The 51,124-nt window shown below is 34.2% G+C and overlaps 4 protein-coding genes and 1 pseudogene across 5 annotated transcripts; 3 read left to right on the top strand and 2 right to left on the bottom strand.

Annotated features, from left to right (window-relative positions):
* The first annotated feature begins 19,727 nt into the window (after nt 1-19,727).
* Nucleotides 19,728-21,800, top strand: LOC133854248 (probable CoA ligase CCL9). Its single transcript, XM_062290344.1, has 4 exons — nt 19,728-19,951; nt 20,048-21,098; nt 21,240-21,343; nt 21,441-21,800. Exons 1-4 carry the CDS (start codon nt 19,751-19,753, stop codon nt 21,657-21,659), a joined length of 1,575 nt encoding a protein of 524 aa, XP_062146328.1. The 5' UTR covers nt 19,728-19,750; the 3' UTR covers nt 21,660-21,800.
* Nucleotides 21,801-27,346: 5,546 nt separating this feature from the next.
* Nucleotides 27,347-31,378, top strand: LOC133853689 (serine racemase). 2 transcript variants are annotated; one of them, XM_062289690.1, is made up of 7 exons: nt 27,347-27,499; nt 28,791-28,987; nt 29,130-29,216; nt 29,296-29,526; nt 30,339-30,412; nt 30,545-30,731; nt 30,835-31,378. In XM_062289690.1, exons 2-7 carry the CDS (start codon nt 28,815-28,817, stop codon nt 31,079-31,081), a joined length of 999 nt encoding a protein of 332 aa, XP_062145674.1. In that variant the 5' UTR covers nt 27,347-27,499; nt 28,791-28,814; the 3' UTR covers nt 31,082-31,378. The 2 variants fall into 2 exon arrangements, with proteins under 2 accessions (XP_062145674.1, XP_062145673.1); XM_062289689.1 differs by lacking the exon at nt 27,347-27,499 and adding an exon at nt 27,562-27,708.
* A 1,137-nt stretch (nt 31,379-32,515) lies between these two features.
* On the bottom strand, nt 32,516-36,450 carry LOC133854484 (tubulin beta-2 chain-like). The gene is made up of 3 exons (XM_062290712.1): nt 35,973-36,450; nt 34,461-34,730; nt 32,516-33,413 (listed from the first exon to the last, which is right to left on the bottom strand). Exons 1-3 carry the CDS (start codon nt 36,364-36,366, stop codon nt 32,740-32,742), a joined length of 1,338 nt encoding a protein of 445 aa, XP_062146696.1. The 5' UTR covers nt 36,367-36,450; the 3' UTR covers nt 32,516-32,739.
* A 9,017-nt stretch (nt 36,451-45,467) lies between these two features.
* LOC133855096 (small nucleolar RNA Z247) lies at nt 45,468-45,566 on the bottom strand (annotated as a pseudogene).
* Nucleotides 45,567-49,707: 4,141 nt separating this feature from the next.
* LOC133854760 (actin-depolymerizing factor 12-like) lies at nt 49,708-50,657 on the top strand. Its single transcript, XM_062291030.1, has 2 exons — nt 49,708-49,967; nt 50,507-50,657. Exons 1-2 carry the CDS (start codon nt 49,726-49,728, stop codon nt 50,655-50,657), a joined length of 393 nt encoding a protein of 130 aa, XP_062147014.1. The 5' UTR covers nt 49,708-49,725.
* The last annotated feature ends 467 nt before the right edge of the window (nt 50,658-51,124 follow it).

Here is a 51,124-nt window from a genome sequence, read left to right as displayed (position 1 = left end):
AATGGGGTATGTTTGGCAAAGAACATGCCAGAAAACGATAGTGCTCTGCCACTATTTTCATCATTTTTTTTTATTTTTTTATTTTTTACATTTTTTAGTAACAATCTACGTTAAAATATTCTCGTTTTTTTTACTTTTTATATCACATCAATAATTTTTTATTACTATTCAAATAAAAAAAATAAACTAAAATGCAAAACTTTTTCACTTTTCTATACAAATTTTTTTTACTTTATATTATATCATCACTTTTTATTAATTTTAAAATTAACAACCCATTACTTACTTCTGTACAAGCATTTGCCAAACATACTCAATTATAAGCAACAAGGAGATGATGCTAAGCAAGTAGTAACCGAAGCAAATTCTGCAGCACCAAATCTGTCAGCTGCTGGCCAATTTATTGAATGGATTATATATAGTAGAATTAATATTGCAAGGATTCAGGTATGCTTCTATGGTTCATGTGGGTAGATCGTAGAGAGGCCAATAATGTACTTCATTGCTTAGCAAAGGAGGCATCTAGCAAGGTGATAGACTCGGTTTGGCTTGAGAATATACCTAATTTTAGTATGCATGTAGTACTTAGCGAATGTTCTTGTCCCTAGCTAAATCTTTTTTCTGGGATCAGTATAATTTTTCAATGAAGAGTTTCAACTATGTTAAAAAAAAAGAAGGGAAAACTTCAATTTACCCATACGAAGTTGTCATCGATTTGCAATTCTAACACCAATGTTTCAATTTTGTTAATTGCACCCCATTAAATTTCAGAAATTTTCAATTTAGAGAATCCGTCAATTTTTACCGTCTGAAGTGATGGAATTGAGACCACGTGCGAGGCATGTGACTTTTTTGGTTCAGAACTTACAAAAAATGCCCTCATTTAAAACGGCACCATTTCTTTAAAACACCAAAAAAAAAAAAAAAAAAAAAAAATTGACGTCGTCGTCTTCTTCATGGAAGACAAAGAAAATAATGTTTTAGCAACGGGTCACCATGTGCTTTTTGAGGCAAAGAAGATACCATATGGAGAGAGGTTGAAGATTCGTGAAAATGAATGATACTTTGAGCTTCTTTCGTGTGTATCCTTCCTTAAAACAGGGGCTATTTATGAAGAAGGCTCTGCTTGTTATTAGAATGCAGTTTCAGAGATCAAATTTTGCAAGGAGTGGCTCATTTTCCTTTGGACTACATACTAGATCTTCAATGTGCTGATGACCTTTTTTTTACTCTCTCTGGTAATGTACGTGGTGATTTTTATGAAGAAATAGAAACAAAGGGTGAGGTAGAAAGTAGTCCCCTGTGTGGCAAAAGGCTAGACCATCATGAAAACTTTGACCCCTACTTATAGTTATACATTTTTTTTACGCTCTTCACAATTTGAAAATGGAATGACTATTTGACAATGACTTGATAAAAAAAAAAAAAAAAAAAGTTTTGCAAACCCATAAAAAGAGAAAAGAAAAAGAAAGAAAAGGTCAATACACACAAGTCTGGAGAAACTGCAGGACAAACAAGCCGAGCAGTATGGGCCAACTTTGAGAGCAACCCAGCAGTGAATGGTTCATGATCGATCATTGTAAACTGCTGCAGACCATGCACCACCTGCATAATGGTTACACATAACTATCAATTCCACTCTCGGCTCCAGCCTCCCCACATCCACCTCAGCCACAACCAGCGCCAAAGCCCGAGTGGCTGCAAGCCTTGTTCTTGGCCATGCAGAGGTGGAAGAAAACAGGGGAGGTGAATGAAAACCCACTGAGATAAAAAACTATTCCTGCAAGATAAGAAGTCCTCCAACTTACCGCTAATGTTGCCTTCGAGTGTCCAGAAATGCCCTCATTTCACCGAGGTTGGTGCAGAAGGCAGCTTCGAACACTGGCCCGGCTATCGATGCCCGGTTGATCGAAAAAAAGTTGGTGGAGACGAAGAGCGAAGTGAAGCCAGATCAAGGTGGTGCGGTTCATCATGGCTGGGAGACGGGGTTATGGCAATACGCTCGGTGTGAAGAAAGGTAGAAGACGAGGGCATTTGCGTCTTTTTTTTATGGTCGATGGTTGATGGTCGGTGTTTCAATGTAGACAAGGGCATTTTTCGTCTTTTTGGGGACAAAAAACGCACCTGCACGACACGTGAGGAGAATTTCGTTAAGTTAGACGGTTGATTTGGACGGATTCCCTAAATTGAAAATTTCTTAAACTTAATGGGGTGCAATTAACAAAATTGAAACATTGGTGTTAGAATTGCAAATTGGTGACAACTTCATGGGAGAAAGTTGAAGTTTTCCCAAAAAAAAAAAAAAAAATTAAATAAATAAGCAACTTTATAGGGTATACATGTAGATGCAGATGCGGTTATTTATATGTAGCACATTGCTTAGCAATTGAGGCATCTAGCAAGGTGATAGACTCGGTTTAGCTTGAGGATATACCTAATTTTATTATGCATGTAGTACTTAGGGAACGTTATTGTCCCTATATCATTTTTCTGGGATGAGTATCTTTTTCAATGAAGAGTTTCAACTATGTTCAAAAATAAATAAATAAATAAATAACCAACCTTATAGGGTGTACATGTCGATGAAGATACGGTTATTTATAATATTCGTAATCACATCCGTAAAATGTGGATATTACTTTTAGGTATTTGCATCCGCATCATGATTTTGCTAACCACATCTGTGCAGTTAGTAAATATGATTATTATCTGTTATCAGCATATTAGGTCATGAGTCTTTTGGGCATTTATGTGGGTCTTTATTAAGAGACTATTTAAAATGATTTTAAAAATAATGTCAACATAATCTATACCTAATTCAAAACGACATCATTTTGGTATAAAATATAATATGTTTGTATCATTTTTCATATTTATATATTTTATATAAAGGGTCTAAAACTGTTATATGCATCCGCATTTGAGGATGGTGATTTTTTAGTAACCGCATCCGCATGCGCAAATAGTGATAGCGATTGCGGTCGAGCGGTTAATATCCACTTGTATATACACCCCTAGTTATACATACTCTCACTTTTCTATACCAATTTTTTTGCATTATTAAGTAGCTTTTAAAATTAGAGTAATGTTTCTTGCACAACTCTAACTACTTCTTTCTTTTTTCTTTTTTACAATCAACTATTGAATTTGTTTTCCTACAAAGTTGTGCAAGAAACATTTACTCTTAAAATTATTATCAAATTTGTCATTGTTTTTATTTAATTTTAATTTAATTGTAACTTTAAAAAGCCATCAATGAGTGTGGAAAAATAATTTTTTAAAAAAAATTAAAATTAAAAAAAAAAAAAAAAAAAAAAAAGGTGGAAAAATAGGAATGTGATTCCTTACCCGCAATTTGAAATCGCCCCGCTAAAAGTTTTAAAAATTGATAGTTGACCTTTTCAAATTACTCAAACATTTTTAGTTCCCTCCCCTAGCTTCTGTTACCATATATATATATATATTATTAATTTGGATAAAAAAAAAATGTCACGTGCCCACACCTGATTGAAATTCCATTGTTTATTATACCCCTATCAAACATGTAAAAATACAATTTATGCTCTCAATTTTGTTTCTTTTTTTATTTTTTTAAAAAAAAGCCTCAAAGAATTTCTAACCGTGGGTCACCCCCCTTAAGTAAAATTACATGTTTGTGAATCGTGATACTGAGCCAAGTAGTGTGTGAAGGGGTGGCAATTAAGGAGGTTTATGAGTTTGGTTCGTGTCGAGTCATAAATATATAATATATAATATATGGATTAATTTGAACCAGACTTGTATAACACGTTTAATAAACAAATCGTATTGAATTGATCCAAATACAACCCATTTGAACTCGTTCTGACTTGTTTATATAAGTAGGTTAAATTGATACAAATACAAGGTATAAACTGATTAATACAATTTCATATCTTATAAGTAATATTTATATCAATTATACACATTCACAACTAGATTCATGACAACTAATTTAATAATTGATATTCAATTATCCATAAACGTAACCCAACTTTCAGAGGACAATATCCATCTTGCCAAAATAGGATAGTTTCGGCCACCCCATTAATATTTGGCCCTTTGGGGTGGTCAAATCACTCACATTCCAGCCAAATGGTGATTTTAATAATAATTAATTCTAATTTCAACTATAATTTTAAAAGTCATAATACTTTTGAGAGGATAAAAAAGAGACGCATCCTATTTATAACATTACTCAGTTTTCTGATAATGATGCTTCCTTTTTTCATTTTTGAATAATGAAATAGTTCTTCTCAATATGATACATTCTATAGTAGTATGTTTAGATCATTGACTTATATATCATTGCTATTGGTCCAACCATTTGGTTTCTACCTCAGAGTATTAGGACAAAAACAATTGATGTCATTGAATATGAAGTTTTTAGCCTCAACTTCTTGTAATAGAGCCCATTCTGACACTTTCTTAATAAAATAGTAGAGCCAAGTACGACCTTAATTAACATCAGTAACCTTCGGTTGAAAATTGTGACAAATAGTATTAAAGTTAACATAACTACGTCATGTGCTGTATAGATAATCCAACTCCATTGGATTATCAACAGGGCTACCCTTTTTTTCAAATTGGATTTTTGCTCCAATCAACAAAGACATTCACTTGCAACTCCAATGTTTCAACACTTGAACCGCTTTGAAGATTTCTCGTGGTGCTAATTTTAGAGCACACCGACTTGCAAAATGGGCCGCTTCTTATAGAATTTTTGAAAGCATTCTCATCTCTCATTCTGTTGTAATTTCCTATTTTTCCCGTGCCCGACGCAAAATGCCGTGTTTTTTTTTTTTGTAGTGGCAGGCTATACTCTCACGTTAGAAAGACAAAAACAAATGTCATTTCTGAACTTGTTGTATTAGAGCCCAATGTTGGACAGTTTCTTAACAAAAGAGTCTACTAACACCTTAACAATGAACATGATGTCGATGGTTTAATTTACAAGGCTCCAAAAACCCTTCGTTGTAAATTGTGATAAATAGCATTGTAAGTTATATATAACAACGTCATGTGAATATTGTGATGCCTTGTACGTATTGTGTACATACATAGTAAATGCATTATGTTTTGGAGTTGTTACATTTTGATCCCTAGCTCTATATCAAATTTCTGACTTTGTCCCTATCCACATGGCATATGCATGCCATGTCGACACCGTGGCCGTTGAGCATATGTTTTTGGACCCAAAATCTATTATTTTTTGAACAGAAATTAGCTACAAATCAGTTTAATAAAGTGATACCTGTCTCTTAACATGTGAGATCGACACACATTTTTTTTTTTTTATATATAGCATGTGTTTCTCATATGTTTTAAAAATACATGTTATTTAATTAGATTAGTTTGTAGCTAATTTTTGTCCCATAGAATAGTATCTTTAGATCATCCACTTGTATAGCATTACAGTGTCTCCAGCAAAGACATGCACTCTCACATTGGAAGGACAATAACAAGCCATTGAAAAGTGAAAACAAAGTTTTTAGCATCAACTTCTTGTATTCGATCTCAATGTTGGACGGTTTTTTAAAATATTAGGTTTGGTTCCGAGCACAATTAGGTATGACCCCCGTTCATGTTTTGATCTCGATAAAAAAAATTCTGGTTCTATCCCGGCCAAAAAGCTGCCGCCGGCAACAATCAGAAGATAATTAAATTACAATTATATGTATAAATAAGTCTTATCTTAAATAGTTGTCAAGTAGTATTTTCTTGTCGATAGAGTCAACTTATGGAGTGGCTCCTTTCAAGAGATATATCATATATACTTGTGTCTCGTAAATGATGAGTATGTGTCGGCACGTAACCTTAGAGTAATTGGTCCAGCACAGGCTGTACATGCAGCTCATGATTATAGTCTTTAGTGCATGTTACTATGTGCAATTTTGGGACAATTAGATACATATGTGTCCTTTTCAAAGTATGTGGAGGAACACCTAGCCCTCTTGTTGATAATGTGGGTTTGTTGAGTTGGATTACATAAATTTTGATGTCTTGTGCGATTGAGAAAAATCATTTGTTACAACTATGAATGCAACAATAAATTGATTTAATATAGAAAATAAACAATATTTGGGGCAGTAACTGGAGTAGGGTTCATGCACGTGAGCATCTTTCTGTCAATAATTTGATAAAAAGCTTGACAAAGGTCTTTGATTTAATATCACTCTAAACTCGGGTCTAAAAAATCATCGAAAACTAGGGTCTTAAAGTCAAAAGATTCTAAAGCACAAAAAAAATGGTGGCATAATATCACCAAAAAAAAAAATAATAAAGAAAAAAAAATGAAAACTTTACTTATCACTCTTGATATTTTATCACTTTTGCAATCATACTTTTAAATTTTAAAAAGTGTCTATTTAGTGTATCATTCTTTAAATTGTTTTCAATTTCAACCATTCGTTAGGATTTTCGGTTAAACCTTGTCAAAATTCTCAAAACACCAATGTTTATATATATATATATATTCAAAGATTCAGCTATGATTATTTTTTTAAAAAAATAAAATCGTTAAAACTTGACCAATGCCTAAATCTTTGTAATTTTTTCTTTTTTTTTTTTCCTTTGAAAAATGAATGTTATTTTAAGAATTTTGGCACCCCTCCGTTAGGATTTAACAGAAACTTCAAATGAAATGTTGAAATTGAAAGAAAAATTAAAAGATGAATACATTAAATTGACACTTTTTAAAATTTAAGGGTATGATTACAAAAGTGATAAAAGATCAAATATGGTAATTGAAGTTCTAAAAAAAAAAAAAAAAAATCTTAAATGGTGTATTATATTCTAGATCAGTATGTTATAATTACTAATTAGATCATCGACTTATATAGCATTACTAAGACCTTAACATCAACAAATTTGGTATCTACGGCATAGCAACTCTTAGAATATTAGGACAAAAACAATTTCATGTCATTGAATATGAAGTTTTTAGCCTCAACTTCTTGTATTAGAGCCCATGCTGATCCTTAATTAACATCAGTAACCTTCGATTGAAATTTATGAAAAGCATTAATTAGTAAAGCAAACATAACAACTCCGCTACCGGTAGATCTGAACATAATCTATTTAGTTCAACGGTTCAAATTCGTCAACTCTAAAACGATCCGCTTGACCTGTTTAATAAAGGTATCACAAAGGGTTGATCTGTTTAACCTGTTTAGACAAAAAAAACGACATGCTTAACCTATTCGACCAATTTCAACATATATTTATTACATATATAAAATATATACATAATTTAATAAATGGGTCAAAGTGGGTCAACCTATATATAGGTCGACTCGTTTATAACTCAAATCCGTTTATGTTAAACCCTAACTCTCTAATGTCGTATAAAAAATTGACAGCCCTAAGTCCTGCACCCCAAAGTACTCGAATACTATCCAAGCAAATGCAAAGCGCACTTATTCTCTCACATTAACCATCCATATTACATCCAATACGGGCAATTAATTAATTTGAACCGATCAAAATCCGGATGTGGATCAAGCTGACATTGCCAAGTTTATTTGAGAACAATATCCCAATTATATGGCGGCTCCTACGTAATTTACAATTTAACACTCACCCTCGTATAAGTTATAATAAGACCATGTTTGGCATTATTAGGCTGAACACATTTGGTTTGGTATAAAAGCGTTGACTAATTGTTGCTGCTAATTAACCCATTAAGTAGTCCAAGTACATCCTCCTAAAAGTGAGCAAAACTTTATGTTGCTGCTAATTAACCCATTAAGTAGTCCAAGTACATCCTCTAAAGAGTGAGCAAAACTTTTTAGAGCATGTACTAAACCCATTAACCAGTCCAAGTACATGTTGTTACTAACCCAATGTCTTCTCTTTCCTGTCCCCAATAGAAACTACAGTTTTTTGTTTTTTTTTTTTTTTAAAAAAAAAAAAATAGGGAAAAGGTTATATGGGTTCAAAATATTGAAAAATTGGTGACTTCTCCGTCACTATACTCAAAACGAAAATAATAATACAGAAAGTATAAACAAATAGGTCAAAAAATGGCTCGATCCTCTTTTAAAAATCGCATAAAGAGATAACTAATATAAAACCAAGGAGACAAGACACATTAGCAAGCAATTGAAACGACAACCAAGTGAAAGCCAGTAAAGAATTAGCACTAATGTGATCTAACTTATATCGAAGGAAAAAAAAAAAAAAAAAAAAAACCATTACCCGCATGTTTCTAAGTAATTAATCTAAAATATACATGCTATGCTTATTTTTTATTTTTTTTTGACATGTCCACACAAGAGGGAGGAGGAAGATTCGAATTAGTGACCTCTGCTTCATGAAGCGTGGTCCCTATCCGATTGAGGTACCTCGGTTGCATTAAGTATTATTTCTTTGAGAAAATTCTTGAAAAAACTGAAATAGAACAATATTTAATTAATTAAACAATTCTTAATTGTATATAAATCATATAAAAGTCTAATAAATGACATTACTTTTTTTTAATTAGAAATGATTAGGCTATGGGCGTTTGGCATTTATACATTGTGGATTGTGTTTAAAGGACAGGTACCTTCTTTGCAAAGTGGACTTTGTGCCTTGCGAAAAGGCCCACACTTTGACAATTTCAAGTTGGATTTTACCCCCTTTTTTTTATTAAAAAAGATTACAAATCTTTTTTATACTTTTCTCAAAATATTTAAAAATTATTCACTTTTTAAAATACAAAATACGAAGATAATTTAAAAAAAAAATAACAAAACAATTTTTTAAAAATAAAACACAACTTTGTTTGTTCAAATTTTTCTTTTTTGTCTTTTGTTTTTTCTTCTCAAAACAAAAACATTAACAAATAACCTAAACACAAAACACTTCTAAAAATATCTAAAAAAATAAATAACATTTATGTCACATTAGAACATTTAAAAAAAAATTAATAATAAAATAAAAGGCCTCCAAAATACATTAACAAACAGTGTTAAAAACACTTTTCAAAAAGTTTACCGAACAATTTTATAGTTATCTCATTTTTCAAAACACCTATGTCTCACTTTCTATTTTAACTATTTACTTTTACTATTCTATTTAAAGCACCTACATTTCAAAGTTACGTGCATGCCATATTATGTGTCAAATTTCATTTTTTATTTTTTCTGAAACAACTCACCAATTTTTGAATTAAAATTACTAGTTAGATGCAACTAAATTTTCACCTAAATTTACGTTCCCATGGTGACTAGCCAGAATAACCTTTGACTAGCAAAAACGGATCCTCTCCATCTCAAATGAAATGGAGAGGAGTCGGTTAATATATTTAAGAGGGTAAAATGGTTATTTATTTTATTTTATTTTTTACTATTTTATCCCTCCTAAATACCCTAACCTGATCCGTGTGAATGCTCTAGGCCTCTACCACTAGGTCCACTACACTTTATGTTGTCATGGCTTGCGTGTAGATCAGGACATCTACGTTATTGACTTTGGGCTTCACAATAAAGCACACAGGTTGACAATTTCAAATGGGCCCACCAGGCCCAGTTGATCACTACGCCATTATTTAATATTTATTATAATTAGGTCATTGGCCGAGGTTGATTGACTTTAAAGTCTAAAAAATAATAATACCCAGAAGATAGCAACATGATATGACAAATGCAAGCCCAACAAGCAAGCCCACAGGCTTTTGTTTTTAAAAATCCAATAACTCGGGACCTCGTTTATTTGACAAAATTTTCTTTCAAATTAGATTGAAGAAAATTCTTTTAAATTCTAACTGTGTCAATTTGTGAGCATTCCTAGAGGGAATAGGATCATTTCCATTTGATGATCAAGATTTTATTTAGGAAAAAATGTAAAATTGGTCCATGTAAATTGCCTAATTTATAATTCATTCAGTAGTATAAAAAATAATTTAAAGGTTAATATGGTAGGTGAAAATGACAATTTACTCATTGGAGTCAATTTAAGTCCACAATTTAATAAAATCTATTGGGTTGCCACGTCAAACTCAATTAAAATGCGACATGTGTTACTCTTTAATAAAAAAATTAAAAAAATATATAAAATATATAAAACTAAAAAAATAGTTTTTTTTTTAAAAAAAAAAATTTTAATTTTTATATATTTATATTTTTTAAAATTAAAGAGTAACACGTGTCGTGTTTTAATTGGGCTTGATGTGGCAATCAAACAAATTATGTTAAATTGTAGACGGAAATTGACTTCACAGTGGAAATTGTCATTATTTGCTTACCAGGGACTTTTAAATTATTTTTTATACCACATAAAGCGATTTATAAATTAGGTTAATTAGAGGGGGCAGTTATGCATTTTTCTCTTTTATTTATCCCTAATTTCTTAAGCTCTAGTTGACCATTAGCTCATTTTACGCCCGGTTACATTTAATTTTCTGGGCCTTGGCCGGTGACCCAGAAAGTAAAATAAAATGACATTTTTCCGTGCTGCACAAGCAACATTGGGCCTAATAAAATAAGTCTTTGAAAAAGTCCAAGAGAGGGCCCCTTTCACTTTTTTTTTTTCTTTTTTTTTTTTGGTCTTTTCCAAGAATTATGCTTAGCCTCTATTCCGTTATGTTGTCATGGCTTGCGTCTCCAGACCAGAACATTATACGTTATTCAGTTCGGGCTTCACAAAACAATTTAATATTTATTTTATACGATGTCAGAACATATTTATTTTATGGTTAAATACATTCGGCCTACTATGGTTTAATGATTTTATTTTTTAAATTATGTAATTTATTTTGTATCGTAAATGGTATCTCGTTTATAGTTAAAGACGGAGATGATTATCAGTCCAAAAATTGACGGAAGTCCACGTCAATACCTAGTAAAAGTTGACACGAGTCATATGCCTAATTAAAAAAATAATAATAAAAATTAAAAAATAAAAATAAAAGCTTTAAATTTTATTAAAATTTTAAGTTTTTTATTATTTTTTTATTCTTAATTAGGCATAGGACATGTGTCAACTTCTTTGAGGTGTTGACGTGGACTTCCATCAATTTTTAGATGGAAGTACCATCTCTGTCTTTAACCATAAACGAGATACCATTTACAATACGAAATGAACTACAGAGGGCAAAAAATAAAGTCGTTAAACTACAAGGCAATATATGAAATGATGGTCGTGCTAGGGCTAAGGTATCTTGGGATTCTGTTTGCGTGCCAGGTGTTTTTGGTAAAGGTTTTTATGTGAGTTTTTTTTTTTTTTTTTTTTTTTTAATAGTAATAAGAAGTGATTGATATGACACAAACTAAAAAGAAGTTTTGTATTTTGTATGGAAAAGTGAATTTTTTTTTTTTTTGAATAATAATAAAAATTGATTGATGTAATATTAGAAGTGAAAAAACTTTCAACCTTTTGAAGATTTTGTAAGAGAAAATTTTGGTTGGAAGGAGGGTTTTTTTTTCTTTGAAAAATGTAGTCTATTATTTTAAGAATAGCTATTCTTCTCAATTTTTAAGAAGAATATGTATTTTTTTTCGTAAAGGAATAGTTATTTTAATGAGAATAATTATTCTTATGAAATAATCATTCTATTTCGATGGTCTATTCCGTGAACCAAATGAAGCCTTAGTTAGCCTTTCTCGTTTCCATATTTTTTTATTTTTTTATTTTTTTTTACTTTTTTTTTTCTAGCTCTTGGTGTGGGGCTTTCGTATGCATTTTTCTAAACAGTTCATCCACAAGACTAAAAAAATCATCATCATTTTAAAAAACCTATTTCTTGGTCCGTGTGTCAAGAAATCATTGGACCAAACCATTTATTTAGCCTATTCTCAGATGTTGTTAGGTTTTATCTTGAACTGTAATGTTTGTGGTAGGGTCTATGTTGGACCGACCAAACTCCCACATTCTGTATTATCTTTTCTTTTATTAATGTGGTCTAACTTATATTTAAAAAAAAAAAAAAAAAAAAAAAAAAAAAAAAAAAAAACAACCACCTACTTCCTAACTTCCCCCACGTTTCTTAGCAATTAATCTAAAATATACATGCTATGATTAATTGCGACAAAGCAATCACCCTCATCTCCATTAAGTAATATTTCTCTGACAAAATTCTTGAAAAAACTGAAATGGAACAATATTTAATTAATTGAATAATTGTTTTTATCTTAATTGTATGTAAGTAGTATAAAAGTCTAATAAATAACGTTACTTTTTTTTTATTTAGAAATGATTAGGCTATGGGCCTTTGGCATTAACCCATTGTTGTCATGGATTGCGTTAAAAGGGCAGGTACCTTCTTTGCAAAGTGGACTTTGAGCCTTGCAAAAAGGCCCACACTTTGTCAATTTCAAGTTGGATTTTATGCTATTTTTTTTTATTTAAAAACTGAATTAATATATATATATATATATATATATATATATATATATATATATACACTTGTCTCAAAATATTTAACAAATTATTCAATTTTTAAAATACAAATAATTTTTTTTAAAAAAAAAAAAAAATAACAAAATACTTTTTAAAAAATAAAACACAACTTTGTTTGTTCAAATTTTTCTTTTTTATCTTTTGTTTTTTCTTCTCAAAACAAAAATATTAACAAACAACCTAAACACAAAACAGTTCTAAAAATAAATAAATTTATGTCACATCAAAAGATTATTTTTTAATAATAATAAAAAAAATTCACCAAAACACATTAACAAATAGTGCCAAAAACACTTTCCAAAAAGTTTAGCAAACAAATTTATAGCTATCTCATTTTTCAAAACATTTATATGTCTCATTCTCTATTTTAACTATTCACTTTTACTATTCTATTTAAATATTCTTTCATTTTTAAAGCACTTACATTTTAAAGTCACGTGTATACCATATCAGGTGTCAAATTTTATTTTATTTTATTTTTTGAAATACTGTAACAACTCAGCAATTTTTGGACTAACATAACTAGTCAGATGCAGCTAAATTTTCACCTAAATTTACGTCCCAACGGTGACTAGCCAAAATAACCTTTGACTAGCATAAACATATTTAATATGGAGAAGAGTCGGTTAATATATTTAAGAAGGGTAAAAAGGTCATTTAATTTTTTAATTTTTTAATTTTTTACCATTTTACCCCTCCTAAATAATCTTGTGCGAATGCTCTAAAGCCTCTACCACTAGGTCCACTACACGTTATGTTGTCATGGCTTGCGTGTAGATCAGGATATCTACGTTATTGACTTTGGGCTTCACAATAAAGCCCACAGGTTGACAATTTCAAATGGGCCCACCAGGCCCAGTTGATCACGACGCCACTATTTAATATTTATTATAATTAGGTCATTGGCCGGTGTTGATTGACTTTCAAGTCTAAAAAATAATGGTTTATACTAATCCAACAAATGGTTTTTCGGCCCACTAAGTAAGCCCACAGGCTTTTCTTCTTAAAAATCCAATAGGTCAGGACCTTGTTTATTTGACAAAATTTTCTTTCAAATTAGGTTGAAGAAAAATCGTTTTAAGTTCTAACCCGGTCAATCAATGAGCGTTACTAGAGGAAATAGGATCATTTCCATTTCATGATCAAGATTTTACTGAGGAAAAAAAAAATGCAAAATTGGTCTTTGTAGTTGACCTAATTTACAAATCGCTTATTATCGTATAAAAAATAATTCAAAGATATATATATATATATGGTAGGCAGAAATGATAATTTACTCTCTAGAGTCAATTTTCATCCACAAATTTAATAGGATCTGTTTGGTTGCTACATCAAGCCCAATTATCAAACAGATTATGTTAAGCTGTAGACGAAAATTGACTCCAGTGTGTAAATTGTCATTTTTTCGCCAACTATAAACTTCTGAATTATTTTTAATACCGCAAAAAGTAATTTTTAAATTGTTTCAATAAAAGAAACCAACATTTTTCCATTTTATTTATCCCTAATTTCTTAAGCCCTAGTTGACCATTAGCGCATTTTATATTCTGGGCCTTGGCCGGTGACCTAGAAAGTAAAATAAATTGATCCTTTTCCGTGCTCCACAAGCAACATTGGGCCTAAAAAAAAAAGCCTTTGAAAAAGTCCAAGAGAGGGCCCCTTTCAATTTTTTTTTTTTTTTTTTTTTTTTTTTTTTTTTTTCCAAATAATTATGCTTAGCCTCTGTTTCACTGCACGTTATTTTGTCATGGCTTGCGTCCAGATCATGACATTCTCTACGTTATTCACTTAGGGCTTCGCAATAAAGCCCAAACCCAAAGGTTGTCAATTTCGAATGGGATTGTAAAAATTTTAAACGATGTGACAACGTATTTATTTTATTATATGGTAATATATTTTAAATTTTGAAGAGAAAATTTAATCGGTTTTTGTGATGGGGAAGTGATGGTACTGCTAGTGCTAAGGTATCTTGGGATTCTGTTTGCTTCTCGGGAATCTTTGGTAAAGGTTTTTTATGTGGTTTTTATTTATTTATTTATTTTTTTTAATAGTAATAAGAAGTGATTGATGTGATATGAAGTAAAATGAAGTTTTGAATTTTTGTATGGAAAAGTGAAAAAGTGTTTTTTTTTTTTTTTTTTGTAATGGATTTTTATTTGAATAATAATAAAAAATGATTGATGTAATATTAAAAGCGAAAATAATTGGAATATTTCAAAATTGACTTTTTAAAAGAAAATTTTTGGATGGAGGGACAGGTTTGCCAAACCCCAACAGATGTTCCCTAAAATTGTTCAAGTAGAAAAGACATTTGAAACAGGAAGCCTAAAGTTAGAGTGGTGGAGATTGGTTTGGTATGACTTAGCTATCCCTAAACAAGTTTTTGTCCTTTGGCTTGTTTTCTGTCATGGCCTTTCAATTAGTGAAAAAAACCAAATGATGTGACGACATATTTATCATTACATATGTGGAATTTAATATTGGCCATGAAATGATTCGTTCAAGTGAAATGGAGAGGATCTTGATTTGTCCTTAGAGCATGTGCTTCTATTTAATGCATGTGAGAGTATCACGGATTAAATTAAGTGACATAGTCTATTTAATGTATGGATAATTACATGCTTTGATGGCACGTGTTAATTTAACGGACTGAGTTGGTTTTTTCAGATTTTTTTTTTAAATCTTTCTTTTTCATTTTTTTCTCAAGTTATTATCATAGGTATTTTTGTCATTTTTTTGTACCGAAGTGCTACATTGCAACCCCAATAGTAGTTTGAAATAGACATTAAAACAATTGAAAATTTGTATAAACATTACAAATTGCATGATAATTATATTTGACCCTGAAAATTAGGCTTAATCCCTATTAAAATTAACCTTGATCTCTTATTTATGCTTTGGTCCCATGATGAAAAATTCTGATTTCTTCTCTGAGATAAGTCTTTGCTCTTTAAAGCACTCACAATGAACTTTTTAAAAGTCACTGATTGACCCCCCAGCTCCCGCCTCTAGTTCTATCTCTACCACCGAATGTCGATGATTGTATTTCGACAAAGTATAGATTCTAATTTCACTCCAAGTGTGGCAAAAAAGCCACTACATCTCATCTCCATCTCTAAATTATGCTAAAAGTTTGGGAAGAAGAATGCAACCAACTCTTAACTCTTAATATTAGTTATTACTACACATCTTCGCCATTTTGATGCTTGAAATTTTGGTGCTGGCTAAACAAGTGGTCTCTTGGGCATGTTGGGTCAATGGCCCACCATTGGCATATGATTAGACATTATAACTAGAAGTGCATGCTTGCTTTCTTGGACCATATTTACAGCTCGGGTAGGAACTGGTGTGGGGATGGTTTTGGAAGTGATTGATTTTTGGCCCTTATACACTACCGGGGTAGGCTCTTTCTGAGGCATGAACAAGTATCAAGTGGATAAACGGATAATTGGAACCACATGTCTCACACTTGTTCGGGCAAATGGGTTCGTTGGGCTCTTTTCATGCAATACAGACAGTTCATTGCACTTTATCGAAATCTGTAAACAAAATCTAACTAGCTATTTCGAGCATGTTAATCGAATAACAAATAGTTAATTACATAATACGAGCAGCTCGTTGAACCGTACCATTTCAGTAAGGCCAGATTGAAAAAAATAAAATAAAATAAAATAAAAAATTGATGCTTAAGTCAACAAGTTTAAGTGAGGCGATTTTCTTATATTTAAATATTAATTAAATTAAATTTATTTTAATATTTATATTATGTTTTTTTATTTAATATATCAATTAGAGCACTTTCTTCTATTTATAAAATGTATGTTAGAACTTTTTTTATATATAACTTATTAGATACAGAATGACTTATCAATTGATTAAAAGACATAGAATAATAAGATTTAAAGAAAAATAAAGAGAATAATGGAAATAAGTTATATAAAGATTGATTTGTAAAAGAACATAATACATAAAAAATTGTTAGATATTGAAGACTCACCAAGTGTGTAATTCTATCTATTATGCACAACACAAACAATGAGAATTCCAACACTTTGAAGACTTTTTATATTTTTCTAAACATTCAATTCAAATAAACGTTGGAGAAAAAATTATACAGGTTGGACTAATTTCATGAATATAAAAATTGGGCTTTTAAAAATAGTAAATAAGTGGGACTTTCCAATAATTTATGAATGTTTTTTTTTTCTGAATATAAATAATGAGACTTTCAATTTATAATTACTTTTACCATGATTGATAGCTTTAATTAGAAACTATTTATTAAATTTTTACATATTGGAGTCTGAAAATTTGTTTTGGAAATAACTTTTATTGTATAACTATTATGTGAGGGCCTTAATTAAATAGCATTTTTTTTTTTAACTTTTTAACATATTAGAACCTTAATTTTTTTTCTATATATATATATATATATATATATATATATATATATATATATATATTTATTTATTTATTTATTTATTTATTGTATAATGAAATATTCTAGAGCTCATTCATTGAAAATTATCAAAACAATTAATATATTAAAATGATACTGTATGAATAAATAAATTTTACATTATCTTAGTGAAAAATTTATATTTCAATATTTCGCTTGTATAATTATTAATTGAAAATTTTATTTAATCGGAGACTTTAGACCGCCGTCTAAATTGCCCGACGCAGGAGCCGCCATGCCTTTTAAGCATGTTGGGCCGATCACCGACAAATAGTAGTATGATTAGACAGAATTAGTAGATTTTTGGCAATTTTTCGCAACCGGGGTAGGCTCTTACCGAGGAAATTAGAGGCCGATTTGAGTTTGGGCGTTGAATCGTACCGTTGATTGCTACGTCAGTGCTTGCTTTACACGCCAAGTTCTGCTAACCTATCAACGCGTACGTGGACCTCACCCAGTAATTTCTTTTCTTTTCTTTTCGATTTCTTAGAGACAGGAAATTTTAAAATAATAATAATAGTTACACGAGATTTTTTTTTTTTTTTTTAATGGTACATATTTAATTTCAAATGTTTTAAGAAAAAATAAATAAAAGAGTAAAATGAAATTTAGACCATTAAAAAAATTAAAAGAGATTTTTTGTTTCCTTTTGTAATGCTATTCTTTACATTCATTTTCTCATGGCGGTCACTTAAAAAGAAACAAAAGTGTGACTACTTAAGACACATCATTTCAACTGGTGTGTAATAGCACACATGATTTCACATTATTTAAATTTTTGAAAGATGTTTTAATATTGACTTTATATACACTATTAGATACATCAACTTTAAATTATGACACTTCATTTAAAATGGATCTTATCAAAGAAGATTCTATTCTTTAAAACATGATATGTCAGTCGTTTTGACATTAATACAGACGTGATAAATAGATGTAAAGAGTAGTGGGAGATTGGATATGGGTGAGAAGATACAAAGAATATCATTGACCTGTTGGTTAGAATTCTTACTTTCTGTCTTTTATTTTTTATTCTTAAAATAAAAATATTAATAAACAACTTTGTTGGTGGTCTCGTCGTCTATTCGCTGCAAAAGAAACACAGGTATGTGGAAAGCAGGGGTAATGCATAGTTTCGAAATCTTCGAGATGACGCAGAATATGCTCCCTAGATACCTGGGGTCGCATGTAATGGACTTCCGGTCCTTTATGTCTTCCTGGGCAATATGGTGCCTGGGACTTCTGAATACCTATCATTACTGGCTTATATAGAGCGAGCTTTGGGCCCAGGTTTAGCCTCCGTCAGGCTTATGGATCTGAAATATTGGCCGAGCCAAAGTAGGATTATTTCCAACTAACTAAAATTAAAAAAAAAAAAAAAAAAACAATCCTAAAAATATTAAAGAAAGAAATTTCGTCAAAACATTTTTTTTAAAAAAGAAAAAGAAAAAAGATATGCTTCTAAAAAAGATATGCAAAAAAGAAGATATGCTTTTTTCTTCTTATATTTTTTTTTTTTTTTTTTTTTTTTTTGGTGATAATGCTGAAAGGGGCCACACTAGGAAACGTAGGAGAAAGCCATTCTTAAAAGGTATTTTTAATCCCCAAATTCGCAAGGTGTCTCTTAACTAGAAACTTCTTTTTTTTTTTCTTTCTTTTTTTTTTTAATTGTATTTCTTAATCAAATCATCAAGGACTAATTACTTAATTAGCACAAAAAGTACTGGAAAGTGGAAACACAGACGACGCGCTTTTGAACCAACTTTGGCATATTCTCCTTTCTTATACTTTTTGACGTGGCACTTACACGTCATCCCTAAAAATCAACATTCTTATGCCAGTTACTTGACACCGTTACGTCGGATCAAGGTCTGTTTTACAAATTATGTAACAGGTTTGACAATGAAAATTACGTCTTATACTTTATATTGTATAAAAATTTTAAATAAAAAATTATTACTCTTTATTTGTTTAATAAAAAAGAAACGTCTTTTCAAAAGTAAAGAGAAAATATTTTGAAATGATTTTTTTTTTTTGAAAACATGTCATATTTTTAATATGTAACATTTTTTACGTCGTTCAATATAAAAAAATGGCATGAATATACATAATTTGAGAATCTATAATTTATTTGAAATTTTTAAAGATCCTATTCTCGTTATGTCAGTTCAAAAATAAAATAAAAAATTGCCCGGCCTTCATTTATAATGTAAATTATTGATAGTTTTAAAAATATATGATACCTTGCCTTCGGCATTATAACGCATTTTCATTCTCAATAATTAAGAATTATTGTGTCACTATCTTTGCACGTATAATTCAATTTAGATAAGTACTGATTTATTGAGTTTATAATACAATTATTGATCATAAAGATATGTTTAAGAATAAGAAGAATCTTGATTCTATTTGTTATAGTGTTTGAATTTTTAAAAACAAATTATTATTATTATTAATATTTTGTTTAATTTTATCTCAAAATGTCAAACTATTCCAATATCTTTTTGGACAAATTTTCTGTCCATCCTTCTTCCGGAAAGACTGATTAGACTCTCTCCTCTTAAAACTTGTTTTGTTATAATCTTAAATCGTTTTTCAATAAACGGCTTGGATTGGACCACGAATCAGCCTCGAAGCATTAACCAATCAGCAGCAGTGACGTAATCCACGCGTCAGACGATAAGACACCAGGCAAAATTACGAGGAAGCGCACACCACGCATACCGAGATCTGGCACACACAAACTGACCCCCTCCCAAAAAAAAAATCAACGTGCAAAATAGAAACGTGGCAGACTCCACCCTTGCCAGCTGGATGTCTTGCCTCTACCTATAAATACCCAACTGTCCCTCGTTTTCTACCCAACCAAATTCGATCAGTGCCACGAAAAAAATGGAAAACCTATCGCTAACTGGTTTGTTGAAGAGAGCCGCGTCGGATTTCCCAACCCGGCGAGCCCTCTCAGTCTCCGGAAAATTCGATTTGACCCACGCGCGGTTACACGAGCTTGTCGATCACGCCGCCTCTCTCTTGCTCGCCGCCGGCATCTCCCCCGGAGACGTCGTCGCCCTCACCTTCCCCAATACCGTCGAGGTACATTTTTTTTTTTTTTTTTTCTCTCAGTTTTTTACCAACCAACACGGCAACAAAGATTGTGGTGATGGCTGATTGTTATGAGTCATTTTGCAGTTTGTGGTGGCGTTTTTGGCCGTCATTCGATGCCGAGCCACAGCGGCGCCGTTGAACTCGGCTTACACGGCGGAAGAGTTCGAATTCTCTATATCGGACTCAGAAGCCAAGCTTCTGATAACGCCCAAGGAAGGGAACAAATCGGCCGAAGCGGCGGCTTCCAAGCTCGGAATCCCTCACGTGACCGCCACGCTCCGTGATGGCGAATCCGAACTCTCTCTCTCCTCCACATCGGACGTGACCGCCGAGTCGACGTCGGTCGCCGGAATCGTCAACGACCCGTCGGACGTGGCGCTCTTCCTCCATACCTCCGGCACCACGAGCCGGCCTAAGGGCGTGCCGCTCACGCAGCTCAACCTAGCCTCCTCGGTGCGAAACATCGTCTCGGTGTACAGACTCACCGAGTCGGACTCGACCGTGATGGTCCTGCCCTTGTTCCACGTCCACGGCTTGATCGCCGGCTTGCTGAGCTCTCTGTCCGCCGGAGCCGCCGTGACGCTCCCGTCCGCCGGAAGATTCTCGGCGTCGACGTTCTGGTCCGACATGCGCGCGTACAGCGCCACCTGGTACACCGCGGTCCCTACGATCCACCAGATCATCCTGGACCGCCACCTCACCCGACCCGAACCGGCCTACCCGGAGCTCCGGTTCATCCGGAGCTGCAGCGCGTCGCTAGCTCCGTCAGTCATGGCTCGGCTCGAGGAATCTTTCGGCGCGCCGGTGCTGGAGGCCTACGCAATGACCGAGGCATCTCATCAGATGTCTTCGAACCCGTTACCCGAAGACGGTGGGCACAAACCCGGGTCGGTGGGTAAACCCTTGGGCCAAGAAATGGCGGTGCTGGACGTGAACGGTGTGCCCCAGCGAGAGGGTCTGAGCGGCGAGGTGTGTATAAGGGGACCCAATGTGACCAAGGGTTATAAGAACAATCCGGAGGCCAATAAATCCGCTTTTTCGCTCGGGTGGTTTCACACCGGGGATATCGGGTTTTTTGATTCGGATGGGTATTTGCATCTTGTGGGTCGGATCAAGGAGCTCATTAACCGTGGAGGTATTTTTGCTTTGCCTTCTTCCATTCATTTCAATATTTCCAGTGAATTTACCAAATATTTAACTGTATTATTTTTAAATCGAATTATAAATAGTTCATGTAATTCGTTTGGGTTTTAATTTCTGTTCATTTGTTATTTAGGTGAGAAGATATCACCAATTGAAGTGGATGCAGTGCTTTTATCTCATCCGGACATTGGTCAGGCTGTTGCCTTTGGGGTTCCTGATGACAAATATGGTGAAGAGGTAATTAAGAAGATGATTATATGCATCTAAAATGTTCTTGGTTGTGATTTGTGAATAATTAGTAGTAATTAACGATTTTGGTGTCCAAATTATGCAGATAAATTGTGCCATAATTCCCAGAGAAGGGTCTCACATAGATGAAGAAGCGGTGCTGCAATGTTGCAAGAAGAATCTTGCAGCTTTCAAGGTCCCCAAGAAGGTTTTCATCACTGATTCTCTTCCAAGAACTGCTACCGGGAAGATTCAACGGCGGGTAGTAGCGGAGCATTTCCTTGCTCAAATCTCCACTGCCAAAGTGCCCAAGTTTGGAGCCTAATCTGTTTCCCCAAACCATTCACATGTCAATGGTAGAAATACCAGCCATTTAATTTTTAGCTCCGATCACTTTTTCTTGTGTTGGAAAATTCTTTTGCCAGTTGTTGGTTAAGAAGACACGGCTCTAGACTCTTTTCTTCTCTGTTCAATCTTTCTATTACACAAGTTGGAATAACCAACCATCTTTGACCCAGATTGCCACTCGTATAATGTGGAAGTTCCTTGATATTGAAGTCAGATATCCATGACTTTGCCTACAGTAGAGAATATGGATGGAACACGGTGGACAACATACCCTTGACCGTGTTGTGCAGAAGGTCGCGATTTTCTCACACAAACGATCCAGCGGAACAAACGTGATATAGGGTTTAAAAAAAGAGAAATGATCCCTACACTCATTTCTCACAACAGTCCCACAACAAGCTGACGTGGCTGGTAATATTTTATTATTTCTTGAGAAATGATCTCTACACTTATTTCTCACAACAGTTCCACAACAAGCTGACGTAGCTGATAATATTTTATTATTTTTTTACAAAAAGAAAATAAAAATAATAATAAAATATTACCAGCTACGTCAACTTGTTGTGGGTCTGTTGTGAGAAATGAGTGTAGGGATCATTTCTCTTATTTCTTTACAAAAAGAAAAGAAAACAAAACAAAAAAAATAATAAAATATTACCAGCCACGTTAGCTTGTTGTGGGACTGTTGTGAGAAATGAGTGTAGGGATCATTTCTCTTAAAAAAAAAAAAAAAACAATAGACAATAAGATCGCATGATTTACGTAATCAGAATTTGTCAACATACACAGTGTTTAAAAAAAACAAAAAAAAAACAAATGACGGAAAGATCGGCAGAGAGAGATTTCACTATATCAAAAAATGAATACACAAAAGAGTGAACACTTACAAATCCAAATTTTAAAGAAACCCAATTTTTGAACAAATTCAAATTCAAGACTTGAAGATAAGTTTTAAGAGAGCAATCAAATATTGGGTCTATCTTTATTGAAAATAAAAACAAAATTTCTTTGTTAACCAATATGAGTGAGCCACTTTTCAACCAATTGTAGCAACATTTTCTATCTTTCTTTCTTTCTAGCATGATAATGATGAAAAAAAAAAAAAAAAAAACCTTAATGATGGTCATGTAGTGACTTATTTAATTAGTGATCAATTAATAAAGAGATAAGTAGAATTAATCTCAACCATCCTCTTATTTATTTGTAATTCTCTTATTTATATGCGTGAATGATTAATAAAAATGAAGCAGAATTAATCTCAAATCTTGTCTTTGAAAAGGTTTAATTTCCCTTAGAATCTAAAGTTTATATTTTTTCAGAACCTAACAATTTATTCCGTTACTTATTTGTGAAATCATTCACGTAACGCTTTATTAACGAAGGAGGTGAGAATGAGCTCTTAAAAGGGTGAGAATAGACTCTCATTAGAATAGACTAATAGCTTATAACTTGCACTATGCATGATTTTTTTTCACTATAATTTAATTTCAATATATATATATATATATTACTATATTTGTAATATATCTTAATAAAACTATTGTTTCGATGCACATAATTCAAAAGTTTTTCAAATATCATATGATCACAAGTAACAAAGTGAAGGACAAAAGTTTATACAAAATAAAAATAAAGGATTAAGAAAATGAAATTAAACCTCATGAATTATAATATCCAGAGACGTACGTAAGCATCAAGTAAAGCAAATTTTGATATATGAATAAGAAAATATTAATTCACGCATTTGATAAGTGGCTTATAGCAAATTTCAAAATAAGGCATGATTTGTCAAATCCAAAATTTCTAAAAATTAGAAAAAGCTTGAACGAAGAGTCAAAGAGTCACCATAGAAAATAATATAAATCAATAAATCATTTGGTGCAGTTTCATCTTAGTCCAAAACTTTCAAACTTTTTTCTTTTTGTAAATTAAAGCAAATAGAAATAATAATAAAAAAAAAAATCAAATAAATTTGATATATTTGTCCTGTGGAAAATTTGAGGACACCAATCCATTGCCCAAAGCTCAACTGGAAAAAGCAACATGGTTGAACTTAGTATAAGAAAAATGTTTGTATTGCAATAATTTCCCGAAGAATATAATTCCAATTGTTAACTGCAATAAAATTTAAAGCAGTATTATCTCAACAAATATAAATTATTGAAATTTGAAACCAACTAAAGTCTTATATAATACGAGAATCTTACCTGCATGGGAGATGATATACCGTCCCCCATCACCTTTTTATTAATTTTTTAATAAAAAATATTAAAATGTCTTTTGATGCGATTATCAAATGATATTTTTTGATTTTTTTTTTATTAAAAAATCAAAAAGGGTGTGGTGGGGACGATTTGTTGTCCCTCACAAATCATTTCCCTACCCGCATAATTATTTAAGGGTTAAATATGTTTTTGATTCACGTTATTTAATTCTTTTATTTTTTATCTCAAGTGATTCATTTCGTATTATAGATAATCCTTTAATTTTGACGAAAGATGAAAATAGTATTACCGTTTAAAAGTTAAGGGTAGACCAAGTCAATGCCACTAAACATCGTTTAAAAGTCAACAACTATTTCAAATGTCACGTGAATAGACACTTGTCCAATATATTTTATTGAAGGCTTTGCTTTTATTAATTTGTAGTATATAAATTATAAAGCAGTGGCCAAAGTAGGATGTTCCCAGACGTAAATTGCTCATTTGGATGATCATGATGGGTGACTGGTGGTGACAGAAAACGAACCTAACTGACCCATCCAACTTACTCAATGGAACGATCTAGCGTGAACGCATGTGTCACTGACACTTACTTGTCGTCTAGTCAGCATCATAATTTGCGACCAGTCTTTTTTTTTTTTTTTTTTTTTTTTTTTTTTTTTTTTCTTTTTTCTTTTTAATTGAATAAAGAAAGAAGTTATAAAAAAGGATCATTCATATTCTTGTCCAAAAAGAGAGAGAATGACGAATCTTATAAACTCAAATGGGGTAGGGTCTCCAACGACAACGAAATACAATAATGAAGAAATATAAACAAATGTTAAGAAATTGATCAAATGAATGATTCGGTCATCTCAAGATGCTGTATAAGGTGGTTATAGAAGTAAAATTGGTATAGATTAAGGCGAACATGTCTTAACTCCTACTTGAAAACAGCAACAACCACCGGATCGAGACTGAAGTCGAAGATTCATTGTTATAGTCCGATGCAGAAACTGAAGAGTAGAGAGATGTACCAATACAAATTCGGTTATAAAAGTCTTAACTTGAAGATCTAAACACTAAAGAGCTGGGAGACAGTAACCCACAAAGCACAATAGCAGGAAAAAAAACAATAGTGAATAAATATAAACAAATGTTAGGAAATTGATCAAACGAATAACTCGGTCATCTCAAGATGCTGTATAAGGCGGTTATAGAAGCAAAATAGGTATAGATTAAGGCGAACCTATCTGAACTCCTACTTGAAAACAGCAACAACCACTAGATCAAGGTTGAAACCGAAGATGCATTGTTATAGTCCGATGCAGAGACTAAAGAGTAGAGATGTACCAACACAAATCTGGTTATAAAAGTCTTAACTTGAAAATCTAAACACCAAAAAGCTGGGAGATAGTAACTCACAAAGCACAATATAGGAAAAAACAAATAAAGCTACAAAATACAAGCAAGAGAAAAATATAGTGAAAATAAAAATAGTAGAAATAAAGCCCACTAAGCAGTGACTTCAACAGATGGCGAGGTAGAGGAAGACCGACGAGAGAGCTCCAAGCAGCAACTCGAAGGACACAATTTGTAACCATTGAAAGCTTCATTTCATATGCTTTTGTAAATTAATTTTTTACACGATTAGTAAATCCGACACGAGCGTAATATGAAATTTACGGGTTAAGATAAAGTTTAATTAAATGGGTCAAGTTAGAATAGACTTATATAGTCTTATTCTTATAACTTAACATACTCAAAACCAACATCTAACATTTAGAGCTAACAATTTTTTAATACAACCTTAACACATAATTAGTAAGTTTATGTTGAGAGAATTAAATAAGTTGAATAAAAATTAAACTAAATATAATTTTATACTCATTCGTTAACACGATTAGAACCAAATATCAAGGTAAAGAAAGTTGTGGCCAAAAAGTAGGATGTTCCCAAATCTAGATTCCTCGTTTGGATGATCATGATGATTGTCGGATGACTAGTGCTAGAACACGAAGCCAACCGACCCTCACTGGCGCTTACTTCTCGTCTAGTCAGCACCACAATTTGTAACCATTGATAGCTTCATTTCTTATGCTTTTGTAAAGGAATTTGTGTGCTTTTAAAAATAAATAAAAATTATATATATATATATATATATATATATATATATATATATATATATATATATATATATATATATATATATATATATATATAATGACTTCGTAACTTTAAGAGAAAGGGTGATTGCGATTGTTTACCAAAAACATAGGCTTATGCAAAGTTGTAAGGCCATATAGGCATGGGAGCTAATGCCTGCCTAGTGCCAAGAGGTCAAGAAGGTTGGTGACTTGCTGACAGAAAAGCCAACAACTAAGGCCCCGGTGAACGGTGGCAGTAATTATAACAGTTTTAAGGTAACGAAATTTCTTATCGGGTAAGTTTCGATTTGTACGAAATGTGTAACGATTTATGCATTATCTTTGACAGAGACTCGGTGAAATAGACATGTCTGTGAAGATGCGGACTACCTGCATTTGAACAGAAAGACCAATTGAAGCTTCACTGTTCCCTAAAATTGGCTTTGGACCTTTTCTGCCCAGCTCATGTGGAGGGCGAAGAATTGGTGATATATATATATATATATATATATATATGTATATATATATATATATATAGGAGATTTTCTGTAATAGGAAATTGAACTTCAAATAGCAGGTTTCCTTGAAAAAATGTGTTATGCTCGAGGGTTCGAGGGTAAATAATGCAAAATTCTCGTATAGGCAAAAATTATCTCTAGGATTGTAACTTAAACGAAGGGATTTTTTTTTTTTTTTTTTAATTTTTTTTTCTTTTTTCAAACCGGAACTCAATCTATTAAATTGATTTAGAGCATGTAAATTTTACATGTATTTTTAAAAATTACATATATTTTTAATAGATCGTGTAAAAATATATGTGAGAATTATCTTTTATGTAGACTACTAGGTTTTAGAAATTTTGAAAAAAGTACACATACCCCTCAAACTACATGATTAAAAAAAAAATTGCAATGTATCCCTCCGTGCAAAAATGATGCAAATACTCTTCATAAAAAATAAAAAATAAATAAATACTAGTGACTCACGGCCATTGTGGTCTAACCACCCTAAAATTGGCCGGATGGAGTAGCTGAAACACCTCTAAGGCATATGAATAATTTGGCGATGGTTTCTGTCAAAATTCCAAACGTAAGTTTAGACCGAAAAGTTATTTGTCATTTGTAATTATTAATTACTACCTAGAGTTGGTTTTTAAATCCTAAAAAGCTAACCACTTTATGTTTCATTTTTTTAGGAATGAATCAATCCATGATGGGCTCATTTTGTAGTTGGAGTAGAACGAGAGTATTGCTAGGCTTAAACCCCACAACCCACAATCTATTATCTATGTATGTGGTTTGTAAAATGCCCAATCAGTTCTTCCAACGACTCATTCTAAGGCCACCAAAAAGGAAGAAAACTTGTCGTTTTTGGGTCTCTTTTACTTCGAACTGCCGTTTCGCTGCAGGGCAAGGTTGTATTTTCCACTGGGAGAAATTGAGTTCAATCTCTGCTCAGTGCTGTAACTTGTAAGTTCTTGGAAACCCTCTGTAATCTTTGATTTATTTCCTCATGTTGATGGACATGATTTCTCTATGTACTTTGCGTTTGAAATATGAGAAGGAAATCTTTGATATGTAAAATCCCTGATGAACTAGGAAAGAGAACTGTTAATGATAAGCTTGAACAGCTGGTTCTGGGGCGTAATCTTTGACACCCACTTGGTCATATGGGACAGGTTCAATGATTTGGACCAATAGATACATTTCATGGTGTATTTATTTTATTAAACTTGATTAGCTTCAAGAATCTGATAATGGGTGAAACTCATACGAGCTCATTTGGTTTCCAAATCCTAACCTATTCAATTGATAATTTTGCATGGTTGAATTTAGTTCAATTGGAGAATCAGTATTACTGGTTTATTAATTTAGATTCCATGATGTGTTCATGAAATTTATATGGAATTCAGGTTATGGGATTTACAGATAAGATTCCCTAGTGTGCCCATTTATGCATGAGTTCAAAATATGCATCTAACCATCTGGAGAGGGGTGCCATGGAACAGCAACTTCCTCTCATGCCTTGGTCCTTTCATCTGAAGGGTGTTTGTGCTTTTTTGGTTGACTCTGGTAAATGTAGACATTGCCATTAGAAGACGCTAGAAAAACATTAGGAATATTTTCGGAAATCACGTTTTTATGATACAATATACTTGCTTATGATGTGTTTGCAAAAAAGCCTGTTAAGTAGCCTCAACACTAATCAAACAAGATTGAGACTTTGACTTATATTTTGCTTGTATTGAGACACTGATGCCAATCACATACCCATGCACATGTACTCAATCCACTGCAAGTTCACAGCCAAACCCAGAACATTGAATCTTGATGTACTTGAATTTGGCAAGATAAGACATCAGTATTTCCATAGGTCTTTACATGATGTTATTAATTTCATTTTGAAAAAATATGTTGCTCTGATGTGAATGATGAAGTCAGAAATTATGATAATCAATATGGTCCCAGTTAAGATAGAGAAACACCTCAAAACAAGAAGAAAGTGAACTACCGAATGAGAAATTAGACGTCTTTTTAGGTTTCTGTTGGGATTTTCTTAAGGTGAAACTATTTATACTTTTTAATATATTTTGACACTAGAACTACATTAAGAGATCCCAGATGTTACTTGTCATAACAAATTAAGAAATCCCAGGGTGTTATGCTGTTGCTTGGATAAAGATAAGGATTGGCAATACACATGAGGATATTCTAAAACGAATCAATTTCTAATCTGTTTCCAGCCAATTTCTAAAACCAGGTATTTCTTATTGGTGATATAAATATGGAAGAGGGGAGCCAAATGAGGGGAAAATATGTGGCTGATATTTCCTCCATAAGAGAAGCTCAAGCACGCATCAATTCATTCATACACAAAACTCCAGTCCTTTCATCCGAATCTCTGAATGCTATTTCAGGGAGGCGGTTGTTCTTTAAATGTGAATGTTTCCAAAAGGGGTGAGATACTAAAAATTTAGAAATGGTAAAAATTGCAGGCTTATTTTATTTCTTTCAATTAATATTCTGGTCTTCTCTCCTTCCCTTTTTTGTTTAACACTCCAATAACTAAGGGCCTTATCCTTTGCTTTTGGCTATTTAGTGGAGCTTTCAAATTCAGAGGGGCCTGCAATGCTGTTTTTTCTCTTGATAATGATCAAGCTGCTAAAGGGGTTGTAACTCACAGCAGGTTTGCTCTAGATTCATTAGTTGTTAATTTCTTTGACCTGATTTTCTGAATATCCCCTGATTGTGCCCTCCAAAATTAGTGGTAACCATGCTGCAGCATTATCTTTGGCTGCAAAACTACGGGGAATCCCTGCTTATATTGTTATTCCAAAAGGTGCTCCAAAATGCAAAGTTGAGAATGTCATGCGTTACGGTGGTCAGGTTATCTGGAGTGAGGCCACAATGCAGTCAAGGGAGAGTGTTGCAAGCAAGGTGGTGCAAGAAACTGGTGCAGTTCTTGTACATCCTTATAATGATGGGCGCATTATAAGGTACAAGGCTGACTTTTAATATGTTTACTGGACCTGTTTCAAAGTTTGTTCCTAGGTAAGGGAAGGGTAAACAACTCTTCGGAAAATCAATAGTTTTTTTCTGAACAAGTGCTCTGAAATTCAATAGAAAGGGTAACCCTTCTTTATCGTAGGGTTAGAACCAAAAAATATTTGTCGTTTTCTTGATGTTTCCTCATGTTTTCATTACAACCTTCTCTTAACAGTATTTTAACAAGGTTTTCGGTGATGTCAGTAGATGGTATTCGAACTGTTTTATTTCTATTCATATCAGCATTGTGTATAGAAGTTATTATATCAGCAATGGTGTCTTTACCCATGATAAACTAAAATTATTGTTGCCCCCGAAAACCAGGATGTCTTCCATAGTTTACACTATGAAGTAAAGGCAACATAAAACAGGTTACTTTTCAGTGAGAGAGTGTGTGGTAGTCGAGGCTGACCGAGCTGAAAATCATTCAAGATTTTCCTGGCTACTGATACTCTTGCCTCACTCTTTTTCCTCTATTCTTGATGCAGAAATAGACATTGACTCAAAAAGTTAAAAATTAGAATCTTTGAAACATTCTGTCAGAAGAAAAAACAAAAGCAAATTGCCTTAAGTTTTATGCAAAGAAATTCTGGTCATTACTGACTTTAACCTCTGTAATTTTTTTTTCCTTTTCTTTTGTTGTTTTTTTTTTCCTAGCCAAAAACTGCAATATCTAAAGTAATAAGAGATTCATGTGCATGGAGAAAATGGGACTTCTAACTTGAATGAGAATGCAGTGTGACAAGTTTAACTGCTCTTGCAGTGGGCAGGGAACATTATCATTGGAACTTCTGGAGCAAGCCCCTGATATAGACACGTTAATAGTTCCAATAAGTGGTTTGTTTAATTACAGTTTTAGTGCCAAATTGTCAATGTCATCATTTTTGTTCCTGCATAATCTCTATTATAGATTTCTCTTTGTGCTGATATTTCTAACTCAGAAAGAAAAAAAAAAAAAAAAAAATGTAGGAGGTGGTTTGGTATCAGGGGTGGCATTGGCTGCTAAGTCCATCAACCCCGCCATTCGAGTTTTGGCTGCCGAACCTAGGGGAGCTAATGATGCAGCTCAATCCAAAGCGGCCGGTAGAATTATAACATTGCCTGAGACCAACACCATAGCTGACGGCCTTCGAGCTTTTCTAGGAGATTTTACCTGGTAAAGAGAAATCTCATGTTATCAAAATCATCATTTAAGATGTAGTTTCAATTTGTGTACTAAATTCCCCCAGATAATTCAGACTCTACATTTTGTGGTGCAGGCCCATAGTGCGAGATCTTGTTGATGACATCATAACTGTGGACGACGAGGAGATAATTGAAGCCATGAAACTCTGCCATGGGGTTTTGAAGGTTGTAGTAGAACCTAGCGGAGCAATAGGCCTTGCTGCTGTTTTATCTGATAGTTTCAAGAAAAATCCTGCTTGGAAGAACTGCAACAACATAGGAATTATACTTTCTGGAGGTAATGTTGATCTAGGCGGGCTATGGGATTCATTCAGAAAATGAAAGCCAAAAAACAGTTCTTGTTCCACTGTGAACTATTCCTTTTCCCTAGGAACTAGTGTATATTGGGTCTTACAAATTCAATGGTAGATTTCAAACCTGGTTATATGGAGATGTGTAAGAGATATATGTATATCATTTCTCGATGTTTATTTACTCTCTTGATGGTGTAATGAAATTCTTGCAAATAGCTCGTTATGTATTTTGTACACCGTTGACAATGAACAACCTCTGCATTTGCTTTTCATTTTCAGTTACTGCCAGTCGCAAGTTGGTTTAATATACTCAAGAGTTTATATCTCTAGTGTCCTATGCCTATGATATTAAAGCCTGGAGCTCGTTTGGCAATACTTTTTGGGGTAGCTTTTTGCTTTTTAACAAAAACATTAACAACTAAAACTACATTCAACGCTATGTCACATCACAACCAAAAAGCAAAATTTACCCTCTAAAAGGAGTTGCCAAACCGACCCTCGAATCTCTCTTCTATCGAGCCATTAGTTGACAGAATTCGTTAATGCTCTTCTGCTTATACAGAACTTGTCTTCTACTAAATTTGACATAAATCATCTAGAGAAACCGGAACTGTCTTAGGGCATAGTAGGGTCCGGTTAACAATTTTGAGCAACTGTGAACCCTCTTGCAAATGTAATTAATACAAAAATGCTCCATTTTTTGAACCATGTATGAGAAAGAATATGTTGTAGTTTTAGCCCCCTCTTTTATGGATTTGGCTTACGTCCTGTAGAGAAAACAACTGGAAATCTTCAGTTAAAAAAAATTGATGGTCAAGATTCAACTCCAGTATCTTTAAGCCCCCAAATGACGTCGTGGAAGCCTAGCAAAAAATGGAGACAAACGTTCAAGGAAACACACACTCAAGCCGTCTGCCACCACCTTCTTTCTTATTCGTCACAGAAAATTTGACAATTTTTTTTTGTTTTCACTTTTTTGTTCTTGGTGCTTGGTTTTTATCCTAGAAGCTTCCCAAACAAGTTTTAACGTTGTCAGCTTGTCACCATATTTGGTCGCAGTTTTTCATGTCACTGATCAGAACGGAGACAAACTTACTTTTTTGAGGAATTGCAATTGTTAAAGAGACCCTCCATGGAGTAAAGGACAGACAATTTGCAAAGAATCCTAATCAAGCCTTGAAGCCATCCAAAGCTAATCCAGTACGGACTGATTATGGTCCATTAGAGAGCATTTGCAACACTTACAACCAACGGACGCAATTTTCATAAATTTCTTGTATTGAATTAAATTCTCACTACAAGGAATGAAACAGGGATCACAATTTCCTTACCAAATACATCATCTCATCCTATTGAGAGTATAGGATAGTTATTCAAAATCTCAAATGTAGAGAGGCAGCAGGAACTAAAGGTTGCAACAAAAAGGTAAAAGGATCTTGCAATTTTGTGTAGCACATGAATATTGAAAAAAGGAACTATCATATGAAAGCATTAATCCAAACAAAAGCTCTGTCAATTGTGGAGACAACAACAAAAAGAAAGGGTGCACACCTAGAGACACAGGCAATGCGGCATTGCAATACTAAACCCCACAAATTTTAGGGACACTCCAAAGCAGAACAAACGCAAACTAGAACCAGAGTAAATTCATTACTATCCTACAGAAAAACCAACGGAACTTGTGTGTTAAGCCTCTTCCTCGTATCCTTCCTCCTCGTACTCGTCCTCCTCGTCAGCAGTTGCGTCCTGATACTGCTGGTACTCGGAAACCAGGTCATTCATGTTGCTTTCAGCTTCGGTGAACTCCATCTCGTCCATTCCCTCCCCGGTGTACCAATGCAAGAAGGCCTTCCTGCGGAACATAGCCGTGAACTGCTCACTGACCCTCCTAAACATCTCTTGAATTGATGTAGAGTTCCCGATAAATGTGGAAGCCATCTTCAGGCCAGTGGGAGGGATGTCACAAACAGTGGACTTCACATTATTGGGGATCCACTCTACAAAGTAGGACGAGTTCTTGTTTTGGACATTTATCATCTGCTCATCTACCTCCTTTGTGCTCATCTTGCCACGGAACATGGCTGATGCTGTGAGGTATCGGCCATGTCGAGGGTCGGCAGCACACATCATATTCTTCGCATCCCACATTTGCTGAGTGAGTTCAGGGACAGTGAGAGCACGGTATTGCTGGGAACCACGAGATGTGAGAGGTGCAAAGCCAACCATGAAGAAGTGAAGCCGTGGGAACGGAATTAAATTTACAGCTAACTTGCGAAGGTCTGAGTTCAGCTGGCCAGGGAAGCGAAGGCAGCATGTAACACCACTCATGGTAGCAGAAATGAGGTGATTCAAATCTCCAACTAATCACAAAAACATAAATGGTTAGATCCCCATGATCAACAAAGGCAACATTCAACTGGGTCATCTTGCAATTCTAGCATCAAAATGGAAAACTCAAAAGAGAATAGATCCAAAATACTAGTTTATAGGTATTTACTTAAGTTGTTATACAAATGATAATAAGTAGATTGTGGGTATATTGGTAGCCAAACACATAGCCGAGGGCAAACCATGTGACAGTCCAACAATTAATTTACTACCAATATTAGTTAAATAGAAAATTATACACAGATAAGCCCAAGATCATTGTACCAACACAAAACAAATAGCATCCCAAGCATACTAGATGGACAACAAAACAAATCCAGCACAAACGACTTTCTTAATTGACCTAAAAGATCTAGGAAATGAGACCCATGTGATACAACAACTGTTTTTGTGAACAGGTATAAAGAAAAAAGAATATGAACACGTGACTAGCCGTCCTGCCAGAACCAACTGAAAATCGAACAATATTATCCTCATCTTGCAGCTGGGGAATGTTCCCAATTGGAATTTTTATTTGCTGGATCTTCTCTAGATAGTGGGAAGGACCCCTTTGTAATTTCCTTTTCTTCTTGTTGTTTGTTCTTTTCTCACATGTAACAAAAAAATAAAAATCCTTCTTTTTCGTTTTTTAAAAAGGAATCTTTTCATGGCAAAAAGGGCCCCACTTTGGACTATTTTTCCTAAATCCCAAGATCAGTCAATGCTTTAAAAAAAAAAGCCCAAGCTGCCCAACCAAGAAAATCTAAAAATCATATAACCATGCTGGGAATCACAACAAAACAATTGTAATCTACAAACGTACAAACACAAACCCCCAGATCCTCAATTCAAGTTAAAACCAAAAGTTGCACCGAAAACAATTGCCTCTTTACAAAAGTCATAAACAAGACTAACCAAGAAAATTTAGAACTATGTTGGCAATCAAATCAAAACAAATAACAGAAATCTAAACCAAACAAATTGAAACTGAAATCAAAATTGAAAAGCAACGAGGCAAGAGGGAGAGAGAGAGGACTGACAGCTGGGGGTGGTGAGCTTGAGAGTGCGGAAGCAGATATCGTAGAGGGCCTCATTGTCAAGGACCATGCACTCGTCGGCGTTCTCGACAAGCTGGTGGACGGAGAGTGTGGCGTTGTAGGGCTCAACGACGGTGTCAGAGACCTTGGGGGATGGGAACACAGAGAAGGTGAGCATCATTCGGTCCGGGTACTCCTCCCTTATCTTCGATATCAGCAGGGTCCCCATTCCTGACCCTGTCCCGCCTCCTAGTGAATGGCACACCTGAAACCCTGCACAATTCAAACCAAATCCACATCATTTTATTTAGTTTACTTTTCCTTGTTTTCTCGAGAAACAAACAGGGTGTTCGTTATTGAACTTTGAGAAGGAAAACAATAGAACTTTTTTTTCTTTCCTTACACTCATTTTCCTCAGAACAAAACAGAATTTTACTCATAAAAATTCTGCGAGATTCAAAAGGGAAATGGTCGAAGAGACTGGAAAACTGAATGGGGGGTGTTGTTTAAGAAAGAAAACCATTACGAATTTTTCTTCCCTTTTCCCCTCAGTTTCTCGAAGACCAAACAGAATTTTACTCATAAAAATAACTGTGAGACAATGAGAGAGGGAGAGAAACGGAACACATACTGAAAATATGAAACAGGAAAAAAAAAAAAAAAAACAAACAAACAAACAAACACAGAAAATCTTAAGAGAAAAAAGAGACGAGACTTTCCTTCTATTTTCACTCCTACTTTTTTCCCCGAGAACCAAACAAAAATTTACTCAGAAAAGAACAGAGATTCAAAAGAGAAACTGGAAAACAAAATTGTCGAAAAACGATCAACAAGAAGAAAAACCAGTCCAATTTCCAACCCTTTCACTCATTTTCCCCGGAACCAGACAGAATTTAACTCAAAAAGAGCGTAAGCCGGTGTGAGAGAGAAACAGAACTCATATCAAGTTCAAAAATACAAAAAAGAAAAAGAAAATTTCCAGAAAACATACTTTCCTTCCACTTCCCCTCATATTTTTCCTGAGAACCAAACAGAACTTTACTCAGAAAAAGCGCGTGAGCCGGTGAGAGAGAGAGAGTACTCACATCGAAAGAAAAAAAACATCCCAGAAACACTTCCCCTCCATTTTCTCGAGAACCAAACAGAACTTCACTCAGAAAAAGTGCGTGAGCTAGTGAGAGAGAGTGAAACAGAATCCAAATAGAACACGCAAATACGAAAGAACAAAAGCAAATTCCCAGAAAACACGCTCTCCCTCACATCTAACCGAGAACCAAACAAAACCTAAATTAGGAAAAAGTGCTCGAGCCGGTGTGTGTGTGGGTGTGGGTGTGTGTGTGTGTGTGTGTGAGTGAGAGAGAGAGAGAGAGAGAGAGAGAGAGAGAGAGAGAGAAACATACGCCACATCGAACTAAAACCGCTAAAAACAAAATCAAATTCCCAGAAACCACCCTTTCCTTCACATTTTCCCTAGGTCCAAACAGAAATTTAACCTTAGCAAGAATAAATCCACACCTTGCAAGCAGTCACAATTCTCAGCCTCCTTCCTCACCACATCGAGCACCGAATCGATCAGCTCCGCCCCTTCCGTGTAGTGCCCCTTGGCCCAGTTGTTCCCCGCACCCGATTGCCCGAACACGAAGTTATCGGGTCGGAATATCTGCCCGTACGGCCCGGATCTCACGCTGTCCATCGTACCCGGCTCCAGATCCATCAGCACCGCGCGCGGCACGAACCGCCCACAGCTCGCCTCGTTGTAGTACACGTTCACACGCTCCAGCTGGAGCTCCGAGTCCCCATGGTACCGACCCGTCGAGTCGATCCCGTGCTCCGCGCAAACCACCTCCCAGAACTTCGCCCCGATCTGGTTCCCACATTGGCCACCCTGGATGTGAAGAATTTCTCGCATTTTCTCTTGCTGTGTTTTTTTTCTTTTCTCGAGAAAGTGATGGAAAGTTGGAGAGAAAGTCTGGGGGTGTGAAGTGAGAGTCTAGTAGAGAGAGGCTGGGGGTTTATAGTGGTGTAGGACGTGACGGTTTCCGTTAGTACCTAACGGCAGGATGGTAACGGCCGTTGGATTTTAGTGGGAAATTGGAACTTTTGAAATTGGGGTGTGTTTGTGTGGTGTAGTGACGCATTGGAATTGGGGGAGATCGGGTACGTGGTGTGAATCGATTTGTTACGGAGAGCTTGAAATTACCATTTTACCCTTTAATTTGGTACGTGGAAGTTAATGGTCGTGGGATACCGTTTTGGGATGTCTCAGAGGATTAAATACATAATTTTTTAAACAATAAAAAACATTTTTAATATCATTTCTATGATGTCAGTCCAACAGGGAAAATGTAATAATTTTTTAAAAAATATTTTCTACTCGAAAAAATATTTTCTATTTTTATTTATCTTTTTTCAAATTCACTGAAAAATAAGTAATACTAAAAACTATATTTTAATTATATTACTACCTAACAATATCAATTAATCTTTGAATTTTTATTTTTAACAAAGGCTGATCGGTAGTTTTTAGCATTACTAATAAGAAAATGTTTGAAGTACTATAATTTTTATTTCAAATTTATTACAGACTTATGTGACGGTGTATATGAGTGCCACGTGGTGTTACATGAAAATAAATAAATAAAGCAACAAAATTTGATAGGTAAATTTAATTATTTAGTAGCTAATATGATAAGTGTCACGTACAGGTATGGGTGAAAATTGAATAAAACAAAAAAGGCAAGAGTGAAAATGCTGATACGAATGTGGTTATTAGCAATATCTGCATCTGCATAATGCGGTTATCGCTTTTAGGTATCCATATCCGCACGGTTATTGTGGGTATTAAATACGATTATTATCCGCTATTCGCATATGCAGTAATGACCATTTTTTATTACCATCCAAATCTACATGCAAGCTTAAATAAATGAATATTTCACTTGTTTCACAATTTATAATTATCAGCCATACATGGTCTTTATTTCATACATTAATCAAGATTTAGATTACTCAAAAAAAAAAAAAATGTTAATGTAATGAGGTATAACTTTGAGATGACAATGAAAAAAAAACCAACATAATGTAAAGATTCTGAACTTACAGAATCCAAATTAACGTTGTTTTATTAAATTTAATTTAATTTATTTATACACGTTCCGTTTTAGCACTTACTCTTGAAATTTTCTGCACTACATTCCTGCAAAGTGGATTACTGCCTGATTACCGTACCTTTCACTTCATTTTAATGTTTAGTTAATGTACTTAATTTTCTTAATCATGTTTCTAATTTATGTAAGTGTAATCTAGTACCAGAATAATACACTTGTAATTATTAAAATTGTTATTTCATACTCTGTTATACTCTTGAAATTTTCTACACTACATTCCTACAAGGCGGGTTACCGCCTGATTGCCCTACCCCTTTGTTGCATTTTACTGTTCAGTTAATATACTAAATTTCCTTAATCATGTTATTGTTATTATTAAAGAGAATGCGGATGTGGTTATTAACCGCATTTGTATACTCTAAAATTACATCCGTACCTACGGATAGCGGATAGCGAATGCGAGCCGTTATTATTCGCCTGTATTTTCATCCCTAAATATAGGAGTGACAATTCATGTTTACTTATCGGGTTAAAGTCATGCTGAGATATAAGTATAAGATTATATAGGTCAATTATAATTTTATTATTTTATTAAATGGATCAAATTCTTCAACTCTAAACCATTAGCTTAGTATCAAGTTTACAAATAGTACAAATAAGTAAATAAATAATAATAAAAAATAAATAAATAAATAAAGAGGGAGGGGGTGCGAAGAAGAAGGTGATGATTTTGTGTAAGTGAAGGCATTGATTGGATGAGGGCATTGAGGGGTGGAGTATGGAGGATGCGGTACTCGATTCGTTTGATAACTTGCTTTGTACTCATGGGTTGTGGCACTGATTAAAGTGGGCCCCCGCTAAGAGTAGAAGGAGCTGAAAAGACAACCAAAGCTGTTACAAATTTTGACAGCTCATCATGTCAGCGCAGACGTAGCGATTGTCATAGAAAAAGGTTGTGAAGCCTTGGGAGCCAAGCGAGTACCACCCAACCCTCTTGGATCTTGGTTGCTGCGGCTTATCCTTTTGGAGGTTGGGAGTCAGGACAAAAGCTCCCTTTAATTTTTAAAATTTTGTAGACAAAAAAATAATAATTATAAATCGAAAAAAAATACATTATATTTATATATAATTGAGTTTTAAATTTACCATTAAATTTTTTTTTTTTTTTAAATGTGTGAATTGTATAGTAGTACTACAACATTTTTAAGAAAAGAAAAACACTCTCAGAAGAATAATACACATTAATCATTCAATATGTTAATAAGTTTTTGAGCATCTTTTCTTTACAAGTCATTTTTTAAAAAAAGTGAGTTTTACGTGAAGTTTATTACATTTGCTATCAAAGCTAAACACCACATCATAAGTTCGAGTCATGAAAGTGGCAACCTATAGAATATAATGGGCTGGTGTAGATGTCGAATTCGAAATCGTGGCGGTATGTTTACAGCCGGCTCAATAAAAATTGAAGCTCAAGGCAAAAAGTTAAATGGTATATTTTTAATTTTTTGATAGCAAGTATGAAAGTTTTAATTTTAAAATCATTATCAAGTTTTTTGAGGTGTAAAATTACTAATCAAATTATTTTTGTAATATATGGTCTTTTATAGATAATACGACTAATCTACCATCAATGGTGGTAGTTCAGTGGCCTCAATGAAATTCTCATATGCTTAGGCATGCGGGGGTGTGGGTTCAACTCCCAAAATGGAAAACCCCATACCTGATTAGTGTTAGCCTTATTAATGTCCTGATGAGGATGCGCCAGGCTATGACTCAGGGTTTGAGGGAGCGCCTGCAATTTTTCACAATCTAAGCCCCTCTTGTCATTCGGGTTTAAGAGAGCGTATGTAGTTTCTCACCGTCTAGGCCCCTCTTGTCATTGGTTCCTAGCGAGTAAGTGTTATGGTTACCCCTCATGCATTTTTTGCCCTTTTTTTTATAAAAAAAAAGAAAAAAAAAAAAGAAAAAAAAAAGTACTAATATATTTTATTTTCCATGCAATACTCTATTAAAATGACTGATTCCAACTTCAAAAAAAGAAGAAAAAAAAAAAAAAAGTTAGTGTACTAAAATCAATAATAAGCTACTGATCCCATAATAACGTCCAACTACAATTAACGGCGTTTGATAGTTAGTATAACATATAAAATATCAAATAAATATAGAATGACAAAACCAATAAGCAAAAGATTAGAATTGCAAAAATTGGAACTTGATTTGTGATCCCCAAAAGGAAATAAATTGATGAAAGAAAATAAGAGAAAAACAAATTATAAAAGAAAGTGGGTTATCCGTTAGATTAAATTTTTTTAAAGATGTTAAATATGCTACAATACTTTTTTCTTGAGAGTTTTTACCCCCCCCCCCCCCCCCTTTTTTTACAAGTTTAATATAAAAATAAAAAATAAAATAAAATAAAATTTGGGGCCTTTTATAAGTTAAGGACTTTTAGGCAATTGCCTAATTGCAATAACCATGCAGCCGGTAAGTATGTTAGGATTCTATGTAGAAAATTGTTTCATAAAATTTTTTCCTCTAATTTGAATATTTCAATTTTTTCCCTGTTTTTTCAATAACTCTTTATTCTACATTGAAAAGCTAAGAGTTTTTTACGTGCTTTATAAGCATTTATATTGTTCTTATACTATATTGGATTTTGAGTACACACATGCTAGTTGTGTCACCCAATGCAAAGCACTGGTCGACGCACGTATGTGTATTGCTTTTTCGCTTTGAAGCACTTAGAACGTGTGCATTGTCGCACACGAGCTTATTATTTTTGTGTGTATTTCAACAGTCAGAAACCTATTTCCAACAGTTAGAAACTGTAATAAACTGCTTATGTAATTTATAAAATATAATTTTTTTCCTGCATATTTTGTGATCTTTTTCATTCTCTTATTCTTCTCTACTATTACAGAATTTATTATTCAGAGTAGTGTTCAGAATTTGCAATCTACACACTACATTCGGATAGTATTGTATCCTGATGATAGAATTGTTGTATTCCATTTTGCAAAACTTATTGTATAAGTGGGAGACAATATTTGTCTAAAAGACATTAATATTCGTCTTACTATCCAAAAGTTCAGTGATTCTCTGTACTTTTTTTTTAAAAAAAATTATTTTGCTTTCATTAATTTATTTAGTTCCACGTATTTATTTCCATCATTCTAAGCGTCCCACATATCTTATGGCCCTAGGCATCCTCTCATTGCAAGTCAAGTTTAAGAGTAAGTTCTACCTATAATGTGTCATCTTCCTCTAATAGTAGTAAAACCCAAAAAAAAAAAAGGTCTATAACTTAGGCCTTTCGACTGACTTTTGGGAAGAGAAGTGCTATATTTATCAATTTTTTTTTCCTTTCTCAAAATTTGATTCCCAAATGATATGTCAATCATAGACAAGATCTACTATTTTAAAAAATGTGTCACAATCTCATAAAATGGTAACACATCTTTTAAGAACCAATTTTTGAAAAAAAGAAAAAAAAAAAAAAGAAAATAGAGCATTTTCCTTTTAGAAAAAGGGTCTTATGGAAGTTATATGTGGTCAAAATGAATTACTATAATAAAAATTTGTCTATGCTTTATCCATTGTTTTGTTACATTTTCAAAAACTTTGTGAAGTAGTTGACCCCAACCCTTTTGAACCTCTCTTGTGGCAATTATGGTAGCCAAATATTCGTAGCACAATTAAGTTGGAATTTTACATTTTAATAGTCTTGCACTAATTTTCTGCCAGTATATAGGAATCGCTTAAGTTCTTAATTTCACATATGTAAGCATTAAAAACTCTTTCTCTTTCATCTTATTAGTATAGAATTACATGATATTTGGGATAATCTGCGTACTTGAATGTACTGCAGTATGTTTGTATATATAGAGAACCAAATCATCTAGATAAACTCTATATGTGATTTACATATAGTTAACTAAAACAGAAACTCTCTAAGTTATCTTATAACTCTAGAGACCTAGTTTATCACAACTCAACTAGTCTAGAGTTTATCAATAGAGAAAGAGCCATACTCTAACTCTGATACTTCGGTGTTATCACTAGCCGATAAGTCTTCTACGTTATTTAATCCAATAGATAAGTTTTCTACGTTATCTAATCCAATACACCCCCTCAAACTCGACGTGGGAAGTTGCACGTTGAGGTTGGATCAAAGCATGTTGAATCTGGCAGCAGCAAGGGACTTTGTAAGGATGTCGGCTAACTGATCTTTCCCAGAGATGAAGCAAACTTGTAGAGTCTTCTTGGCAACCATATCCCGGATGAAATGATAGTCAATTTCTATATGCTTTGTACGAGCATGATAGATAGGATTTGAAACTAGGTACGTGGCACCAATGTTATCACAATACAATACTGGTTGCGTAGGAGATGTAACACCAAGTTCATGAAGTAGAGCTTGAATCCATGTTAATTCAGCAGCTGCATTGGCAATAGCTTTGTACTCAGATTCAGTACTGGAGCGTGAAACTGTTGGTTGCTTCTTGGAGCTCCATGAAAGAATATTTTTACCAAGAAGAACACAATAGCCGGAGGTGGAACGCATGTCATCTGGACAGCTGGCCCAATTTGAATCTAAGTAGGCAATGAGTTGCTTGGAGGAGTTCTTGTGGATGCAAAATGTAAGAGATTGTGGACTTCATGTAGCGCAAGATGCGTTTTACTGCAGACCAGTGAGAGTCCCTAGGATCTTGCATAAATTGTGAGACCTTGTTGACGGCGAAAGCAATGTCAGGTCGAGTGAGAGATAGATATTGAAGAGACCCTACTGTGCTCCGATATGAGGTCGGGTCTATGATGGTTGAGCCTTCAAACCGGCTGAGAGTGGTGGAGGCCGACAAGGGAATAGATATCAGTTTGGCAAGGAGCATATTTGTCTTTGTGAGAAGATCATGGATGTATCTTTGTTGTGAAAGATGAAGACCATCCGGGTGCCATGTAGCTTCAACACCAAGAAAGAAATTGAGACGACCGAGATCCTTGAGTGCAAAGGAGTCGTGAAGATCTTTGATGAGCTGAGATATGGTTTCTGGATGTGAGCCGGTAATGATGATGTCGTCAACGTATATGAGTACAAAGATGGTGATCCCTTTAGCTTTGTAGATAAACAATGATGAATCTGACTTGGAGCTTGTAAATTTTAGATCAATCAACCGAGCACTTAGGCGCGAAAACCACGTACGTGGTGCCTGTTTTAAGCCATAGATGGCTTTACGTAACTTGCAAACAGCTGCTGGATATTGAGGATGCTAAAATCCAGGGGGTTGAGCCATATATATAGTCTCTTGAAGAAGACCATGGAGAAAGGCATTGCTGACATCTACTTGTCGAATCTCCCAACCTGCAGAAACAGCTATGGACAACATAGTACGAATAGTGATAGGTTTAACCACTGGACTATATGTTTCTGCAAAGTCAATCCCGGGTTGTTGATGAAACCCTTTGGCTACTAGACGAGCCTTGTAGCGTTCAATATCCCCATTAGATTTCCTTTTAATCCTGAAAACCCATTTAGAACCAACGACATTCATTTGTGGGGAGAATGGAACAAGGGACCATGTTCCATTTTTGAGAAGAGCATCAAATTCGTTGTTCATTGCTACACGCCACTCAATATTTTTACTTGCTTGAGAATAGCAAGTGGGTTCATCTTCATGTGCTGCTATAGTGGCTGTAAGAGCTTGAGGAGGTGGATACTTCACTTTGCCATCAGTGAATGTGTAAGGTTTATGAATCAAATTCTGAGACTGTGTGGTCATGCCATGGACTCGAGCTGGAAGGATAGGCAGGGGTTCAGGTGAAGGAGTGGACTCGGAACTAGAGGGAGATTCAGAAGTGACTGTAGGTTGAAGAGTGGGAGAGGTAGTGAGAGGTTCTATGGGAGATGATGCAGAGGTTGATGAAGGTGGAGTAATACTGGGTGTATTTTGAGAAGAACCAGAGGTTGGAGGAGTTGATGAGGGGACATAAGGAACCAATAGAAATGAAGGTATTTGAGGAGAGGAGGAGGAGGTGTTTAACTTGGAAGTTAAGAATGGAAAACTATTTTCATTGAAGACAACGTGTCTTGCAATGTAAACTTTATCGGAAGGAATATGAAAGCATTTATAACCAAGATCAGGGGCGGAGCTACTCTTTGGGTTGGCCCCCCCCAAGCCAAAGGGTCTCCCCCAAAAAAAAAAAAAAAATCTAAAAAAAAAATTTTAAAATTTTAAATTTTACCCCTTAATTTTTTTATTTTCTTAGTTTTGGCCCTCCCAAAATTTATTTTTTCAATTTGACCCCCCCAAAGTTCAAAACCTGCCTCCGCCCCTGTCCAAGATGGTTTTTGCTATATCCAATGAACACGCAAGAAGAGGAACGAAAGGAAAGTTTGGAGGAGTTATATAGTCGAAGAAATGGCCAACATTCACAGCCAAAAATTTTCAAGTATTTGTAATCGGGAATGCTGTGAAACAGACACTCATAAGGAGACATTTTCTTGGTGACTTTAGAAGGAAGTCGATTGATGAGGTAGGTTGTTGTTTCAAAGGCTGTATCCCAAAAGGTAAATGGAACACTAGCCGTAGCAAGAAGAGATAATCCAGTTTCAACTATGTGGCGATGTTTTCTTTCAACGGTTCCCATTTGATGATGGGTGTAAGGACAACTTACCCTATAAGAGACTCCCATGGAATTGAGGGATTTTTGAAGTGGGAGGAATTCACCACCATTATCACTTTGAACAGATTTGATTTTAGTGTTAAAGAATGTTTCAACAAGTTGTTTGAAACGAAGAAAGGTTGCACAAACTTCAGATTTAGATGCAAGTGGGAAAAGCCATGTATATTTGCTGAAATCATCAACCACACTTAAATAAAAACGGTTGTTGTTTACAGAAGTTACAGAGGCAGGGCCCCAAACGTCAAGAAACAACAATTGGAGAGGACTATTTGAAATTGAAGGTGAATAACTAAAATGGAAACGGTGACTTTTCCCTTGTTGACATGGAGAGCATACGGAGGAAGACTTTGCTAAAGACACGGGTAGCTTGTGGAATTGAACGACTTGATTGACAATGGGAGATGTAGGATGACCAAGCCTGAGATGCCACTGATCTAGGGGAACCTTTTCACCAATGAAGGCAGCAAGACTCCTGGATAGGGAAGAAGAAGATGATGGCCATGGATAGAGGCCAAGTTTACTCGGGCCTTGGAGGAGGAGCTGCCGAGTTCGAAGGTCCTTAACACAGAAAAAAAGTAGGACGGAATTCAATAAAGACATTGTTATCACGTGTGAATTGATTAACAGAGATAAGATTTTTCTGTATTTGAGGAACATGAAAGAGAGAAAATAAGTGAAAGTTACGTGATGGAGTGGGTAAGAGTCCACGACCAGAATTTGAAATGTGCAAACCTTGCCCATTGCCTATTCGGATCCGGTCATTGCCATTGTACTCCTCAGCATGCATGTTGAGATTGGAGAAATCATTAGTGAGGTGGACATTGGAGCCAGTGTCATGATACCATTGAGAATTTGATGCAGATGAGACAGCAGCCAAGTTGGCATTCATTGGGGAATTTTCTGCCTGATGTCCTTGCTCAAATCGATACCAACAGGTTACAACCGTGTGGCCTTGCTTGTGGCATACTTGACAGATCGGACGTTGGAACTGGCCAGGACCAGAAAAATGTTGCTGAGGTGGTCCACGACCACGGCCACTCCCTCTGCCCCTAGAGAAGTTGAAGTTGCGATAGCCCGAGTTGAGGCCACGATTGTTCCGTGAATAGGATGGGCTCTGCCGCTGAGCCATGTTGGCAATAGAGATGTTGACTTCAAGTGCTGATTTGTGGGCCTCAAGACGCTGCTCATAGGACAACATGTAGCCATAGAGATCAGTGAGAGGGATCGAGTCTTGCCTTGTAGTGACAGAGGTAACAAGGGGGTCATAATTGACACCCAGGCCAGCAAGGATGTGGGAGATGAGTTCATAATTGTCCATGGGCTTGCCAATAGCGGCCAGGAGGTTGGCAAAGCCTTGAGCTTTTTGGAAATAGGCAGAGACAGATTGAGCACCTTTCTTCAGATTTGAGAGCTACTGCTTAAGTTGGAGAATACGAGATTGAGACTGAGCAGCAAATAATGTTTCCAATGTAGTCCAGACATCACGAGATGTAGTGAGGCCGATTACATGGGGTAAGGTTTCAACGGACAAGGTGGAAATAATTGCACTAAAGATCATTCGATCTTGATGAAACCAGAATAAGTGAGTAGGATTGGTAATGAGAAGGCCAGAGGTACTATCAGGATTAAGCTTGGGAGGCTGCGGAATTGTGCCATCAACATAACCGAACAAGTTTTGGCCCTCTAGGAAAGGAACCATAAGGAATTGCCATAGGATATAGTTTTCTTGTGTGAGTTTTTTTGAGATATGATGGTGAACATTTTGGATATGTGGTAATGGTGCAGAAGGGATAACAGTGATGGAGATAGGAGGTGGGTTTGAGGTTTGGGTGGATTCGGTTTCAAAAATTGGGATAGCCATAGACGTTTGTCTTTCAATGGCTCTGATACCATATACAAATTCATGGGCTTTACTCACTCTTAAAAGACGCCTTGAGAGAGGAAGGGTGTCCATGGCTTATAAAGTCTACAAGACAAGGATTTCCTAGCAATGTGAGACACTTTAACACGCCCCCTCACGTGTGGCATCTTTGGTCAAACACGTGTTCAACAACGGGAGGGAAATGCCCATCATTGTCAAAGGAACCTGGTCTGATACCATATAGAATTACATGATATTTGGGATAATCTGCGTACTTGAATGTACTACAGTATGTTTGTATATATAGAGAACCGAATCATCTAGATAAACTCTAGATGTGATTTACATGTAGTTAACTAAAACATAAACTCTCTAAGTTATCTTATAACTCTAAAGACCTAGTTTATCACAACTCAACTAGTCTAGAGTTTATCAATAGAGAAAGAGCCCTACTCTAACTCTGTTCGGTATTATCACTTGCTGATAAGTCTTCTACGTTATTGATAATAGCTTAAAAGTGCTTATTTTTCCTATTAAAATAAGTATTATCATACTTTATTATAATTTAATTCTTGCATTTTATATTTAATTGTGGAATATTGTTTAAATATTAATATTAAGATTAAATGATATATTAATGTAAGAAATTGTGTTATGTAGGAATTACAAAAGAAATCAAAGAGTAAAAGCCAAGATGTGGGTCAAAAGAAGAAGTCTATCATATGCCCAAGATAGAGTCCAATGTGTAAAACAAGAAGAGGTGAAACCAAACAGCTGGACTCACGAATTGGATAAACATTCTAATACTTCTACATGACAAAACCAAGAAGAAAAAAAGGTGTCTTTGGCTCTTATAAAAAGAAGCGGAGTTTTATTTAAAGTGTAAGAAAGAGACATGGAATAAAGAGAAGACTGAGATTCTTATAGTAGTACGAATCCCAAAAGAAGAATGACTCTTATCTCTACAAGAGAAGCAACACGGCAACAAACAAGGGGGCCGAAAAATTGCAGAAAAAAAAGAAGAAGACGTTCAGCTCAAGATCAAAGAAGACAGCAACGACGGTTCAAGATTTATTTTTATTTTCTTCTCAGTTATTTTATTTTGCTAGCACGATGTTTATGATTTTAATGATGAAATTTATTTACATAATCATGTCTAGCTAAATTTCTAGCTGAGGCTAAGGGTGAAACTTTTAATAAGATTGTAGTATTTATTTTTCAACTCTTTTATGGTTTTTAATGTAAGATCTTTTTAATTGATTGCATGATTTATTCTTAGAAAAATGTTTTTGTTCTGCAAAATTCCTTGATTCATTGTTAACTACGGGTACAGTGAATGCTTTGAATTCCTTGCGAATCAAATAACCAATTTTGCGTAATAAAATCAATCAATTTTAAGATTTATCTTTCGATGATATTTTCTCTAGGTATTCACTGATCTATTCTTCGATTATCACATGAGTTGCAAAGTAAATATTATAATTTTGTTAAAAGTAAAACCCCAATGCCTTAGCGATCCCTTTTAATTGTTATTTTCATTATATATTTTATTTGCATCATTCTACTAAATCATCTATCATAAAGTTTTCTTAATTTTATTTTTTTAGTGTTCTTTATTTTCCAAATCCCTGTGGTTCGACACTCGACTTCCGAGAATTACTACTTCGCGACAACCTACACTTGGGTTCGCACACTTAAGTTGTCAACAGTTATCTAATCCAATAGATAAGTTTTCTACGTTATCTAATCCAATAATTAGAGCATGCTTAAGGAGACTTTATGTGTTGAATTGCTAAACAACCTCTAAAAGAAGAGAGGATTGAATTAGAAAGTTTACACTAGCGACTTCGTAATTTTGTTAAAGTATTAATTAAATAATTAAATATATTTTTTCTTTTAAAATTAATTTTTTGTGACAACTGGTGATTTAACATGTATAAAAGTAGTGGTATTGAGTTTGTACATGATTCCATAGTTTACCCTTCATTTTAATTAAATATTATACGTGTTGGGCCTCATTTGTTGATTAGAATAAGTTTTAACTATTGCTTGAAAGAGAGTGTTAAAATGTTAATTCAATGATTAAATTTTCACCATTTTCTATAGGCCTAAGTAAGATTGACAATTTTTTATATGACTCGCAAACCCAACACAAAATTAACGGGTTACGATTGAGGAGTCTGACTCGTTTAATTAAAATGAATTGGACTAGGGTTGACCTATATAATATTATACACATGCCTCGACACGACTCGAAACCAACATGCAACATTTAAGACTGGTAGTTTTTTGCACGACCAACAAACCCAACACAAAATTAGGGGGTTAGAGTTGAAGAATCTAACTTATTTAATTAAATTGGACGGGTTATGGTTGACCTATATAATCTTATATTAATTCTTCGACACGACTCGAACCAAATACACGAATACGAATTGACATCCATAAGCTTAATCTTTTGGGACAGTAGATGATTTAACAAATTTAATGACACTTTGGAGGAAAAAAGAAATTGCAATTCCAACTATTAAGAAGCTAATTTTTTAGAGAAATACTATTTTGTATTCTATTGTCCTTCTCACATCATTTTTCACTGATGTGGCATTATTAATCCACTATTGATTTTTTTTTTCCTTTTAATTAAAATTGATCTAAAGGTAAATTGACAATGCCATGTTAGCAGAGAATAATAAGAGACAGACGATAAAATACTAAATAACATGTCTCAAATTTTTAAGTTTTGGAGATAAATCATTTGATTGTTAAAATTTTACCATGTAAAAGTCTAAAAGTAAGGTGTGGACATAATGGCAAGAAGTAAATTCTTTTCCAAAACCTCCCTTCGCCCGCTATCTTAGCCTCCCTCAAAGTTCCACCTCTTGTGCCCCCAAAGAAGAAGGATCTTGTTTTTCTTTTTCATTCTAATAACTAATTTTGATCATCTTGCCCCCATTTTCCTTCCCTCCCTCATATTTCATAAGCCCTTTCCTTATTGGTGGCAAAAATGGTATGTTCCATCTCTCCCTCTCTTCATTTTTATGATGAACTTGTAAATGATAATATGATTAACATTTTTTTTCTTTTTTCTTTTTAATTATTCTTCTTTTGATCATTCAATAGAGAAATATTGTATCTTATAATTCAATTCCAAATACCAGTAAGACTAGATTATATTTGTTATTATAAATATGGCATGGTTTATTTAATCCCATGATTCTTTTAATTGAGATACCGAAGAAAAAAAATACACCAGTGAGTAAATGAATGATTAAGTTTTAGGGATAGTTTGTATTTGTATGATTGAACCCTCTATTCATATATCTTAAATATAATTTTTTGGTTTTAGAAAATCTCTTCTACTTGTCAATTTTTATGCCCCTCTCAAGTCCCTCCTCCCACAAAAAAAAAAAATGGTTAAAATCTTTTTTTTTTTAGCATATTTAGGATTTTTATTGTTTTATTTTTTTAAAAAAAAACCTTTCAACACAATCCGACCTCTTTAGAGTTAAGTTCTTAATTCCGTCCTTGAACTCCCAGTGTAATAGCTGCAGCAATAAGAGTTTCTGGTGATAAATAAATGTTGAGTAAATGATTTGTGCAGGCAAATTCTGCATCAGGAATGGCTGTGCAGGATGACTGCAAGCTCAAGTTCTTGGAGCTTAAAGCAAAGAGGAGTTACCGTTTCATTGTGTTTAAGATTGAGCAACAACAGGTGATGGTGGAGAAGCTTGGGGAGCCCAATGAAAGTTATGAGGATTTCACTGCCACTTTGCCTGCCAATGAGTGTCGTTATGCCGTCTATGATTATGATTTCACAACTACAGAGAATTTTCAAAGAAGCAAGATTTTCTTCGTTGCATGGTATTATTTCACCTCGAAATACGCTTACTAGCAAACTATTACGCTAGAGTAATGATATTTAGTAGACTGTTATACGACTATTATATAGCTTGAATATGTGGTCGTAAAAATCAGCCATTTGGATAAGCGCATACAACCAATGGTTGATTTCATTGCCACATCATCAAGTTATCTGACAGTTGTATAACAGTATATTAAATAACATTACTTATTAATCTGTCATCTGTTCAAAATGCATTAATGCATGTGAGAATTACATGCTCTAAACTCTGTTCACTTCCTCAATCTATATTTACTTAGAACAAAGTTTTTTACTCCAAACTGTTCCAACCTAATAAACTCACATCTGTCCTTAGGGTATGGATTCTCGAATGCATTTCTAAAAGGATTAACATAGCATGTAACATATGTTCTTATAGAATCACGTGCTTTAAGAATATATATCAATTTAATAAATTGGGTTCAAAGAATTTTCTCGATCTTCGAAAGAAAACTTATATAGGTGTTGAATTACTTGTATGTGTTTGTTGTGAGTGCAGGTCACCTGATATAGCAAAGGTAAGGAGTAAAATGGTTTATGCTAGTTCCAAGGATAGGTTCAAAAGAGAACTCGATGGCATTCAATTTGAGTTGCAAGCCACTGATCCCAGTGAGATGAGCTTGGATATTGTGAAGAGGAGAGCCAACTAAGCACCATTTTGCTTTGCCATTATAGCTTGCTTCCAATTCCCAAACACTTGGAATGGTAAAGAATCATTATACATTGTTTTGTAGCCTCAACCCTTATTGAGCTTCAATATTTAGCGTTTATACTGGTTATTTTGGCTAGTCGAAATGTAAATTTGGGTGAAAATGTAGTTGCATCCGACTAGCTACTTTAGTCCAAAAATCGGCATTGTAGCTAAACCAAAAAGTTGAAAAAAAAATAAAAAAAAAATTGACTCTTGATAAGAATGAATTTAGAATGTAGGTAATTTGAAAAAGTAGATAAAAATAAAAAAAATTAAACAAAGGTGAGTTTTTAGCTCAAATGGGAAAAAAAAAAAAAATTGTTAAGTCGGATGTGAATGCTCAAAGATATACATGGCTTGATGAATTTGTGGAGACTTCTGTGACACCCAAAAGTGAGTCCAACATTGGATGGGTGGAATTACTCA

Source organism: Alnus glutinosa, chromosome 13 (assembly GCF_958979055.1).
Source record: "Alnus glutinosa chromosome 13, dhAlnGlut1.1, whole genome shotgun sequence".
Classification (NCBI taxonomy): Eukaryota; Viridiplantae; Streptophyta; class Magnoliopsida; order Fagales; family Betulaceae; genus Alnus; species Alnus glutinosa.
This window is presented reverse-complemented; position numbering and strand designations above follow the sequence as displayed.

Bases quoted from the DNA above. Each gene is read 5' to 3' on its own strand.
- LOC133854760 (XM_062291030.1), top strand. From the start codon at position 49,726: ATGGCTGTGCAGGATGACTGCAAGCTCAAGTTCTTGGAGCTTAAAGCA. The intron at 49,968-50,506 runs GTATTATTTCAC...TTGTGAGTGCAG, and splicing joins AAGATTTTCTTCGTTGCATG to GTCACCTGATATAGCAAAGG.
- LOC133853689 (XM_062289689.1), top strand. The intron at 29,217-29,295 runs GTTTGCTCTAGA...CTCCAAAATTAG, and splicing joins GGGGTTGTAACTCACAGCAG to TGGTAACCATGCTGCAGCAT. The intron at 30,732-30,834 runs GTAAAGAGAAAT...TTTGTGGTGCAG, and splicing joins TTTCTAGGAGATTTTACCTG to GCCCATAGTGCGAGATCTTG.
- LOC133854248 (XM_062290344.1), top strand. From the start codon at position 19,751: ATGGAAAACCTATCGCTAACTGGTTTGTTGAAGAGAGCCGCGTCGGAT. The intron at 19,952-20,047 runs GTACATTTTTTT...GTCATTTTGCAG, and splicing joins CCTTCCCCAATACCGTCGAG to TTTGTGGTGGCGTTTTTGGC. The intron at 21,099-21,239 runs GTATTTTTGCTT...TTTGTTATTTAG, and splicing joins GGAGCTCATTAACCGTGGAG to GTGAGAAGATATCACCAATT.
- LOC133854484 (XM_062290712.1), bottom strand. From the start codon at position 36,366: ATGCGAGAAATTCTTCACATCCAGGGTGGCCAATGTGGGAACCAGATC. The intron at 34,731-35,972 runs GTGTGGATTTAT...TGAATTGTGCAG, and splicing joins GAATTGTGACTGCTTGCAAG to GGTTTCAGGTGTGCCATTCA. The intron at 33,414-34,460 runs GTCAGTCCTCTC...TTTTGTGATTAG, and splicing joins CAAGCTCACCACCCCCAGCT to TTGGAGATTTGAATCACCTC.